This window comes from Astyanax mexicanus, chromosome 3 (assembly GCF_023375975.1).
Source record: "Astyanax mexicanus isolate ESR-SI-001 chromosome 3, AstMex3_surface, whole genome shotgun sequence".
Taxonomy (NCBI): Eukaryota; Metazoa; Chordata; class Actinopteri; order Characiformes; family Acestrorhamphidae; genus Astyanax; species Astyanax mexicanus.
Window position 1 is genome coordinate 28,733,642 of NC_064410.1, and position 72,089 is coordinate 28,805,730.

A 72,089-nucleotide genomic window follows, 5' to 3' on the forward strand; every position below is an offset into this window, starting at 1 on the left:
GTATATATATATATGTATATATATATATATACATATATATATATATATATATATATGTATATATATATATATACATACATATATATATATATATATATATATATGTATGTATATATATATATATATATATATATATATATATATATATATATATACATACATATATATATATATATATATATATATATATATGTATATATATATATATATATATATATATATATATATACATACATATATATATATATATATATATATATATATATATGTATATATATATGTTTGTGTGTGTGTGTGTGTGTGTGTGTGTGTGATTTGGGATAAAATATATGTATATATCGTCGCTGTTCAATTAAAAATAAGTATCTCCAAAATCGCAACTTTACAGGAGAGATAAAAAAAAAACATATAAAGCTTCAATGGAAGTCAATGTAAACAGAGTTGTTGTTTTTTTTATTTTGTAATAATTGTATTCATTATGTTATATTAAATACGTATTTTACCACATTTTCAACAAATTTATCGTTTAAATCAAACGGTTAAATGTGTGTTCTCATTTTTAATACCATTACAGGCGCATCGCTGGAGAACACATCATCACACATAAACTCCATTTCCCATCATGCCCCGCGTCACGCAGGCAATCTCGCGCCTTTCCATCTTGTTCCTCCCCAAAGCGCAGCACCGCCGTTGTTGTTGTGGAAGATAATAATGGCGGCAGCTGGAGGCGGATTACCAGCCTCGGCTGTCGTTGCAGGCGCGAACCCGTGGGCCGCGGCGCGCTGGCGTTTCCCGGGCCGGCCATGGTCGTCTCGGAGTCAGGTGAAAAGGGAGAAGCGGCTGCGGGTGGGCCGGCTGGGGGCCGAGGACGCCGCGGCTCTGTCCGGCGGCCCGAGGCCCGTCAACGTCGGCGCTGCGCTTCGGGAAGACCCGTGCCTGCTGTGCATGCTCGGACTGGCTGATAAACTCGAGCGGCAGAATGAGGCCGGGTTCTGCTCCAGCGACAGCGACGAGGTGAGTTCGCGGAGAGCGCTGGAAACCCAGCGAGAAGCGCTGCAGCGCTCCGTGCTCGGTACTGTCATGGAGCCTGAGCGGAACTGGCTGAGTTAACGTAGCGAAGCTTTCAGCAGGGCTGCGAGCGTGGCGGGTCGCGTTTACTGAGCTGTTCATCTGCTAACTAAGCTAACCTGGCTAAGCTAGGGTTTATAGTGGGAGCCGAGCGAGCGATGTTTCCCGGGCGCTCTGGTTCTGTTGGCGGGCGATAGATAAGCCTCTTCACCCGCAGCTCTGACAACACCCAGCATTTACACCAAACTAGCTAGTGTTGGACTGGTGCCAGCCATTAAGGCAGCTTTAGCTAAGTGTGAATGTTAAACTTTGTGTCTGAGTGGTCCAGAGTGACCTGTGTGATTCTGTTCTTCATAGTCACTCCAAGACAGCTGAGTTTACTTTAGGTGACCTGGGTTATTTAGCTTAGCTGAGTTAACTAACGTTAGTTGGAATTACGTCTGTGTGTATATACATGTTTATGCCATGACATTTTAGTCTGAAATGACATCAGTAACCCAAATTACAATGATCTGCAATGTAGGTTTACAATCTGATAGAAGCAGCTATGATGTATTATCTCCTGATAATAAAATTGAGAACTGGCTACAGCTCTGCAAATATGTTCAGACTAGCTTTAGCAACTTTGGTTATTCCTGTATTACCTTTCCTGTTTACAATGATGTAGAAGTAAAAACCCAGATATCTATAACTACTTTATACTTGGAAAATCTTGAATTCCACATATCTAACAATATATACAATGTAACTCTTACTTGCTAGACCATAACAATATTGTTACTAGGCAAAACTCGAATTTTAGATATCGATTATTGTATTAGGACTGGGAGGTTAATTGAATTAATTTAATAAATCAAATTAGAGTTTAATGTGTTTTTCCAAAAGGTATTAATCAAGATTGCTCGTTATTATATTTATATAAAAGCTACAGAGGGTTATGTCTCAGTAAATTGACTTGTGCTTCTGTCAGAAACCTGTAAAGAACTCTTTTATGTGACAGTGATTTTTATATTTTACACACTTTCCACAAAATACTAAAATACAATGAGTATATGTTTGCACTGTGTGTAATATAAAAGCTGCATGTAAGTTTGAAGGGGATTGTTCACTCTTTGTTAAAAAATATTAACTTAAGTGTAATGTAAGCAACAGCTTGCGCATCACTTTTAATGGTGCTAATCAATTATAGATAAAAAAACTGAATATATTATGTAAGAACTAAAAATTGTAATTGCATTCAAGAATCACTCATATATTTAAAGAATTTTGAGAGACTTTTTTTATTTATTTATTTATTTTTTTTATATATACACCATCACCTAACCCTGAATTGTGTTTTAGAGACATCCCCGAATGCACATTTCTACAGGATAAAACTACATATCTTGAACTAGTAACAGTTTGTACTAGTGAGAATTAATTTAGGTAAATGTGCACCTGAACTTTTTTACTGCTCAGAATTACAGTTGAATTAAAATGTCTTCTAGTAAAAGAAACAAATTATAACATGACGTTCACTAGTACAAAATATATACATTATGACCTGTCTGATGTAATTTTAGGCTAAAACAGTTAGAGATGCACAGTGGTATTAAAATTATATCGGTATTGGCCGATATGGCCGTAATGTTAAACGAATAGTTGTTTATGTCTTTATTGTATGCTGAAAAATGACCAAGCAAGGCTGTCCTACTACTTTCAGTTTACGTCCATCATAAAACAAAAGTAAGCTGAGTTAGCATCAGCTATAGCAACGCAAAACATTGGCTATAAAAACATGTTTGATCACATTGGCTGATCGGACATTAGCTAAGTTAACTTTTACTAGGTGGGTGTTTGTTTGGCAGTGATGTATTTGTAAGGCTATATGACAAATAATGTAGTAAACTGGAGTGCAAGTGCTGCATGTTTGACCAGGTGTTGTGTGATTGTAGTATGTTCTATCCCATACCGTCCAAAATGTCCACATCCCCTTTAATACATGCATGCATTAAGGTACTTTAATTTGCAGTCATTACTACTGACACGTGCAAGTACACACACACAGTTGAGAGAGTGTCTACAGAAAAGTAATAAGAATAATAAGAGGAGCTTTGAGCTGTGGATCAGTGGAATTGTGTTCTCTGGAATAATGGTGTTGCATTCATTATTTTGGAAGGATATGGGGTGGAATGCATGCTCACAGCAGTGCTCCGAAATCTAGTTAAAAGTCTTCTGGACATGAAATCTAACAAAAGCAGGATAAACTTTGTTAATGCGCTTATTTAGGAAGAAACAATGAATCAGCAGGTACCCGAATACTTTTGTACCTAACTGCATTTTTAAATTCTTTTTTTTTTTTTTATGTAACTTTTTTTTTGGTGTAGCAATTGTGTGTGATCACTTGCTGGAGACAGTAATTTAAGTTATGAGCATTTTCTGATAGCGGTTGATGTTGGTTAGGCTGTTAAAAAACCTTGCACATGTTTACACAGCTTTTTTTGATATCCTACATTCGTACCTACTGTTAAAATTTGTTACCGTGCCCTGACCCCACTGCCCTCAAGTCTGCTGTTTTAACCCTTAGGCCACAGATACACACCTCTTGTTTGTGAATAAAATGTACACTGCTTTAGTATGTTCATAAATGATCACACATTTGTATTTATACTTTAGCCATAGCTTGTATATTTAATTTTTTATGTGTAACTGAAGTAGGTTGAAGTAGGCTTTGGCTTTGTCCTGTGTTGAGGAGGCTGCATAGCTTTTCACTTTTTCTAAGTTTCCTCTCTCTTTGCGAATGGTCAGCCAAAGGAGGTTTGATGTCTGAAGTTAATATAATACAATCTTTGCCTCTTAATGACCTTACAGATCTGTGTAACTATAATAGTACACTTCAGACACCAAACCCCTTGAAGCTATTGCTTTGCTTTTCCAGGCAAGTACTTTTAAATATGTATAGATTGGCTAGGTTCTAGAAGGAGCCTGGAGATTTCATGCATAAGCAGATTACAGCTTGACCTGTGCCAAAAGGTTTAACTCCAAGTGTTCATACAGATGTGAATAGACAATACACACTTTATCTTTAAAGATGAAAAAAAAAAACATGGCTTAGTGCACCTGCTCTCAAAAAAGTTTATTCTAAACGTGCAGGCTGTAAGCTGGGCCAGGTTATAATAACACTTGCAACAAAGCAATGTTTAGCCATACAGGTAAATCTTTATTCACTTAAGGTCCACTTGGACCTGGATGCTGGATTTGGCTAAGCTGTGTGACATCAGCATCATACTGTTAGACTGATGCAATCCGGCTCAATGTAATGTAATATAATGTTGAGCCACATTTTCTTACTCCTCTGCACAGGATCACACTGGTACAAATCTCATGGAGGATATTTGCCCAAGAGGAATGAATATACATAAGATTCCAGTGATCTGCCTTACTGACATCTTCAAGGGGGTGTGTATCTGTGTGCACTTGTGTTGAGTTGTATGACTTTGCTTTGACCTCTAGTGTTTATGGGACGAGTTGGGAGGGAGTTGCTGTTATGTATGTTGTTAATCAAAATTGATTTAAATTGCATTCATTGAAGTATTTTAAACTGTTAAATTCAATTTCAGCTGAGCTGCAAGTTAATGAATGAATAACTATTACCATGATTTAAATATTTGATCAAAAGCTTACTTTAAAGTTTAAATTAAATAAAGTAGTCCAAATAAGATTCAGAAATTGATGCTCTGTATTTTGTCAATTCAGTCATTGATTTTAGTGTAGATCTTTTTATTTATCTTTTTATAAAATGGCTAACAGCAAACAAATAACAATGATTATAAAAGTTTTGAAAGCTGAATAAATGTTTGATTACAGATGAAGGGCACTGTGCTGGTTAAGTTAATATGTTCTGTGTTTTGATATGATATGTGGACTATGGCTGTAGATCACTTGAGTCCTTAGGTTCGATGCTAACTAACAGCTGAACTCAGGAGATGGCTTGAAGTGTATCCGTCTGTATGCTTACTGTTTATTTTGAGATAATCACTGATTTTATTTTTTCAGAATGATGTGGCAGTGATGGCCTTTTATGTATGTATTTGTATTTATGTATGTTTGTGCTTAGAAAGCTTTGACATGTATAATCTTAAGTCTTTACTATGTCAACTGCAAAGTACTTTTTTGTGCAGTCTAGTGGCAGTTGTGGGAAGTGAAGCTGTTTGAGTCACATAGCAGTTGCAGGTGGTATAGTAGGCATTCAGTATACGCTTGTGTTGTATTTAGTTATACTCTGTTTTGGGCTGATACTGATGAAAGTAAACATATATATTTCAGATAAAACCCTGCTGAAAAAAATTATCAGGTCTAGGGGTGCGCGATATGGTTCTAAAATAATATGATATTTCAGGGTATTTTTGTGATAACGATATACTTGGCGATATAGGAAAACTAAAATAATTAATTCATTTCAGGAATATAGTATAATAGTATAACAGAATAATCATAATGTGGCAAAATAAATAATATAGCATAAAATAATATAATGCAGCAAATAATATTGCAGAATATGTAGTGCATGCATATAAACTGCAAACTAAAACAATTAGTCAATAAATACACCTAAAGCTTCACAGTAAATAATAGACTACTTTTAAGACAGAACAGCCCTATTATCACGATATGGATTTTTAATATCATGATATTTCTGTGTCATGATATATTGTATACGATACATACTAATTTTTTTTTTTGTCGGTTACAGTAGGTCAAGATATTATTTTTGTTTTTTTTACAATGTAATGTCTTTTGCAGGAATTACTTTAGGCAGTTAGTTAGTTAGTTAGACACTTTTGTCTTTGAATACAATTAAATCCTTACAGTAATACTTGGTGATCTGTTTGAAAACTCTCCTACGATAATAGAGCGGGTTACTCCTGTTATACCCAGTGCTGTGTTGGGAATCACATGGAAGGGGTGTACAGTTATATTGCCACTAATTGTGCCTACTCTCTGTGTTACAGGAGAGAGTTTTCACAGGCTTTCAGGCAGATCGTCGGTGGTCCTTGCGGGCTGGACAAGGTACTTCACAGATTAACAGTGTCTTTTTTTTATTATTTTACTTTTTTTTTTATAATAAATTTATATCTATTCACTGATTTAATAGTCTTCTGCTACCATTTCTTTTAGAGACTGTATGGGTTGAGGTTTGTTATACAGTTTCATGCTAATCTTCATGCAGCCAAAATACTTCCTGCAGGGGACAATATGGCAGAAATATCACAGAGGATTTGATTTAATTAATTTTTCTTTTCTTTTTTCTTTTTTTTTGCTCTAGGCAGTCTATATAAATCCCCTACAGCACCATCGAAAAAGAAGTTACCTCAGGCTCTTGTACCACCTGAAAGTGATCAGAATGCCACCACTGTGGAAACTGCTGAGCTTGGAAGGAAAAGTGGTAAAGGTCTCAGAACTGAGCGCAATACTGGGAGGCCCAAGCTGTTTGTTAAACTAGGCAGCAAAAAGGTGACCAAGAACAGTGCATCAGTTAGGCATCAGTTGAAGGCTCCTCCGGACATGTTTGGAGGGCGAGCATCTCAGAAGGAGGAAGGACATTTGTATTCCCTTCAAGACGAAAATAACGGTGTAGAAGATGAACTGCTCGATGCATCTTCTGCTGATGAAGGAACAGCGGCAGCTCTCAGAGAGGAAGAAAAGGGAAGGAGGCAAGGTTATAATGTCATGCCAGGAAGACAAAGGAGGAGGCGGAGGAAAGTTTTATGGACTTTGTCTATGGTTAAGGGGAGGGGAAAAACTTCCCAAAGCACCGATAGAAGATATACAGAGAACAGAAAGATTAAGGATGCACTGACTACTGATGAAGATGTTTCTATGTCTCCCAAAATTGCTAGAAAACGAAGAAAACTCCACAAGGTCACGAGTGCCTCCCTAGAAGCAGGGACTGATTCAGGACAGAAACATGCAGGTTCAGCTAATGGAGGTGCTGGGACATCGTTGGGAAATGCCTCTAAAAAACAACACTTTGGCTTTAGGCGGCGCAAGTCTATATTTGGTTATCGAAAGAAGTCGTTAGAGCGGGAAATGCGGAAGACCCATGAACCTCAGCAACCTTCTGAAGTTAAGATCCGTAGAAAAAGAATTCGTCATGTCTACTACACCTACGAAGCAGTGGGCTTCCCAGTGAAACAAGATCATCACGAGGAGCTGCCCAAAAAATCAGAGAACACAGATGTGCCAATTCAACCAGGTCTCAATCAAGGCTGTGTGGTTAGTGCTCGGTCATCTAGGGTGATCAGGGCACCCAAAAGGTTCATGGATGAAGAAAGCTTGCCTGGACGGCGTGTGAAAAAACCTGATCAAATGCAGGGCTCACCAAATGAGCCTGGCTTTGAATCAAAGCAAACTGAGATTCCTCAGTCCCAAAGCAAAGACTTCAAAAGAAAGCGAAGGAGCAAAAAAATGCAGAACCTTGATGATGGCAAAGCTACCACTGACGAAAAGATCAAGTCTCAGGAAGGAAAACGCAGACGTTCCTCAGGACTCCAAGATGCCCCTCGTAAGAAGGTGGGGAGGTTGGCTTACGATTCCACCCATCTTAAAATTTACGAGAGGCTGAAGAAGCTCACCACGAGCTTGGCTCTGCGAAGGCAAAAGCGGATGGCCAGTTCCACAAATGATAGTGAAAAACTAGAAGAGGAACCTCAGGATGCAAGACGACCCACAGGTTCTGAAAATGTAGTAAGAAGAAGGACCACTGATATAAAGATAGAGGATGTGAACTCTCCAGGAATAGTACGAAAAGTAGCTGTACATATTGATGATACAGCGAGTCACCCAGTACCTTCCTCTGCTGATCAAGGTGAAGGTGTGGCCAAAGTAATCGGTAAGGATTATGCTGAATTCATCACTGACGTGTAGCTAATTTTATATAGTTTTACCTAGAAGGCATAAAGTTTTAGCTATAGTTACTACACTTGCAGGGTAAGCATACAAAATTAGTATTTTGCTTTGAAAGGGTGTGAAATATTTTAACTGTAAAGGAAATAAAACTACTTTATTTGTATTTTTACTTATTAAATGCTGTTGCCCATGTATGCTGCCTCTATAGCAGTGGCATGAACAGAATAAGAATATTGGCACAGCATAAATAAAACCCAGTCCTCAAAATAAAATTATGCCTGGATTTGAGGGAGAGATTTCTACCTTTAAGATTTTAACCACTTTCATGTTTTCATGCCTTTTTCTGACTGTAGATTGTACTTGCAATTTTCTTTTAGCAGAGATTACGAACCTTGAGGACATCGATGTTCAAAGCCTGGATGTGAAGACTTCTCAGGGTTTGTTTGGGCAGGTCAGTCCCATTCAAAGAATCAACCTCTCTGGTGCCAACAAGAAGATGCTCCACTTGTTGAAGAAGGCCAAGGTCCAGCTGATTAAAATCGACCAGCAGAAACAGCTAAAGTCTGCTCAGGTATGGATTCTAAAAATATAATCTATCAGTATCTTAGTCAGTTGCTGTGCTGAGCACAGTTTGTTGTAGTGGATTTCTAAGAACCTTTCCACAGTATGTCTTCCCTGTCAGTAATTTCTTCCAAAGCAAGGGTGAGGGAAGTGGGGGCTGTCTTGTACTTACATTAAGGTATGGAAAGCAGTCACTTTAAATCTTTAAAACTACATTTCAAGTATTGATGCTACGCCACTGAAGGAACACAAGTTATCTCAGCTAGCAGACCCCCTATCTGTCCATAACAGTCATGCGGAATGATAAAGGGAGAAGAGGGCTTTCCTAGACATTTATAAAGAGTATAACGAGTATTGGATCCAGTATTATTGGATTTCTTTTAACAGATGGTTGTGGCATCACCAAGCAATAGACTCCTAATAAGGAGACTCCTGCTGAGAACAAGTTTTAAGTGTGTGGGAACAGGCAGGACTGTTAGGTGTATCTGATTAGCTTTTAAATTTAACATAAAAAAAAACAAAGCAACTTATTTATGTTGCACTTGTACAGTAAACATGTAAAAGTTTGCATGTAAAAAAATCGTATATATTTACACTGCACTGTCTCTTACAGCTGTTGTCTGGTGTGGGAGTTGGGGATGGTGCCATACGAGGTGTGCAGAGGAGGAGAAAAAGAATGGGCAAGGTGAATGCACAATCGATTTCTCAGGTAATTTGTTATAAGGCAGTTGACTTTAGTCAACTTTAGAATGTATGAACTTAAGCAGGCTCTAGGGAGCTGAGCTCGAGATCTGTGGGCACCATTATACTGGAGCTGGTTTTAGCAGTGACATGGAGGAGGAAACCATGCCTGAGGTGCTCCTCAGCTTCTCACTGCCGCCAAATGTGGTTTGCTGAGCTGCTGCTGTTTATACCGTTGTGTTCTCTTACGCTCATTCATATGGAGGACCAAAACTGGCAAAATGAAAAATAAATAAATAAATAGATACGTATGTAAATCACTCAATAAAAGTAACATGTAAAATGGTAAAGTATTATTAATATAAGTAAGTAATAAGTAAAATGGTAAAGAATTATTAATATTAAAAAATGCATATGCATAAAAATAAATATCTTAATTAAATGTTATTTATGGGCTTTATGAACATAATATAGTTTTATTTATTTCTGTTTTTCCTTGTCATTATATATTAGTGAAGAGGCTGTCCCGCAATGATGTCACGGTGTCTTATCATTCCTATTGGTTGATCGATGTCTAAAACCCTAGATCGATTGTACATGTCTTGCCCCCTTGGCGGTAACTTTGGTAACGTGGAAGATTATTTAATAAAGATCACTTAAATCGTAATTCAGACTCTGATCCATTTCTTTGAGGAGAGCAGCTGCTTCTCTGAGCAGATCCGATACCGAACTTCTTCCCGACTTTTCAGCTCCTGGACTCTTCTCTCTCTCTGGGCTTGATTGCTAAGCCTGTACGTGAAAAACACGCCCCTTCATTATCATACAAGGACAAGGAAAAATAAAAATAAACAAATCAGGAAAAAAAATTAATGCAGAAAAAGTAAATCGGGAAATAAATAAACAGAGAAATAAACTAATTAGGAAATAAATGAATGTTGAAATAAATAAATTGGGAAATAAATGAATTTAGAAATAAATACATTGGGAAATAAATGAATTTAGAAATAAATACATTGGGAAATAAATGAATTTAGAAATAAATAAATTGGTAAATAAATGAATGTAGAAATAAATAAATTGGTAAATAAATAAACGTAGAAATAAACTAATTAGGTAATAAATGAATGTAGAAATAAATAAATTAGGAAATAAATGAATGTAGAAATGAATAGTTATGTAAATAAATAAACAAATGAATCTAAAGTGAAAAACTAAAGTTTTATTAAAGAAGCCCATAAACAACAAATTATTATATTTATTTTTATCTATATGTATTTATTTTTATATTCATTATAATTATTCTTTACCGTTTTATTCACCATATTACTTTTATTGAGTGATTTACGTTTTTATTTATTTATTTATTTTTTGTTTTGGCAGTTTTGGTCCTTCATACATTCATGCTCTCTCCTCAAAAAAAAAAACACGTAAAATTTAAGTTGATTAAAGAAGTTGTTTGTAAGTGCAGTAATGTACACTAGGTATTTAGGTGTTTGTACTTGTTGGCCAGTGCGCGTACGAGTCCAATGGAAAAATGTTTCGCACAGGTTACCACAGTCTTTTTTTTATGTTTTAGAACATCACAGTAGTAGTACATACAACATATTGCATTAAATTAATTTAAAAAAGCGTCCTAGTTTTATGCTGCTGTTTTGATTGTAAGAACATCAAGACAATATCCTGACAGGTTGTTTTTCTTTGCTTGAACCTTTTTGGGGTGTAGGGGCAGACAGTAGGAGGTCCGAGGATAAAACACGTGTGTCGGGCAGCAGCAGTAGCACTGGGTCAGCCTCGTGCCATGGTGCCAGACGATATCCCCAGACTCAGCGCTCTGCCTCTGCACGAGAGGGAGGGCATTGCACCGTTGCCGAAGACCGAGGGTAAGCAGGTTTTACTGACTGTTTATCATGCACTAATAATGCTTCATTTTGTGGCCCCCTGTCAAGGTGTCAGTTATACTAATGTGCATTTAAATTCTCTCTTCTCTCACCCAAGATCTAGGCTCTGGCTCAGAACCTGAGAGCAATGGTTCTACCGAGCAAAAGTCAGTGCCCAGTAAAAAGTCGCTCAGTTTAAGGCAGAGACGCTGTTTACGCTGCAAGGGATGCTGTCGAGAAGAAGACTGTGGAAAATGTGTGTTCTGTCTGGATAAACCGAAATATGGAGGGCCCAATAAGAAACGCCAGAGCTGCATGTAAGTTGAAGAGAGACCATAGCATCATAGTAAAGCTCACAAGTTTATAATGGGAATTTTATATTATTATTTATAATAATTATTTTGGAAAGTTTTATTCTAACAAATATAAACAAACTTGCTCATTGCATGCTGTGTTACATATTTGGGTACCACTTTAAAATAAGACTACCTTTATAAAGGGTATATAAATGGTTAATTACAATTAGTTTATTAATGGTTACTAATTAGGTTATAAATTAGATAGATAGATAAATACTTTATTGATCCCCGAGGGGAAATTCAAGACATCCAGCGGCAGGTATGTACAGTACACAAAGTTACAAAAGGCCTTAAAAAAATGCCTTAAAAATAATTAATAATCCGTTATAACACATACGTAAGAAGGGCAATAATGACCTGTTGTTTGCAAACTAGTGAACCCACAGCCATCTATATTGTTGCCCTTTCTACGTATGTGTTATAACTGATTATTAATGATTTTTAAGGCATTTACAACCTAATTAGTAACCATTAATAAACTAATTGTAAACATTTATAAACCCGTTATAAAGGTAGTCTTATTTTAAAGTGGTACCCATATTTGTTTAAGCAATGCTATGAGCTGTAATGCTCAATGGTATGTATGTGTTTTGTTATTATAATATGACGTGAGGGAGGGTAATCTGTTATTATATTATTCCCACAGTTTAAAAGTACACAGCAGCATCCTTGGTATATACACCAAGAAATACCCCCATAATTCCATGATTTTTGTTGAAATGTACCAAACCTCTGTTCCTTTGATTGGGGTTGCCGACCCCTGACCTAGGAAAGATCTGTAAATCTGTAGCATGCGCCTAATGTGTAGAATTAAGGAGTGTTGAGTTTATCTGTTTCTTTTTTATTTATATGTGTAATTTACCTTAATCTGTTGTATTTTTTTGTATCCTCAGCTATAAGAAATGTGTGAGGATTGAAGACAAGAGAGTTAAGCGACTGAAAGGTATGGCAGTTTACTTTTAAGTGACTATTAAATTATTAAAATGTTGAGAGAGTATATTTTTGTGAGATTTTTTGGAGATTTGGCTTAGGATGTAGGATGATATAATGAGATTTTAGTTCTTAATTTATATCATTATATTCCTCTATACCCCATCCCTGTGTCTGACCTTTTTTTGACCAATTCTCTTTTCCGCAGTTCAGATGAAGCGACGTTCGGCTTCAGAGTCACCTTTCCCTTGCAGCAGCGGAGAGGAAGAGGGCGAGCGAAGTGGTGCAAAAGAAGACGAGTCGAGCCAAGCGGACCCCACTAATTACCTGAGCCCCACTAGGAAACAGCCTAAGCGACGGGTCACCCCCCGTTGCTACAGCAGCTTACTAGAGTCTGATTCCACGGAAACGGAAGAACCCAGCGAGAATGCAGGAAAGGAGCAGAGCAGTACGGTTGCAGCTAATCAGTCTACTGGTATGAACTCTAGAAGCTGAAAAATACACTTATGATTATCGGCCTGTCTTAATACAGCTCATTCTGAAACATCGCTTTACCCTGCCATGTTTTTTTTATTTTTTTTTATATAAGTTTATAGAAATCAGATTTTGATGTCTTTTTGTCATTATTACTTGCAGTTCCTTGTGACACTAGGGGGCAGTGTGTGCCGTAATTATAAATTCAGACTGAGATGTAGAATTAAATAAGACAGTAATAGTTTGCTAATGGCAGAAGCAAGATGAAACCACTGTCACATTTTTTTCAGAAAAAAAAGAATAAAAATTAAACCAGTTTTATTGGCAGCTTTCTTGCCCAGGCCATTTAAATGAATTTGAATTTAATTGAAAAAAACTGCACATCCATCTCTGTCCATCTATTTGCACAGCTGGTATAAAAATATTCTTCTTTGATTAACTTCCAAACTTCTGAAATGAGCCTCCAGCTTTAAGGTAATTTATCATTGGAAATACTAACTGCTATGTTTACTACATCACTCAACACCTTAGTATGAGAAACAATGTCTTCTGAGACATCCCTGTTCCCTGTTTCTAAACTCTTCAATACAATCTTGGCCTTAGACAAATACAACACAATTTTAGTTTGTGTAGAAATGAGTCAAATACAAGTGATGAGTCTTTTTTTTTTTTTTAAGGCGTGCCTGCTAATGCTCAGTACGAGGTGCTGAAACCACGGAAGCCTGTCTTGCCACGAGGGTTGTGGGCCCGACGGCGAATTGATAAGGTACTCCTGATGTTTAAACTTGCATGGTTGTTAATTATTTTATATTAAGTTGTATACACGGTGTCTCTGAAATTCATTGAAATGAGTTTTTAACAGTATATGGAGTTGTTTCATTTTAATTTAAATGAAGCTATAGATGACCTTGTTGTCTAGTTGTCTTGGGCTCTGGATAAATGTGAGCAGCTTTGGGCTTTTCTTCAATAACACATGCAACTTTGCAACTTGACAACTTTTCCACAGTTTAAACCATCCATGCTGTAATTTGTGATGATTTTGACTATCTGCTGATGCCAAGTCCCAATCTGATACTTTGGTAATGCAGTAAAAAAAAATAAAAGTAAGAAACACTTTTTAAAGGTTATTGAAAAACTATTGAAAAAATTGCATCAAAACTTGCTGTTTTTAGCACAAAATAAACAACTACTAAAAAGCCATATACATTATTTCAATTCAAATGGGCATTTTTTTCTAAATAAACGAAAATGTGTCACACAACAACAATTCTGTCATTAATCATAATTAAGATCGTGATCGTGGTAGTTACGTTTTTTTGGGAGGGAGACAGTAATAATAGTGTATCGTGGTTTAAGGCCTGGCAGACTAGATTTAGATTAGACATGTCATTGATAAACAGCGTAACAGCATGGACGGCCACGAACACATTCACAACTTACGACATGAGGGATTTGTCGCTATCAGTGTAAATGCTGCATGGGCATTCTCTGTTTGTGCATGCAGTATATAGTGAACTTTTGAGTAACAACGTAACTTTACATTTTTGATGCATCAGTCATCCGGACCTTTTAAACCCAATTCAAACCCTTTGAAAATTGATCAATGATCAGATCATGGATATCTCTGATAGATATACTGTGTTAATTTGATACGTGGTGTGATCTGTGGTTAAGTTCCCAGTGGAAACATAGCAACTATGGCTTTAATTGTAAGACTGGAGAAACAATAACCTTAGTTTTTTAAATAAAACTATGTCCCCATTATTCATTGTGGGCAGTGTGGAACTGTTATACTGAGGAACCTGAAAAGTAATTAATATATGTGGTTTCCTCCAGATATTTGTGCTGTTTGTGCACATCTGCCAAATAGGAGTGTGACGAGATCTCGTGAGATTAAAACGTGACTATATTTCTCGTCAAGCTTTAACCTGTCTCGCAAGGAAAAAAAATGTTTTGTGTGGGGATCTGGCAACACAGCAGGAGTGCAACAACATACTGTTTGTGGTGTACACAAACGTAGTTTCAGCGCCACCGGGGGGAGGGGGTGGAGGAGATGCATTCTGTCATTACTAGCCCACCGTGCTCCGCCAAACCAGCAAGCTGATTGGCTGTTTCTCCTGAGAGAAAATTTATTTGGGGCTTTCATTTGGCGCCCCCTTTAGTGCAGCGCCCCTATGCGTCGCATAGGCTGCATACCCACTTTTTAAGTTGTATGTCTGGCTGCATTTTGGCTTTCCAGTGGAAACAATAAACGGTATTTTATGAGATTTGGGAGAAAAAAAACACAAACCATACGCTTAATATGATTGGTTATGAATAGTTAAATTACAAGAGATTTAGGAGAAAAAAACACAAACTATAGGCATAATATGACTGGTTGTGGTTTGCACTTATTGTTTGCACTATATAAGACCTAGAAAAGATTTATTTTTATTTTTTATTCTTATTTTTATTTCTATTTCTTATAAAATCAATGTGTGAGAGAAACCAGTCTGTTAAGTTTGAGTTACGGTATATGATTTTGTCAAATTATACTCATACTCCTCTAACAATTAAACATATCTTAATAGACTGCCCTGCACTTTTAACCACCAGAAAGGACTTTTATAGGGTTACAAACGTGAAAGAACTGTTTGAAACGATTCCACCAGCTAAAATACTTAATTTTCTGGAAGTCCTTCATATGAAGACACTGATTTAAGACTGTGATGCTCAAGATATGAACATTGTTGATGCCATAAAATAGCCATCATGATGCTGATATTGCACAAAACCCAAACAAACAAACAAATCAAATTATACTCAATTATTATTATTATTTTTTTAAATCTTGTCTCGTTCTTGTTCTCGTGAACCCAGTATCGTGTCTCGTCTTGTGATATTAGTGTCTCGTCACACCCCTACTGCCAAATCCATGTGAGGAAATGCACTCTTAATTTTTACACCCTTGAACATTTTTACACCCTCTGGATGGTTAGACTGTAGAAGTCAGGTTAATTGTAGTGTATTACAAGACATTAACCCAGGAACAGCAATGGTGTTTGCCCTGGTGCATGATTAATTATCCAAAAAATGTCTGAAACCAAAAAATAAACAGTGTAAATATGTAATTACTAACTCCATTGCTATTTATTCTATCTATCTATCTATCTATTTTTTTCTTACCACAAACAGGCAATGGTTCAATAGAATAATTAACTCATTTTTTTATGTTTTACAACTTTATTACTTTTAGAAGACCAACCTATAAAACGCAACAGTTTTACATAACATTGCCATTTTTTTTTTTGTTTTTGCAAGGGGTGGTTGCAAATATGAGAGAGAAACCATTTTTCATATTATATGTTAATTACACTAATTAAGGAAAAAGGAAGAATTTTCATACTGAACAAAAATAAATTTACATTTTTTTCTAAACTTTTTTTAAAACTTTTTTTTTTTTAACTTTAAAATGGATCAATTTGACCCATAACATAACAGGAGGGTAAAGCAAGTCCAGAATGATCAATTTGTAAAGTAGTTAATGAAAAGGAAACATAACTTACTTCAGTGTTGATTAGCAGTACGTCTTGCATGTTTTACATGCGGCTTGAGGTTATATTATGTATAGAAACACAAAGGTCAGATCAGTATCACTTTATTCTTGGCTTGTAGGTGTTCTGCTCAGAGAAGGAGAAGAAATACTGGTTTGGTACAACCCCAAAACTTGCTGCTTATTGCCTTTTAGTAAAGTGCTTTTAACAGTGCATTTTAACATTTTAGAACCATGCTGGAACAATGTAGCACTGCATGTGGTTTTGAGTGTGGAAAAGTTATTGGGTCTCTTTTAATAGGTGTTCTCGCAAGTACATAAATGGTTTTTTGGTTTGTTTTCTGGGGTGCTTCTTCCAAATTGTATTGAGAATACAAGTACGCATGCTTATAGAAGATAATAATATTATTCCTCTTTTTCCCCTCACAGCTTCAGTCTAACCCTGCATGGCATCTTTATTAACCACGACTTAATTTCCTTCGGCAGCTTTTTAGAGATCTGTTTCCTATTATCTATTCTTCTTTTCCTGCTCTTACCTTCTGAAAAAAGTGCCTGTCCTTCACCTGCTCACCTGATCTGCATTGCTCCTTTGCTGTGATCATCTTTCAGTGTCCTTTTAACGCCCCCTAACTCGCCCCCTTTTCCCCCCTCGTTGTCATACTCTCCTAGCTTCAGCATTGCCCTCCCACACAGGCTCTGAAGCCCCGAGAATCATCACCTCAGGACCCCCCCATGTCTAGCAGCTTCCCCACTCATATGGAAAGCCCATCTGTAAAGCTCAAATTGAACCTCCAGATAAGATTGCAGAGGCTGCCACTTAGTCTGGTGCAAGCAGCAGGGTTGTCTGTGACGGCTGCCTTACGCCAACCTGATGCCAAAAGAGCACAGGAAGAGAAGGTGGATGGAGGGGAGCAGGTGAAGAAGGAATTGCAGGACCAAGCCCTTACTGACCTCCACTGTCTTACTCGTTCCCAGAGCTCAGCGGAGCACACGCCGCCCAATGTTCTCACAGCACTGGCCAACGGCTTTACCCAGCGGGATCCGCACGCACGAGAACTGGTTCGCAAAATCCGGGTGGACTTCAAGGTCAGAGCAAGGCTGGCAGCCAGACAGTCTCTATATCATTACTTTTCAACTATAAGAAATTTGCCTTTATATATCTACTAATCATCATTTTTCGAAAGTGTGCAGTCTGTTCTTTACTGATACATTTGTGTTTGTTTGGTACAATTTTAGATCGTGTATTGTTTTACGGTTTGCTTTTTTGAATTAAAATTTTATACTTGAATTGTGACTGATCAAGTAACTGTTCTTAAAGAAATAGTTTGGCACAGAAAAACACACAAAGTTTTATTGAATTCTGCCCACCTGTTTGAGAATATATATCCTAGTTTACTTGCTTTAAATCTCTATCTGTTATTCTTTAAATCTTGACTATAGCTTTTAGAATGTCACATTTTATAAATGTGCTTCTTGTTGACCAGTGCCTTCCTTATAACTCTGTTATGCAGTAAGTAATTGTTGTAAGTCATTCCTTGTTCTAAAACGCATATCAAGGGTAGATGGTAAATTACAGAAATGCATTTTTTACCAAACAATATTATATTCTCAAGGATTTTGTCATTTTTAATATTGCAAGGAAATAACAAAATAACGTTGTTTTAAACAAGCCGATTGAGTGCAAATGTTAGAGTTTTGCACATTTCAGTAACAAGATGATTATTTAGGTACAACAAGATGTGCCTAGAAGCATTATTACACTTTGTAGAAGTACCGGTATACTGTTTTTATTGTTGATGTATTTCTTTTAAAATGTTGTTTTTCCCTCCCCAAAATATTTACAAATGCTTTGTCACTTTTTTCAGGAGGACTGCAGCCTTCAAAATGTTTGGGCGATGGGTGGACTAAGTATTCTCACATCTGTTCCAATCACACCAGAGTGTGTGTGTCTTCTCTGTGCAAGCAAAGGCCATCATGATGTAAGAGCAAATTACCAGCCTTGGAAAGAGATATTTATTTGGTCATTTGTCACTCTGAAGTTTTTTTTTTATTGGACTTCCATTTAGGTTAAGGACTAAGTAGTAAAGGACTAGGTGTGTAACAGTACAGAAAAATCACGGTTCGGTTCACATCTTGGTATAGACCCCACAGATCGGTATGTTTTCGGTACAGTTGGTGGTAAAAATAAAGAGGCTGGGCATTTTTTTTAATAGTCTTACCTTTATTCCCTTCATATTAACAATGAAACTTCATTATAATGATGTTTTGTTTTTTGGAATGGAATGTTGTAACAGTGCTCGAGCTCTTTTATTAAATGCGTGAAACTAGGGTTCCCTCCTACAGCATTACTTTAATTGCTTAAATTCAGTTTTTAAGAAATATCATCTTTAGATTAATAAAATTACCAATTTTTGCCTGCCGGCTAGGTCAGTAGCAAGTTGTTAATAGCAACAGTGCTACACTGCTTATGTTTATTGGTTCTACAAGTCTCCTATAGGCTGTACCATGTTTTCTGTGTACGTTTGCTTGTACCGAACTGTGACCCCCGTACCGTGACTGTTTGCAAAGAATACACGTACTGTCACGCCCCTATAAAGGACACATTCTTGACACTAGACTTATAGGGTTTGGACAATGAAACTGAAACACCTGTCATTTTAGTGTGGAAGGTTTCATGGCTAAATTGGATCTTCATTAATTGCACATTGCACCAGTAAGAGCAGAGTGTGAAGGTTTAATTAGCAGAGTAAGAGCACAGTTTTGTTCAAAATATTGCAATGCACACAACATTATGTGTGACCAGAGTTCAAAAGAGGCCAAATTGTTGGTGCACGTCTTGCTGGCGCATCTGTGACCAAAACAGCAAGTCTTTGTGATGTATCAAGAGCCACAGTATCCAGGGTAACGTCAGCATACCACCAAAAAGGACCAACCACATCCAACAGGATTAACTGTGGACTCTGTAAGAGGAAGCTGTCTGAAAGGGATGTTCGGATGGTAACCTGGATTGTATCCAAAAAACATAAAACCTCGGCTGATCAAATCACGGCAGAATTCAATGTGCACCTCAACTCTCCTGTTTCCACCAGAACTGTCCATCAGGACAATAAATTCTTGTGGTCTAAAACCAGGTGTTTCAGTTTCATTGTCCAACCCCTGTATATTGTGGTTTAGGTGTTGAAATCACAGGGCCACTTGCATAGAATCTAGCATAAGCATGTAACAAAAATACATCTCAATGTTTTTCAGATGATATTTTGTCAGATGTGCTGTGAGCCTTTCCATCACTTCTGTCTTCCGGTGGATGATCGTCCACAGAAAGAGAACAAGGAAAACTGGTGTTGTAGACGCTGCAAGTTCTGCCATGTCTGCGGCCGTAAAAGCAAACATGGAAAGGTACCTGTAGGACTTTACATTGTTAGCAATAGTAATTAACGCTTAACTAAATTCCTATAGAATTAACCTGTACCCACCTTTTTAGAAAGACCTTTTCTATTGCTAATGTTTATATGTGGAGATTGTTATAGATATTGACTTTTTTTGTTTTCTGCAGCCGGTTATACAGTGTAGAAGGTGTTTGCACTGCTACCATCCATCCTGTTTAGGACCCACCTATCCCAAACCAGTCAAGTCTAACGCATCTTGGGTGAGTTTTAGCTAATGTATCATCTCCTGCTTTCTAACATATACTTTTGCATACTGAATTTATTATCTACAAATTTCATACATTTACTGCATTGTTACATGCTTCTGTTTAGGTGTGCATGATGTGTATTCGGTGCAAGAGCTGTGGGGTTACTCCTGGGAAGTCCTGGGACATGGCCTGGAATCATGAGCTGAATCTTTGTCCTGACTGCAGTAAACTCCATGGTCAAGGTACTTTAATTTATTGCAGTAAACGCTGCTACTGTTTTTTATTTACATGTTAGTGTGGTACTGGTATTCAGGAACCTTGATGACACTACAGTTATGTTTGTACTTATGGTTAATATTTTAATTTATTTTTGTGGTTTTACAGGCAACTTCTGCACAGTGTGTCTCAAGTGCTACCAGGAACATGAATTTGACAGCAAAATGATGCAGTGTGCTTCCTGTGCCCATTGGGTGCATCCTAAGTGTGAGGGACTTACAGGTTAGTGTTCTTGTGTCTCTGTTTGTGTGTGTAAAATGCTAAGATGTTTAGGGCTGCAGCTGTCGATTATTTTAGTAATTGAGTACTTTACTGCAAAATCTATTTGTTTAATCAAGTAGTCGGATAAAACATATTTGCTTGCTTAAAGAACAATTAAAAATACACAAGTGAAAACAAGACATTTTGCTTAATAATAAGTGACCAATTGGTTTCCTTTTTTAGATAAGTTATATTTTTAAATTCACAACATATATTTTCAAACTGCAAACACAAAGTAATAAAGTAATAATAATTTTATAAATAGTACTCACATTTTCTCAAGTTAATAAGTCAATAAAAGTCACAAGAAAAAGGTTTTATATTAAATAAACGATTACTCGAGGCACAGAAAATGAATAGATAATTGTTTTTTATCGAGTAACTCTATTTACTAGAGTAATCATTTCACCCCTATAGATTCGTATGAGATCCTCTGAGATTCATGTGTTTTTTTTTTTTTTTTTTTTTGCGTCAATTAAAAAGTTTATAAGAGCTAACAAGCGCTTAGCGGGGTTAGACGGTAATGTTAATGCTGCTCCAGCAATGCTAGCCAGGGTTAGGAGCAGGCTACAAGCCCATAATACTCACATCTAAATGGCAAAAGGGCCATCGCTTAGCGCTGTTAGCAGCTAATGCTAATACTGCTCCAGTCTCGAGTCTCAGTGCTGGAAAACTAAACTGTAGAACTAAACTGTATAACGCTGTTCTTCAGTGGAGTGGCTTTACTGCTCCTTATAACCTGACTGATAAAAATTTATACATAAGGTGCAGTGATGATATTTGGGCAAAATTACTATTTTTTTTAAATAGAGAACATTTTAAGTGCTTCTTATAGTGTGGAAAATACGGAATTTTGTTGTACCTGTCCCAGTCCTTTTTTTTTTTTAGCTAATAGACTTTTGCTAACATGCGCTCATAGGCTGCTGGTTTAGTCATTAATGTCATCCATACTTATGAAGTAGGCATTTTTGCACTCTTCCAATGTTTTAAGATAATTCTAGTAGCGGCGACTGTGACTACCATGAAAACAGATTTTTTTTTTTATTAACATTTATTACTTCAGTCCTATCTCCCAGCAGAAAGACTGTAGGCAAAAATGGGACATCACATTCAGTTTTTTTCAGTTCCTTTTCAAGTTCTAGACACAGATTAACTCTCTTCATCTATTGCCCCATTTCTTAGATGATTTGTATGAGATACTCAGCAGATTGCGGGGGAAGAGTGTGGTGTTCTGTTGTGCGGCCTGCAGTAAGAGCTACCCGAGTCGCTGGCAAGAGGTAGTACAGCATGTGCTGAGGAATGGTCTGGAGAAGGTCATGACAGGCCTAAAGATCTCCCCCACCACCAGCCACCTTCAGACCTGCTTCCAGGTAAATATCCTGTGCATTTTTCTCCTGAATTTACTTCTTGTTTTGTTCCGTTTTGATTTTTCCATGTCTTTTTATAAATGCGTTAATATTTTGTCTTCTGATTAGTGTGAGACTCAACTACATGATGAATGTATAAAGGAAGGAAACACAGTCTGTGGTCTTCGTGCTGTGGACAGGAAGCTTGCAGATGGCCAGTATGCTTCACTGGTGAGTAAAATCAGTAAAATGATGCTAGCAGAAAAAATCGAATGTATTGGTTTTGTGCTTATGTTTGTAATAATCTTAAATGTATACTGCAGTGTATAAAATGTGACACGACCCATTATGTTTGATCTTAAGTCTTCTCTGCTTTTTCCCCAGAAAATGTTTCATGAAGATGTGGTAAGATTGTTTGTAAAGAAGCTGCATGAAGAACAGTGTCTTCCAGAGGAGCAGAGGCTTACTGCACAAGCCAGGATCTGCTATCTAAGGGTAGGCTTAACTGGTTCAGATAATTGTGTGAACGAGAGCTCTGATCATGACTTTCAAACTTTTGGCAGCAGTTATCTTGCTAATTTGATGCATTTAGATGCAAATGTTTGCTTGTTTTTATACTGAGCATTTTAAAATGTTTGGTAAATTTTTTTTTCAGGTATAGTGAGGTGAGGTAATCTATGGTCATATTTCACAGTTCTGCAACACATTTGGTTTGGAACCATAGTTGCTAGAAAAAAACAAGAAGCTCCAAATACAGCCAGTGTAAATGTGTGAAAGTAGCAAATGTTTTACAGTAAAAATCAAAAAGAATTTAGATAGTGACAGCATAAAAAGTGCTGTTTTGATTGAGTGCACGTATACATGTGTGTGTGCTCAGTGCACAGCAGACACTAGTAATAACCATATGCTGGTTTACTTTAACTTGTATTATACAGAACTTACCCAACGAAGTTTTTTTTTTTGTGTTAGCATGTAATAGGAAAGAAAATAAAAACAAAGCTTAAACTGCTTTGTGGTGAGGAACATGACACAATCATCTTCTGACTGACTGCCATTAATAATTGAATAAACCTGCTAGTGCTGCGCGATATACTGGTTTGTATGGTATACCGGAGGTGGATTTTAAACTGGTATGCATTTTTCCCATACCACCATACCACTAGAGGCGCTGTGGAGCACCGTGTAGAAGAAGCACAGTAATGGCAGCTCAGCTCGATCTTGTGCTGGTCTGCCTGAGGAAACATAAGAACAGAATTCCTGCAGCTTCTGCTGTTATTTCTTTCAAAATGAGTAACTTTAGCCTTTTTAAATATATTAATACTAAATGTATTTGTTAACTGGAGAACTAGGGGAATTATAATAAACTGATAAACAGCTGCTTAAGCATTGTACTGTCTCTAATGGCTTCAATAATAACTCAATAAATTGATATTAAACTTGTCTTACTTGTGCAATAAAGCTTTTAAAAATATTAGGTATTTTAGGTCCATTTATAGTGTTTATGGAACTATTTAGTTTTGTAAAGGAAACAGTGTTAAAGTTGTTGGCATATCTCTTTTTAAAGTCTGTTGTTTAAATTCTTCAGCTGTTTTGCTGCTAATGTGATTAACCTAATAGTGATTAAAGCCTTAAATTAAAGCTTTAATAATTTATATTATATGTACTTCTAACAGTACAGTAAGTCCTAAGCCCAGTCATGAAAAAACAAAATATATACAGATATACAGTGAACCGTCAGAATCTTGCATTTTCGGTCATACCACCCAGCACTAAAACTTGCTGTTAATTAAGTTTTTTTTTTAGGTTAACATGACTACTTAATCTACATTTAGTCTAAAACATTTCTAATATTTTAATTAAAGCCTGTTTGCTGAATATTGAACATTAAATATTGTTTATCACTTGTGTCTCAAGTCAGCGGTATCAGAATTCCCAAGTTCCAAACCTTTCCGTAGTTGTAATTATGTCGTTTTCCTTTAATAAGTGAACAATAAATTCTACTCAACTTTTACAATGTTTGTTTCTTTATAGTTGCTGGAGCAGAATTTCAATTGGTTTGACAGTCAGGACCCCACAGCATGGAAACCAGCTTTGAAAGAATTCCCTAGGTAATAACCTCTTTTATTGCTTAACTTCTAATAAGTACTGGGAAGGTAATTTGTTGTAGTCGTGCTGTTTTTAACTTTCACTTAAAAAAATATACATAGTTGTCAATCAATGTTGAAATAAAATGTTTTGTTTAACAGTGGTATGCTGCCAGAAGCCATAATTCCTCCCTCTGATGAGCATAGTTATGCTCAGTGGCTGGACAAACAAGACAGGGCAATTACCAGAGCAAAAGAGACTCAAGAAAAAAAAGGAGTACAGGGTAAGAAATTCTAAGATTTTGTTCTAGTTTTGTTTCTTTTGTTTCTGTAACTGTGCTGTGGATGTCAAGGCAGTATAGGTCCCTTTTATGGGACAACACGGATACATGGATAAAGATTAGCTTCTCTTTAGTGAAGTCGATGTAAAAAGAAATCTATGTAAAGTAGATACTAACTTTTTTTTGTTTGTGCCCCCAAGGCACCACAGATGCTCTGAATGTCAACCACGGTGATGCAGATGAAAGACAGTGTTCTCTCTGTCAACTGCATGGTGATTCCAAACCCAGTGTAAGTTTGTTTTTAATGCATTCTTTTAATAGCTACTATAACTTTTGCATTCAGAATTCTTATTAATGTGTAATTATCATATTTATAGGAGGCCGGCAGGCTGCTGTACCTGGGGCAAAATGAGTGGGCTCATGCAAACTGTTGCATCTGGTCAGCTGAGGTGCAGGAGGTTAAAGGAGCACTGCTGCATGTCCACAGTGCTGTAACCAGGGGCAGATTTATGGTAAGTGCAAATCGATTTGTTTATGATGTTAATGTTAGTATATTGTTTGCCGAAAGGAATTTACACATTGGGGCTGTTTTCCAAACAGGGATTAAGCCTGCTCTTGAACCACACAACATTTTAAATGGAGATTTTCCACTGAATGGAAAATATAGTCTACAACTACAAAATAACCATAACCTTGTGTTCATACTGGCAGATAATAGAGCAATAGATGAGCATTCATTTCCTGTGGGAGAAGCGACATGTCTGCAAACTACAAAGCAGCGAAAGGCGAATAAAAGAGACTAAAATATTTTTCAACTTTATGCCAAAGATTATGACGTGGTGGGGCCAGCGGTCTAAAGCACTGCCACTATAAGCAAGAGGTCGCAGGTTTGAACCCCCGCTCATGCAGCTTTGCCATCAAGCTGCCGGCACTTAGAGGGAGCACAATTGGCCTCGCTCCCTCCAGGTGGGTAGATGGCGCTCTCTCCCCACATCATTCCTAGGGCGTCTGTGAGCTGATGTACCGGAACCGAGTCGCTGTGCTGTCCTCTGAGCGTGCTGTGATGCTGCTCGGCAATGCTGCATCAGCAGCAGCTCAAAAAGAAGCGGTGGCTGACTTCACATGTATCGGAGGAAGCATGTGTTAGTCTTCACCCTCCTGGTGTGTTGGGGAAGTACTAGTGATAGGGGGAGTCCTAATGAGTGGGTTGGGTAAATGGCCGTGTAAATTGGGGAGAAAATAGGGAAAAAATTTGAAATAAAATTATATATATATATATATATATATATATAAAAAAAAAGACGTGGTGAAACAACATTCTATACTGATTGGCCGATAAAATTCTTTGAACAAATCAGACATGGCGGTCCGAGGTCTGCTGCTTCTGCTGTGTAAACTTTTAATTACAAGGGTACTTCATTTAAATCCCCCGCTATTTGGTCCTGAACAGACTAAGAGGATTATAGTTGCTGCACAAATACAGGGGCAGTTTGGAGGAAAAAAAAGAAAGCTTGAAAGAACGTAGTGGATAGCTCGATAGGTAGATACACAACCATTCACAACAGTACAAACTGCCTCGACCACACCCACAAGAAACGTACATGCAGGGTAACAGTATTATTCTTCCAACCAAAAGCAACAAGTAATAAGAAGGCAGTGTTTGATCTTTGGCGTGTCATTTTTAAAACAGATGTCTCTTTTCTCCACAGCGCTGTGAGCGGTGTACCCAGGTGGGAGCAACAGTGGGTTGCTGTCTCTCAACTTGCCAGAGTAACTACCATTTCATGTGTGCTCGTGCCAGCCACTGCGTCTTTCAAAGCGACAAGAAGGTCTACTGTAACAAGCACCGTGACCTCATCAATAACAAGGTACATATTAGGGCTGTACATTTATAGAGAAAAAATTATATATGTGTATTTTAATGTGTATATTAAAAAATTATCCACGTCATGATTTAAGTAATTCAATAGTTTCAATAATTGGAATAAAACAAATAGTATTAGGTAGATATTTTATTGATATTTTGATATATACACATTTTATGCAAATGATAACAATGTGAATTTTTCAGCGAAAAAGTTTAGAAAAATGTAATTTGACACACAATATTGCACTCATTCTGCGATTTGACTATTGCACATGTTTACATTGCAATATTGATGCAGAAACTATGATATATTATGTAACCCTAGTATAAATGATTTGAGCCCAGATTTTTTTTTTCTTCATGTAAAAGACTTTTGTTTTCTCAAGCAATGTAAAATAAAATAATGTCTATCTTTTTTTGTAGGTGGTGAATGCATTTGAGGTCCTCAGGCGGGTGTATGTAGATTTTGAGGGTATTAGCCTTCGCAGGAAGTTTCTGACTGGCTTGGAACCGGAGTCTGTTAATGTGATGATTGGTATGTAACCCTTGCATAGGAATGTTAATAACAAATAATTTTGATAGTCTTTTATTTCTTCAATACATCAGTTATAATAACACTTATAACACTTTACTATATGGGTGAAAATAACAATATAAGACAGGAATAAACATTAATTGGCATAAACAACAACGTTGACTATAAAATGTGTCAACACGGCATTTCGTTTTCAATGTGTCCTTAATGTGTGGAGAGGACTGCACCCTGTGGGAGGTGTAAAGGGCTCACACACCGCTCGCTCTCCGTGTCTCCAAAAATTTAACACACCAGACAAGGGACAAGAAAACACGCACACTCCTTGTACATCAGCTCATTATACATTTAAACATATTCTCAGTGTTTAAATTCCACATATAGTGCATATAGTGCAAGTTATGACAAGCGGCAGCCAGGGTTGCCAGGTACACAGGGAATGGGGGGCGGGGTGGTTTCCACATGGCCACGGGGAAGATTGCCACAAATGTTCACAACACAGTACATTTTCATTTTGAACGGTTTGCAGTTAAGGATTTTTGGCAGCCGCAGTAAATATAAAAGTATTGCAAAAAACGCACCGATCAAACAAGCTCAGTTTGGCAGGAATAATGTGAATCTGGCAACAGAGGCTATTCAGTAGAACATTTTTTAAAATCAAACTCATAATATATATTTCTCCCAATTTCTCCCAGACCTTTCCATTCCTTAAAACAAAACTTTGGCATGTGTGATTGTCTTTTATAATATACTTTGTAATTTTATATTGGAATATAACCTATCAAAATCCAAATCCTCCAAAGTTGTCAGGATGAACTAAAACATGCATTATAGCAGGAGCTTCACCAATATGAAACACAAATGGAGGATATAAAAATAATTGTGACTTTGAATAATCTGACATTCTTTTTGATTATTTGACTTCTAAACTAGTTATTAGTTGCAGCCTCATTGGCAAGTTTGAAGAGGTTGTTTAGCTCCGTCTTTAGTGCATCAAAAAATAAGCAGGAAAGTTTTGTTTGATTTTTGCTTTAAATTCTTTGTGACTACAACCAGTGAGTTTTTTTTGTTTGTGTGTGCAGGCTCTTTACAGATTAATAAACTGGGTGTCCTGACAGAGCAGTCTGAAGTTGCAGGAAATCTGTATCCTGTGGGTTACCAGTAAGTAAAATAAAACCTTCAATATATTTAAGAGGTGAAGTAGCTTTAACTGAATTGGACTGGTTTGAATTTAGTCTTATTAAAGGACTTTCTTTATTGGAGTTATATACACATAGCAGAAATGTATCTGCTGTCCCAGTTGTATTCATAGCAGCTTGCAGTACAAAAACATTGAATGGTTAAATCAGTAAAGCTTGCATTTTTCCTAATGTTTGCCTTGAACATAGATAACTTGACATGGTTTAGTATTATTTCTTCGCAGTTTAAAATGTTTCTTAAAATTTGGTTTGTTTTCAGGTGTACACGGTGGTATTGGAGCACAGTGGATCCAAGAAAACGATGCCGGTACACTTGCAAAGTCACAGACGTGCAACCATCACCAACAAGAGGTTACCATTTAGCACAAAACCAGGGGGAGAACTGCACCATAGCACATAGCCCAAACCCTCAAGGTGAGGTATACCTTTTTTAATATATATTATGTTAATGCCCTTATTTATGGGAGTAATTCGTAAGAATTGAAAGAGCATGTGAAGAGGTAATTGTCCTCAATTTCGTAAGAAAGGTAGCCAGCTTGACATTTGTCTTGTCCTTCTGAGCTTAAAGTCACTGCCAGAATTCTGTGACGTACAACACAGTTCTAGTAAGAAAATACTGACTAAAGCACTGCTGACAACAAATGAGAATCCTGAGCATTTTATCAGTTACTACTAAGAATATAACATATTAATGGTCTTTTAACTTTAAATATTTGTTACACATTAATGTAAATCAATAACATCATCATTAAATAGTGCATAGTCATCTTGGCATTTATTTCTTTCAAAGATTAAATATACTTTTTTTTTTTTTTTTTTTGGATTGCAGACTTCCCTAGTACACAGACTAGTCCTGTTGTTGACCAGCTGTCCAGTACCCCATCTCCTAACTCCAAACTTGACTCAGCATCAGAACCTAAAACTCCAAGGCACCCTCTAAACAGAAGACCAGCTGGTGGAACTTTTAAACCGTTGCCATCCCCAGGTTAGTGTTTTCTTAAAACAGCTGTAAACGATTGCTTGGAAATATTAGAACTACCTATTATTATATGCAAGTTTAATAACATCGAAACCTGTTTTTTTTGTACATAGGGACTGCAAATTCCACAACCCACCACATCCTGACCATTAGTGATCTTGATGACACTCGCCGGTCCAAGAGACTGTCTTTGCGGCGAAATGCTTCTTCGCCCCAGAAGTCTCCCACTGGACCGGCGAAAGTGCGTTTAGGAGGCACTCCACACCCTAGATCGCTTCCTTTTAGCTCGCCTGTTTCTCCTCTTGGTGCTACTGAGAATCTGATGAGCTCTCTGTCGCCTCGGCGAAAGGGACGTCCTCCTTCTTCCCCTTCTGGTGCTACCTCAGCGTATTCCCCTCGGCAAGGAACAATTGGGAGCAATCCTTCAACTGCTTTCTTGTCTCCACGCCACTCTCCAGGGACTCAGCAACACTTCAGGATAACGCCACATGAGTTCGCGGAGGTACCTCAAGATTTCTCTGCCTCTTTGGAGCCAGAAGATGCTGCTGGAATGCCGGAGGAGTGCATCTCCACAACTGCGGTCATTGCTGACGGCAGTGCCATTCCACTGTCGTCTGATCAGGAGTTGCTCTCCACTTCTTTTGACGCGGACACAGATGTTGCAGTTGCCTCAGTGCTGAACGCAAAGCTGGAGTTTGATGAGGCCCTGTTGAATGAGAATGTGGCACTGCACTGTGGACTGTACAGCAATGTAGCAGAAGGGCCAGAAATGAGAGAGAGCCAAGGAGCACTTGTTGAAGGAAACAGTTTGCTCGGCAGGATTTCAGACGAAGATGCCAGCCTATACAGCGCCAGTGAAAAAGACTTGCCTGACCTTGCAGACCCTGACGGGCAGATGGAGGTGGACTCGGTTGATGGAGACTCTGACAATTATCTCAACTTCTCTCGCACAGTAGTGCTCTGTGATTCTGTCAAGGACTCCATCCAGGCAGGGCTAACTGTTCTTCCCACGTCGCAGTCCATCTCTCAGCTTGATGGAGCGGACAAGGATTCAGATAGTGATGCAAGTGAAGCCGGTGGTGAGGACGAAACTCAGGAAGTAGGGAATAGTTACCATAATCAGGATACTGAGCCATCAATGGGCATCTCCCATAACTTCGGAAGCGAGATAGTTTCCACGCCAGAATCCTTTCCAATTTGGAATACAGGTGCAGGACAAGACAGCATGTCTAAGGAAGACTTATTAGTGCCAGAAGTGTCGCTGGCACCTGAGGCAGTCTTTGACCCGTGCCGTGATCTTGTTGCTAGACAAGAAGACGTTGTGACTGAGAGCGAACCTGTAGATGATTTCAACGAGGTGTTGTTGGATCCGGAGATGGGTCATTTTGTGTCTGCTAAAGACGGCAGTATAGTGCATAGGGGCGATTCCTCACCTGTTGACTCCGTAAACAAGAATGCAAAACCACCAGAGGAGAACATGTTGCCAGAGCAGAATATTTTGCCACAGCCAAAAGTAATGTCGGTCCCTTCTTTGAGCAGTGCTGCAAAAGTGCAAATCATAAGTCCTGGACCACCCCCTCAAAGGACTTTGACCCTTCCACAGGCTGTACCACAGCACAGAATAATCAAGCTGACCGTTCCTGCTGGCACATTGCCTCTGTCTTTACCTGTCAACTTTCCAGTTGTTTCCACCTCACCTGCTGTTTCTGGTGCTTCCTCTCAGGTTGTGGGTAATGGTCTGGAATCTCCTAAAGAAGTCACAAGGGGCCGAACAATGGCCATACGCATTCCCGCCGCCACAAAATCAAATGTTACTGGTGCTTTACCCAGCCCACAAATTCTGCTAGTCAACAGCTCTGGCCAGGTCTTAATAAAAGACCCACAGACCAACACTTTCCAGATGCCTGCTGCAAATTCACCTTCCTACAGCCACATCAGCCAGATTGCTAAGATTATCCACAGCAGTAAACTTGTTAAGCAAACTGTACCAAGAGTTATGGTTACCCCTGTGCCTCAAACAGGCCACAGCCAAACTCAAACTACACATGTTGTATCATATAGCAATGGAACAGCACCGTCTACAAAAGTTTTCTTCAGAAGGCTACCTCAAAATTCGTCAGAAATTCTAATGACTAGTGGAAGCAGCGGAAGGACGAACAACCCACCTATATCGACCTCACCAGTACTGGCCAGTATTAACCCAAGAGATAAGGCACAAGCCATTATAGAAAAAGCCATGGCAAGCCACCGTGAAACGGTAAACCCCGTTTTGCTCAGCCCCTCCCAGAACCTTCCATATGCTGGTAAACTCCACTCTCCTGATGCGGCATACCAGCCTTCAGAACTGCACAGCCGGCCTCAGCCTGCCATTCTGTCCCGTTCAAAGTCTCAGGTCAGGATGAAGAGGGTCTCTTTATCATCAGAACGACCCAGTGTTAAAAAATGCAAGACGGACTTCGCGGAGCAGACTGTTTCTAACTCTCTGGATGAACTTAACAAGTAAGTCAAGGGAGGAGAGGTTACTTTAACTGATGTTCTTTTGATATCAAAAGGGGTGACGAATTTAAATAATCGACCTAATTGTGCTTGTGTGAACACGCCCTAAAATTGGTGTATTTAATCCAATACCATTTATTCCCCATTCGACTTTGTGCACCGAACTACAGGGGTTGGACAATGAAACTGAAACGCCTTTCATTTTTAATGTGGGAGGTTTCAAGGCTAAATTGAAGCAGCCTGGTGGACAATCTTCATTAAAATTGCACATTGCACCAGTAAGAACAGAGTGTGAAGGTTTAATTAGCAGGGTACGAGCACAGTTTTGCTCAAAATATTGTAATGCACACAACATTTTGGGTGACATACCTGAGTTCATAACAGGACAAATTGTTGGATGCAGATGCGCCAGCAAGACGTGCACCAAGACAGCAAAGAGCCACGGTATCCAGGGTAATGTCAGCTCATTACCAAGAAGGACCAACCACATCCAACAGGATTAACTGTGGATGCAAGAGGAAGCTGTCTGAAAGGGATGTTGGGGTTCTAACCCGGATTGTATCCATAAAACCACTGCTGCTCAAATCACGGCAAAATTCAATGTGCACCTCAACTCTCCTGTTTCCACCAGAACTGTCCGTCACCACAATAAATTATTGTGCTCTAAAAACAGGTTTTTCAGTTTCATTGTCCAACCCCTTTATGACCCTGTAGTCTTTTGGTTGTTACAAATACACATACGGTTGTTATTTACCCCTGTTTGGGTTTTTTGACATCCTGATCTTGTTTTTCTTCAATTATAGATTCAACAAAGTACGCATTAAGGCCCCAACTGTTAAGGATGTGCTGGACTTTGACCGTCCAGAAGTCGAAAAGGTTGATCAACCAAAGACGAAAGAGGAAGCCAAAGAGTTTAAGAACAAAAGGTCAGACAGAGGTTTTAATGCACTCATCTACTGTTTAATTTAATGTGTGCAAGTCTGCAATTACTACAGTGTGTATATGTTTTTTTTTTTTATATAGAATTACTTCACTGGAAAGTGAATCCACTGAGCCACAAGAACGAGTGAAGGGTAGCCACGACAAAACCCATGAATGGGTCAGCTCCAAAAACAGTGACCTCTCTGACTGGACTCCTTGTGCAGGTAATACAGCGACAACAGAGATAATGGTTATTATTAATCCTGCTTGGATAGAGTTTGCATGCGATATGTGCAGTCTATATTTGATTGAGTAAATGAGTTGTGTGTGTGTGTGTGTTTTATCTTTTGCTACAGACTGGAGTTCAGATGAGGATCTTCCATCACCCTTTAAGCAGGAGGAGGATGAATATGCAAGTCAAACTGAGCCTCATCTGCTCTTTAAAATCACCAGTGATGATGGCTTCAGTGTGGAGGCAGAAAGCATAGAGGGTCAGAATTATCTTCATGTCAGCATGTTGTAGAGGAGTAGTGCTGCAGATTAGTGAAAGAATCATTCACTATGACACAAGCATCAGATTAGTAAAAGAATATTTTACTGTGACACAAGCATCAGATTTGTGAAAGGATCGTTCACTGTGATAATAGCATCAAATTTGGCACAAATTCTCTTCTAGACCAACTTTTTCCAAAAAATACATTAGCCATGCAGAAAAACAATACATTTTTTATGATCTTGGTGTCTGAATATAAGTTTTTGAGTATGGAAAATTCTATTCTGAATATACATAACATTGTTTAATGTTATGAAGATTAGCCATTGTATAAGTAGTGTGTATTGGTACTGAATTTGAAACGATTATTTAGTGTTTATTGTTGAGTTTTTCTGGGTTTATTAACATTTATTTAGATGGGACTTGAGCTAGGAGTGAGACAATTGTGAATAAGGGTTTTGAGAGAGAGAGAGGGGATTTGAAAATTACAACCAATTGCTAAACGGTTGCAAGCTGTTCGCAGTTACCCGTCGTGATTGAGCAAATAATTTTGGTGGTTTTCGGCACCCTAAAACATGGCTTGATTATGTGAAAATGAATAAGACTCAATGCGAGGAACAAGGGATGAGAAATAGATGAGTGTGGGTCAGTATGTCTGGATCATAGCTTGAGAATGTGTAGTAAAGGATGGTAGGGGCAAAAATAAATCCGAGTAACTGGGACTGGGAGAAATGAGGGAAATAAAATGACAAATAAATGAGTGCGGGTCAAAAAAAGTGCAGGTGTGTGTATAATATTATTATTATTATTATTATTATTTTTATATTGTTATTTTACATAAGACTGTTGGTAATTGGAGAAACTGCATAGTAAGAATTTCATTGTACAGTGTAACTGCTTGTTTCTGGTGTTCATATGACAGATAAAGCTGTACAATCTCTTATATTTTGTAGAAAAATAAATATAGATATATAGTTTTTTAATCTCATTATTTCACCCAGTTCTAGTTTGAATGGCTTTTCTGATAATGTAGTAATATAGTAGTTATAATTATTTATGCAGACTTTGGTGCTTGTATCACAAAATGAACAATTCTTCAAGAATTCTTCAAGCTGCAGCACTACAAACCCTGATTAAATGACCTGTCTTGCAAAATGCTTTTAATTTGTTTTAAAAATCTATATTGTGTTTTGTACAGTGTACGTAATATATTTTTATTATCTGTTTCAGTGGCGTGGAGGGCGGTGGTAGACGGAGTTCAGGAGGCACGGACAGGCTACAGGCTTGAGCAGTTACCGCTAGGGAGGATGAGTGGCGGTCGAGTAATGGGTGTCATTCATGATGCTGTGCTGTTCCTATTGGAGCAGCTGCAGGGGGCAGCCCAGTGCCACAAACACCGCTTTCGTTTCCACCAACATGAGAAACCTGAAAAAGAGCTTCCACTTAACCCAAGTGGCTGTGCTCGTGGTGAAGTTTATGAAAGGTAAGGCCCAGTTATGGACTTTTTTTTTTTTTTTTTTTTTTTTTAAATATGATTGAGAAGAGGGTCTGATTTTGTTTTCTGAACACAACATTCCACAACATTCATGGCAAATTTTTAATACCTTGTTCTGCAGGAAATCCACATTCGACATGTTTAACTTCCTGGCCTCCCAGCATCGCCAGCTCCCTGAGAGTAGGCCTTGTGATGAAGACGAGGATGATGTTAAGCTCAAATCTAGCAGGTCAGATTATGATGATAATTCCCTGTCTATCTTTCACAGTATACTGATATTATGGTAATGTGCTCTAGAACATGTCAGTTTTTTGTTCTATTGGCTAAACAGTCCTGAAATTACCTAGCAGTTAAACTTGTTGAAAAAATGTACCTAATAAATAATGTCTCTTAATGTTCGAACATTTCAGACGTGCAACCAGTACGGAATTGCCGATGGCAATGAGGTTCCGACACCTTGAGAAAACGTCTAAAGAAGCTGTAGGAGTGTACAGGTAATGAAACCAAACCATTTTGTGCATTTTTCTTGATTCTTTTTTAAATGTATTGCATGGCATGTTGTGCTGTTAATTAGTGTCCTCATTTGTTTTGCTTTGTGTTTTAGGTCTGCTATTCATGGGCGTGGACTTTTCTGCAAGAGAAACATAGAAGCTGGAGAAATGGTGATTGAATATGCTGGTAATGTCATTCGATCAGTCCTTACTGACAAGCGGGAGAAATATTACGACAGCAAGGTAAGTTACATGGTGAATTCTCACTAATGTCTGCTCTCTGATAATAAACTGTTTTTTGGGTGTTCTTTCAATAAATTTGGAAGATGTTTATTAAAAGTGAAGAAGTGTCTTAAGTGCCACTATGAGCGGGAGGTCGCAGGTTCGAACCCCAGCTCATGCAGCTTTGCCATCAAGCTGCTGGCGGGAGCATAATTGGCCCTGCTCCCTCCACATGGGTGGATGGCGCTCTCTCCCCACATCACTAAAGGGTGATGTCCACAGCACAGGGCGTCTGTGGTCTGATGTATCTGAGCCGTGTCGCTGCGCTTTTCTCAGAGTGCATCGACTCTCTTTTCTCTTTGGGGGGGGGGGGGGGGGTCCTAGTGAGTGGGTTGGGTAATTGACTGTACAAAATTAAGGGAGAAAATGGGAAAAATTTGAAATAAAATTTATTAAAAGTGAAGAAGTGATATCCTGATCTGATGCAGTGTGTTGGAATCAGAGCATGTGTAAATAGGACGGGTTCTATTATAGCTGTTATAAGCCTGATCCATGTACCTGCAGTGCTGTACATTTTGATTTAAATGTTTTAAATATAAAACCTATTTTGAAGTGAAAAATAAAGGTTTACATTAAAAAGTCAGCATGGAAGAGAGACACATTTTATCATATTTCAAATGATTAAAATTTTGTGCCATTTTAGTGAAAGATTTTTGTAAGCACTATGCCAGCAGTAGCATTTGTAAACTGTTATTGCCATTCTCACATAGCAGTTAAAAAGGAAACTAGCCCTAAGCAGCAGTCAGATTTCCCTTTTAAATATTATTTTTTTCTTTGCTTTGCTTCATTTATAATGATTTGCTAACAATAGGGGCAAAGCATGAAAATAAATCTTTATTTTTAAACCATTAACAAGCTCAAATTAGCTCCACTCTTCATTGGTAGAATTCTGAGGGTCCTGACATTTAAAACGATGAACTAAGAACTTTTAAAGAGGAGGTAGTTTATTTAAAAAAATGTTTATACACACAGAAGCTGTACGTTGTTTCCGGGTGCCGCCATCTTGAAATTAAGTCACAATAATTCTTCTGATGGGCACAAACAGATAGGTATGATAGAGGAACTTCAGAAATGTAATGTTTAATTCACCTGGCACACACATTATACCTAACCATTGATGTTTAACCTCACTAAAGAGGTTGAACAACAAGATAACACCTCACAACTTGTACAGATGTGGGGTGTTTCCTAGCTGTCTCCTGAATAAACACTTTGTGTTCAGTTACATTATGCTATCACATGACTTAAGTGTAAAAGGCATATGCATGTCATGGCCAAAAATAGACCTGTCACAATAATTACATTATTGACTTATCGAACAATAATTGGACACTAGCTCAATAATATTTGACAATCGTGATATCTTCTATTGTGTTTATTTGAATGTTTGTTCATATATATAACAGAGAACATTATTTTAGCCAGTTATGTTGAAAAAAAAAAAACTTCAATAACTGCAGCTCCATACACACACGGTAAAGGAAAGAGTATAAAATATAAAATTTTGTTGTATTTAAAAGAGTATAAATACTTTGCTATGATGATATACTATCATCATTATGGCAGCGACATTTAAATGGTCTTAAAATGACAATAATATTATTTATTGCAATAATTACTGGGATGATGCATCGTCCACAAAAAATGCTATCGTGACAGGCCTAGCCAAATTAATGTAATGAATTTATATATATATATATTTTTTTTTTTATTACAAAATATTGTTTTTAATTGTACTTAGCCATTTGCTGACACCCCTCTCTCTCTCTCTCTCTCTCTCTCTCTCAATAGGGCATTGGCTGCTACATGTTCCGCATCGATGACTTTGATGTAGTGGACGCAACCATGCACGGAAACGCAGCACGTTTTATTAACCACTCATGTGAACCCAACTGTTACTCGCGAGTCATTAACGTGGAAGGCCGGAAGCACATCGTCATATTCGCTCTGAGGAAGATCTACCGTGGGGAGGAGCTCACCTACGACTACAAATTCCCCATTGAAGATGCCAGCAACAAGCTGCACTGTAACTGTTCAGCCAGGCGGTGCAGACGCTTTTTGAACTAAGATTACTGCTTTTCCTTGCCTTTTAAACGGGGTCACCCTTTTAAGAAGTGTTGAAAATTGATTGGTGGTTCTCAGGGGCAAAATAGAAAGTGGAAAGTGGATGTAGGAAACATTTGACCTTAATTGAACAACCATTTTCATATGAAATCTGAACCTGAAGGACCAGAACATGACAGACAGCTACATAACATTGTTTTTTATCTGTTATGTCCTGCTTAATCTTTCTTGGTTGGCAGCTTTGAAAATCGTTCTGCTTTTTAGCTTGTGTAATGCTTAATTGTTTTCTTAATGGCTGCTCACAGCCATGGTGCAGTAACTTCGGCTCACAAGGGCTGCTGAGCGTAAACCCAATAGTTTGTTTTAAGGGTGTTTTTGCAGTTTTGCTACTGATTTCTGAAGAGTTCTGTAGAGTCCTGAACTTGCACCTTATCAACTCTGTAAGAGTTGGATTGTTATACCCTGTTTGTGGGACTTTCAGTGAATTTTGTGAACAGATGCTTCAGTGAACATTTTAAATTCAGGTGCTAATAAAAGCACCAGACTTTTTTTTTTTGTTTCTGCTGCTTTTATATTTTCCACCTAGCTTTGTTTCATTTTTGAGCACCATGCAGTCAATTTGTGTGAGGTTGATGGCCTAGCCTACTTAAGTGTGGATTTCCTACATCTTCCCGCGTTTGGGTACTTGATTATTTACCCCTGCTTTTGTGCAGATGAGGTTCTGTGTTTATGAAGGGGAGGTCTGCTCTGCGTAGTTAATTTGTGTGTGTTTTTTTCTTTTAATATACCTGTTTTTATACTTTCTCAACCCTCTATTTCTTAAGTTACATAGATTGCATAAGCTATCAGTTCTCTTAGCTGTTCATATTGTGTAAATCCTAATCCTAATTTTTCACATTTTTAAAACATAGCTTGACATGTAGATATGACTAAAGCATCACCTGAAGAAATAATCGTGCTGTTATATATTATATAGCCAAGTGTTGTTGTTTTTTTTCCTCCCCCTTTTACCCTGTCTCTTCCACAGCCAGTCATACCAGGGACATTTTCCAGATCTTCTACCTCAGTGGCTCATGCCCCTTAATAGTGAAATATGAACAGTATCGCAGAATTTGCTGCAGTTCTACACTAGCATAGAATTTTCGCAATATGACTGCAGAATATTATTATTGTTATTATAATTGTTGTTGTTGTTCTTATTATTTTTTCTTCCTTTCAGCATCAGACCCTCCCTTGTGCATTTGTACAGAATGTTTTGTTTATGCAACATGAAGAGTAAGGATTGAGTCCCTAATTTAGCATGAGGAACTTGTCCATGTTATTTAGCATAGTGCAAGTCTTTGTACATTATTGTATAAAAATGTTGAGATCTGTTAAATTTTTCTACGCACTTTTTTTATTTATGATGTTCTAAATGTAATAAAGATCCTACAATTTTTCAACAAAATATACCTGAATGGTAAAGCGTTCTCTTGACTACATTTATCTTATGTAACTCATGGCCCTTCTCTCCAACTTCAAGACCTTCCACGGCCCCAGGAATATTGTATTTGTCGTTAAAAAACAAATACAGCCCAACCATCAACATTTCTAGTTCTGTTGCATGTAAAGCCTAGTGCTAGGTACTCACTGCTGTATTTTCTTTATTTAGATTCACTTGTAGATGCTGCAGCTTTAAAGACGTTTTGTTTTGCAAATAAATAAACAAAATGTCTGTCACTTAAATTGAATTTGATAAACAACCTATAAGAAGAATTTGTACTTTGCAAAATAGAAAAAAAACTGTCTACAGCCCCTTTGCGGTACGTCTGCAATCCACTGGGGAACCGCGGCTCATGGCTTGAAAACCACTCGCCTAAGCTATAAGAGGACTAAACTCCCTAAAAAAAAAGGCTTCAATTCCAACTATGGTCATGTATTTAGCATCATATCCAGAGGTTGTCTTAAAAAAATGGAAGCATGAGTGCTGCCAGTATCGCTGCAGAGGTTGATGAATTGGAAGGGGAAGTGATACAGGGATTGGACAATGAAACTGAAACACCTGGTTTTAGTCCACAAGAATTTATTGTCCCAACAGACAGTTCTGGTGGAAACAGTAGAGTTGAGGTGCACATTGAATTCTGCCGTGATTTGGGCAGGCGTGTTTTTTTTTTTTTTTTTTTTGGATAAAATCCGGGTTAGCACCCGAACATCCCTTTCAGACAGCTTCCTTTTACAGCGTCCACAGTTAATCCTGTTGGATGTGGTTCATCGTTCTTGGTGGTATGCTGACATTACCCTGGATACCGTGGCTCTTAATACATCACAAAGACTTGCTGTCTTGGTCACAGATGCGCCAGCAAGACGCGCACCAACAAGTTGTCCTCTTTTGAACTCTGGTATTTTACCCATAATGTTGTGTGCATTGCAATGTTTTGAGCAAAACTGTGCTCTTACCCTGCTAATTGAACCTTTACAGTGCAATGTGTAATTAAAAAAGATTGGCCACCAGGCTGCTCCGATTTAGCCATGAAACCTTCCACACTAAAATGACAGGGGTTTCAGTTTCATTGTCCAACCCCTGTATAATAAAATAGTTAAAATCTCTGGCTGACATCTGAGGAAATGTGCCAGGACTCGTCAGAGGGAAGTGCTTACGTTTTGGCCCAGAAAAAAAGGGGCACATTGCGAGATTGACTCTTAGACGCACCCCCTGCTGACCCCTCCAAACCATAAGAAGTGTCAACACAATATGGACAAACCACAAAGGTTTTTGGATACTGTTCTCGACGAGACAAAATTGGAACCCTTTGAGCCAATTTCTCAGCGATATGTCTGGAGGAGGAAGAACGTAGCTTATAAAGAAAAAAAAACAACATATTGCCTACAGTGAAGCATGGTGGTGGGTCAGTCGTGCTATAGGGTTGTTTTGCTTCTTCAGGTACAGGGACTCTCCACCATGTGAAAGGTACCATGAATTCAGTTAACTACCAGGAGATCTTGAGTGGAAATGTCATGCAGTGTCATGTTCATTGACAGTATATATTAACTGGACCAAGCCATCCCGCTGATTTCAACGGAGCCAGGTGAGGCCAAATGTCACTTCCTGATCGGCTTCTCGTGGGGCATTAACTGGGAAAGTGAGAGATTGCGCACGCGTGCCGTGCAAACAACCGTACTGTTTATAGGAGCTGCACAGACCTATTAACTCCATTCTAGTTCATATCTAGTTAGTGTGATTGCAGTAATGCAATCACAGTATTGTTCTTCTTAAGTCTTATTCTTCTTCTTCTTATTATTATTATTAGTGTGATTGCAGTAATGCAATCACAGTATTGTTCTTCTTAAGTCTTATTCTTCTTCTTCTTCTTCTTATTAGTGTGATTGCAGTAATGCAATCACAGTATTGATCTTCTTAAGTCTTATTCTTCTTCTTCTTCTTCTTCTTATTATTAGTGTGATTGCAGATCACACTATTGATCTTCTTAAGTCTGTTTCTTATTATTATTATTATTATTATTATTATTCCACCTGTTTTTTGTCCGGTTAACTAGTGCCGCAGTTTTCGAAATATCGACTTCGTTCAAAAGAGAAAACGTGCGTCCATATCGGGAATGGTGGGCTTGTATACAGCTTTCCGATCGGACTTACGTTTTTCGTAAAAACTTCGTAAGTACGCGTTTTTTTGCCCATTGAAAATGAATGGGCAGAACTTTGCACGCCCGTGGACGTCGCAATGTTTGAAATACGAAGATGAAACCAATTGAGGACCTGTAGAACTTATTGAGCTCTTTCCGAAAATATGCGTTACGAAAAGTTACGACGTACGGATTTCGTACGATTGTCGTACGAAGTGGCCCCATTGGAATGAATGGGGCCAATCGGAGGACGGCAGCTAGATCGAAGGACAGGTAGCTAGAACTCCAGTACTGTGAGTGTATGGAGCAGCTATGGGATAAAACAGCATTAGGTCAAAAGTTTGGACACCCCGGCCCCCCAGTACTGTATGTAATGGAGCCATGGGTCAAAAGTTTGGACACCCCGGCCCCCCAGTACTGTGTGTAATGGAGCCACGGGTCAAAAGTTTGGACACCCCCGAACGGCCAGAGCAACCTAGCGTGCATAGCTGATTGATGTATTTGCACGTTGCGTAGCAACGTGCAAACACCATTTAATCTAATTTATGCATATAAATCACCTAGCAACCACCTAGAAACACCATAGCAACCACCCCGGATACCCTAGCAACACCTTAGCAACCGCCTAGCAACACCCTAGCAACCACCTAGCAACCACCTAGCAACACCTTAGCAACCACCCCGGATACCATAGCAACACCTTAGCAACCGCCTAGCAACACCTTAGCAACCACCTAGCAAACACCTAGCAACACCTTAGCAACCACCCCGGATACCATAGCAACACCTTAGCAACCGCCTAGCAACACCTTAGCAACCACCTAGCAACCACCTAGCAACACCTTAGCAACCACCCCGGATACCATAGCAACACCTTAGCAACCGCCTAGCAACACCTTAGCAACCACCTAGCAACCACCTAGCAACACCTTAGCAACCACCCCGGATACCATAGCAACACCTTAGCAACCGCCTAGCAACACCCTAGCAACCACCTAGCAACCACCTAGCAACACCTTAGCAACCACCCCGGATACCATAGCAACACCTTAGCAACCGCCTAGCAACACCCTAGCAACCACCTAGCAACCACCTAGCAACACCTTAGCAACCACCCCGGATACCATAGCAACACCTTAGCAACCGCCTAGCAACACCCTAGCAAACACCTAGCAACCACCTAGCAACACCTTAGCAACCACCCAAGATACCATATCAACACCTTAGCAACCGCCTAGCAACACCCTAGCAACCACCTAGCAACCACCTAGCAACACCTTAGCAACCACCCCGGATACCATAGCAACACCTTAGCAACCGCCTAGCAACACCCTAGCAACCACCTAGCAACCACCTAGCAACACCTTAGCAACCACCCCGGATACCATAGCAACACCTTAGCAACCGCCTAGCAACACCCTAGCAACCACCTAGCAACCACCTAGCAACACCTTAGCAACCACCCCGGATACCATAGCAACACCTTAGCAACCGCCTAGCAACACCCTAGCAACCACCTAGCAACCACCTAGCAACACCTTAGCAACCACCCAAGATACCATAGCAACACCTTAGCAACCGCCTAGCAACACCCTAGCAACCACCTAGCAACCACCTAGCAACACCTTAGCAACCACCCCGGATACCATAGCAACACCTTAGCAACCGCCTAGCAACACCTTAGCAACCACCTAGCAACACCTTAGCAACCACCCCGGATACCATAGCAACACCTTAGCAACCGCCTAGCAACACCTTAGCAACCACCTAGCAACCACCTAGCAACACCTTAGCAACCACCCCGGATACCATAGCAACACCTTAGCAACCGCCTAGCAACACCTTAGCAACCACCTAGCAACCACCTAGCAACACCTTAGCAACCACCCCGGATACCATAGCAACACCTTAGCAACCGCCTAGCAACACCTTAGCAACCACCTAGCAACACCTTAGCAACCACCCCGGATACCATAGCAACACCTTAGCAACCGCCTAGCAACACCCTAGCAACCACCTAGCAACCACCTAGCAACACCTTAGCAACCACCCCGGATACCATAGCAACACCTTAGCAACCGCCTAGCAACACCCTAGCAACCACCTAGCAACCACCTAGCAACACCTTAGCAACCACCCCGGATACCATAGCAACACCTTAGCAACCGCCTAGCAACACCCTAGCAACCACCTAGCAACCACCTAGCAACACCTTAGCAACCACCCCGGATACCATAGCAACACCTTAGCAACCGCCTAGCAACACCCTAGCAACCACATAGCAACCACCTAGCAACACCTTAGCAACCACCCCGGATACCATAGCAACACCTTAGCAACCGCCTAGCAACACCTTAGCAACCACCTAGCAACCACCTAGCAACACCTTAGCAACCACCTAGCAACACCTTAGCAACCACCCAAGATACCATAGCAACACCTTAGCAACCGCCTAGCAACACCTTAGCAACCACCTAGCAACATCTTAGCAACCACCACGGATACCATAGCAACACCTTAGCAACACCTTAGCAGATACCAGCCAGCACTGCAATCACACTCGCAGTTTCTGCAGGAACTGCAATCTAGTTAGTGTGATTGCAGTATGCAATCACAGTACTGTTATTCTTAAGTCTTATTCTTATTATTATTCCACCTGTTTTTTGTCCGGTTAACTAGTGCCGCAGTTTTTGAAATATCGACTTCGTTCAAAAGAGAAAACGTGCGTCCATATCGGGAATGGTGGGCTTGTATACAGCTTTCCGATCGGACTTACGTTTTTCGTAAAAACTTCGTAAGTACGCGTTTTTTTGCCCATTGAAAATGAATGGGCAGAACTTTGCACGCCCGTGGACGTCGCAATTTTTGAAATACGAAGATGAAACCAATTGAGGACCTGTAGAACTTATTGAGCTCTTTCCGAAAATATGCGTTTCGAAAAGTTACGACGTACGGATTTCGTACGATTGTCGTACGAAGTGGCCCCATTGGAATGAATGGGGCCAATCGGAGGACGGCAGCTAGATCGAAGGACAGGTAGCTAGAACTCCAGTACTGTGAGTGTATGGAGCAGCTATGGGATAAAACAGCGTTAGGTCAAAAGTTTGGACACCCCGGCCCCCCAGTACTGTGTGTAATGGAGCCATGGGTCAAAAGTTTGGACACCCCAGAGCCCCAGTACTGTGTGTAATGGAGCCACGGGTCAAAAGTTTGGACACCCCCGAACGGCCAGAGCAACCTAGCGTGCATAGCTGATTGATGTATTTGCACGTTGCGTAGCATTTAATCTAATTTATGCATATACATCACCTAGCAACCACCTAGCAACACCTTAGCAACCACCTAGCAACCACCTAGCAACACCTTAGCAACCACCCCGGATACCATAGCAACACCTTAGCAACCGCCTAGCAACAGCTTAGGAGTGACCTACCAACCACTTAGCAACACCATAGCAACCACCCTGGATACCTTAGCAACCGCCTAGCAACACCCTAGCAACCACCTAGCAACCACCTAGCAACACCTTAGCAACCACCCCGGATACCATAGCAACACCTTAGCAACCGCCTAGCCACACCCTAGCAACCACCTAGCAACACCTTAGCAACCACCCCGGATACCCTAGCAACACCTTAGCAACCGCCTAGCAACACCTTAGCAACCACCTAGCAACCACCTAGCAACACCTTAGCAACCACCCCGGATACCATAGCAACACCTTAGCAACCGCCTAGCAACACCTTAGCAACCACCTAGCAACCACCTAGCAACACCTTAGCAACCACCCCGGATACCATAGCAACACCTTAGCAACCGCCTAGCAACACCCTAGCAACCACCTAGCAACACCTTAGCAACCACCCCGGATACCATAGCAACACCTTAGCAACCGCCTAGCAACACCTTAGCAACCACCTAGCAACCACCTAGCAACACCTTAGCAACCACCCCGGATACCATAGCAACACCTTAGCAACCGCCTAGCAACACCTTAGCAACCACCTAGCAACACCTTAGCAACCACCCCGGATACCATAGCAACACCTTAGCAACCGCCTAGCAACACCTTAGCAACCACCTAGCAACACCTTAGCAACCACCCCAGATACCATAGCAACACCTTAGCAACCGCCTAGCAACACCTTAGCAACCACCTAGCAACCACTTAGCAACACCTTAGCAACCACCACGGATACCATAGCCACACCTTAGCAACCACTTAGCAACACCTTAGCAACACCACAGCAGATACCAGCCAGCACTGCAATCACACTCGCAGTTTCTGTAGGAACTGCAATCTAGTTATTATTATTATTCCACCTGTTTTTTGTCCGGTTAACTAGTGCCGCAGTTTTCGAAATATCGACTTCGTTCAAAAGAGAAAACGTGCGTCCATATCGGGAATGGTGGGCTTGTATACAGCTTTCCGATCGGACTTACGTTTTTCGTAAAAACTTCGTAAGTACGCGTTTTTTTGCCCATTGAAAATGAATGGGCAGAACTTTGCACGCCCGTGGACGTCGCAATTTTTGAAATACGAAGATGAAACCAATTGAGGACCTGTAGAACTTATTGAGCTCTTTCCGAAAATATGCGTTACGAAAAGTTACGTCGTACGGATTTCGTACGATTGTCGTACGAAGTGGCCCCATTGGAATGAATGGGGCAAATCGGAGGACGGCAGCTAGATCGAAGGACAGGTAGCTAGAACTCCAGTACTGTGTGTAATGGAGCAGCTATGGGATAAAACAGCATTAGGTCAAAAGTTTGGACACCCCGGCCCCCCAGTACTGTGTGTAATGGAGCCACGGGTCAAAAGTTTGGACACCCCAGAGCCCCAGCACTGTGTGTAATGGAGCCACGGGTCAAAAGTTTGGACACCCCAGAGCCCCAGCACTGTGTGTAATGGAGCCACGGGTCAAAAGTTTGGACACCCCAGAGCCCAGTACTGTGTGTAATGGAGCCACGGGTCAAAAGTTTGGACACCCCAGAGCCCCAGCACTGTGTGTAATGGAGCTGCGGGTCAAAAGTTTGGACACCCCAGAGCCCCAGCACTGTGTGTAATGGAGTCACGGGTCAAAAGTTTGGACACCCCAGAGCCCCAGCACTGTGTGTAATGGAGCCACGGGTCAAAAGTTTGGACACCCCAGAGCCCCAGTACTGTGTAATGGAGCCACGGGTCAAAAGTTTGGACACCCCAGTGCCCCAGTACTGTGTGTAATGGAGCAACTGGTCAAAAGTTTGGGTACCCCGGTCAGCTCTGCAATCACACTCGCAGTTTCTGTAGGAACTGCAATCTAGTTAGTGTGATTGCAGTATGCAATCACAGTACTGTTATTCTTAAGTCTTATTCTTATTATTATTCCACCTGTTTTTTGTCCGGTTAACTAGTGCCGCAGTTTTCGAAATATCGACTTCGTTCAAAAGAGAAAACGTGCGTCCTTATCGGGAATGGTGGGCTTGTATACAGCTTTCCGATCGGACTTACGTTTTTCGTAAAAACTTCGTAAGTACGCGTTTTTTTGCCCATTGAAAATGAATGGGCAGAACTTTGCACGCCCGTGGACGTCGCAATTTTTGAAATACGAAGATGAAACCAATTGAGGACCTGTAGAACTTATTGAGCTCTTTCCGAAAATATGCGTTACGAAAAGTTACGACGTACGGATTTCGTACGATTGTCGTACGAAATGGCCCCATTGGAATGAATGGGGCCAATCGGAGGACGGCAGCTAGATCGAAGGACAGGTAGCTAGAACTCCAGTACTGTGAGTGTATGGAGCAGCTATGGGATAAAACAGCATTAGGTCAAAAGTTTGGACACCCCGGCCCCCCAGTACTGTGTGTAATGGAGCCACGGGTCAAAAGTTTGGACACCCCGGCCCCCCAGTACTGTGTGTAATGGAGCCACGGGTCAAAAGTTTGGACACCCCCGAACGGCCAGAGCAACCTAGCGTGCATAGCTGATTGATGTATTTGCACGTTGCGTAGCAACGTGCAAACACCATTTAATCTAATTTATGCATATACATCACCTAGCAACCACCTAGCAACACCTTAGCAACCACCTAGCAACCACCTAGCAACACCTTAGCAACCACCCCGGATACCATAGCAACACCTTAGCAACCGCCTAGCAACACCTTAGCAACCACCTACCAACCACTTAGCAACACCTTAGCAACCACCCTGGATACCATAGCAACACCTTAGCAACCGCCTAGCAACACCCTAGCAACCACCTAGCAACACCTTAGCAACCACCCCGGATACCATAGCAACACCTTAGCAACCGCCTAGCAACACCCTAGCAACCACCTAGCAACCACCTAGCAACACCTTAGCAACCACCCCGGATACCATAGCAACACCTTAGCAACCGCCTAGCAACACCTTAGCAACCACCTAGCAACACCTTAGCAACCACCCCGGATACCATAGCAACACCTTAGCAACCACCTAGCAACACCCTAGCAACCACCTAGCAACCACCTAGCAACACCTTAGCAACCACCCCGGATACCATAGCAACACCTTAGCAACCGCCTAGCAACACCCTAGCAACCACCTAGCAACCACCTAGCAACACCTTAGCAACCACCCAAGATACCATAGCAACACCTTAGCAACCGCCTAGCAACACCCTAGCAACCACCTAGCAACCACCTAGCAACACCTTAGCAACCACCCCGGATACCATAGCAACACCTTAGCAACCGCCTAGCAACACCTTAGCAACCACCTAGCAACCACCTAGCAACCACCTAGCAACACCTTAGCAACCACCCCAAATACCATAGCAACACCTTAGCAACCGCCTAGCAACACCTTAGCAACCACCTAGCAAACACCTAGCAACACCTTAGCAACCACCCCGGATACCATAGCAACACCTTAGCAACCGCCTAGCAACACCCTAGCAACCACCTAGCAACCACCTAGCAACACCTTAGCAACCACTCCGGATACCATAGCAACACCTTAGCAACCGCCTAGCAACACCTTAGCAACCACCTAGCAACCACTTAGCAACACCTTAGCAACCACCCCGGATACCATAGCAACACCTTAGCAACCGCCTAGCAACACCCTAGCAACCACCTAGCAACCACCTAGCAACACCTTAGCAACCACCCTGGATACCATAGCAACACCTTAGCAACCGCCTAGCAACACTCTAGCAACCACCTAGCAACCACCTAGCAACACCTTAGCAACCACCCCGGATACCATAGCAACACCTTAGCAACCGCCTAGCAACACCTTAGCAACCACCTAGCAACCACTTAGCAACACCTTAGCAACCACCACGGATACCATAGCAACACCTTAGCAACCGCCTAGCAACACCCTAGCAACCACCTAGCAACCACCTAGCAACACCTTAGCAACCACCCCGGATACCATAGCAACACCTTAGCAACCGCCTAGCAACACCCTAGCAACCACCTAGCAACCACCTAGCAACACCTTAGCAACCACCCCAGATACCATAGCAACACCTTAGCAACCGCCTAGCAACACCCTAGCAACCACCTAGCAACACCTTAGCAACCACCCCGGATACCATAGCAACACCTTAGCAACCGGCTAGCAACACCTTAGCAACCACCTAGCAACCACCTAGCAACACCTTAGCAACCACCCCGGATACCATAGCAACACCTTAGCAACCGCCTAGCAACACCCTAGCAACCACCTAGCAACCACCTAGCAACAGCTTAGCAACTACCCCGGATACCATAGCAACACCTTAGCAACCGCCTAGCAACACCCTAGCAACCACCTAGCAACCACCTAGCAACACCTTAGCAACCGCCTAGCAACACCCTAGCAACCACCTAGCAACCACCTAGCAACACCTTAGCAACCACCCCGGATACCATAGCAACACCTTAGCAACCGCCTAGCAACACCTTAGCAACCACCTAGCAACCACCTAGCAACACCTTAGCAACCACCCCGGATACCATAGCAACACCTTAGCAACCGCCTAGCAACACCCTAGCAACCACCTAGCAACACCTTAGCAACCACCCCGGATACCATAGCAACACCTTAGCAACACCATAGCAGATACCAGCCAGCACTGCAATCACACTCGCAGTTTCTGTAGGAACTGCAATCTAGTTATTATTATTATTCCACCTGTTTTTTGTCCGGTTAACTAGTGCCGCAGTTTTCGAAATATCGACTTCGTTCAAAAGAGAAAACGTGCGTCCATATCGGGAATGGTGGGCTTGTATACAGCTTTCCGATCGGACTTACGTTTTTCGTAAAAACTTCGTAAGTACGCGTTTTTTTGCCCATTGAAAATGAATGGGCAGAACTTTGCACGCCCGTGGACGTCGCAATTTTTGAAATACTAAGATGAAACCAATTGAGGACCTGTAGAACTTATTGAGCTCTTTCCGAAAATATGCGTTACGAAAAGTTACGACGTACGGATTTCGTACGAATGTCGTACGAAGTGGCCCCATTGGAATGAATGGGGCCAATCGGAGGACGGCAGCTAGATCGAAGGACAGGTAGCTAGAACTCCAGTACTGTGAGTGTATGGAGCAGCTATGGGATAAAACAGCGTTAGGTCAAAAGTTTGGACACCCCGGCCCCCCAGTACTGTGTGTAATGGAGCCACGGGTCAAAAGTTTGGACACCCCGGCCCCCCAGTACTGTGTGTAATGGAGCCACGGGTCAAAAGTTTGGACACCCCCGAACGGCCAGAGCAACCTAGCGTGCATAGCTGATTGATGTATTTGCACGTTGCGTAGCAACGTGCAAACACCATTTAATCAAATTTATGCATATACATCACCTAGCAACCACCTAGAAACACCATAGCAACCACCCTGGATACCATAGCAACACCTTAGCAATCGCCTAGCAACACCATAGCAACCACCTAGCAACCATCTAGCAACACCTTAGCAACCACCCCAGATACCATAGCAACACCTTAGCAACACCCTAGCAACCACCTAGCAACCACCTAGCAACACCTTAGCAACGACCCCGGATACCATAGCAACACCTTAGCAACCGCCTAGCAACACCCTAGCAACCACCTAGCAACCACCTAGCAACACCTTAGCAACCACCCCGGATACCATAGCAACACCTTAGCAACCGCCTAGCAACACCCTAGCAACCACCTAGCAACCACCTAGCAACACCTTAGCAACCACCCCGGATACCATAGCAACACCTTAGCAACCGCCTAGCAACACCCTAGCAACCACCTAGCAACCACCTAGCAACACCTTAGCAACCACCCCGGATACCATAGCAACACCTTAGCAACCGCCTAGCAACACCCTAGCAACCACCTAGCAACCACCTAGCAACACCTTAGCAACCACCCCGGATACCATAGCAACACCTTAGCAACCGCCTAGCAACACCCTAGCAACCACCTAGCAACACCTTAGCAACCACCCCGGATACCATAGCAACACCTTAGCAACCGCCTAGCAACACCCTAGCAACAACCTAGCAACCACCTAGCAACACCTTAGCAACCACCCAAGTTACCATAGCAACACCTTAGCAACCGCCTAGCAACACCCTAGCAACCACCTAGCAACACCTTAGCAACCACCCCGGATACCATAGCAACACCTTAGCAACCGCCTAGCAACACCTTAGCAACCACCTAGCAACCACCTAGCAACACCTTAGCAACCACCCCAAATACCATAGCAACACCTTAGCAACCGCCTAGCAACACCTTAGCAACCGCCTAGCAACGCCTTAGCAACCACCTAGCAACCACCTAGCAACACCTTAGCAACCACCCCGGATACCATAGCAACACCTTAGCAACCGCCTATCAACCACCTAGCAACCACCTAGCAACACCTTAGCAACCACCCCGGATACCATAGCAACACCTTAGCAACCACCTAGCAACACCTTAGCAACCACCTAGCAACACCATAGCAGATACCAGCCAGCACTGCAATCACACTCGCAGTTTCTGTAGGAACTGCAATCTAGTTATTATTATTATTATTATTATTATTCCACCTGTTTTTTGTCCGGTTAACTAGTGCCGCAGTTTTCGAAATATCGACTTCGTTCAAAAGAGAAAACGTGCGTCCATATCGGGAATGGTGGGCTTGTATACAGCTTTCCGATCGGACTTACGTTTTTCGTAAAAACTTCGTAAGTACGCGTTTTTTTGACCATTGAAAATGAATGGGCAGAACTTTGCACGCCCGTGGACGTCGCAATTTTTGAAATACGAAGATGAAACCAATTGAGGACCTGTAGAACTTATTGAGCTCTTTCCGAAAATATGCGTTACGAAAAGTTACGACGTACGGATTTCGTACGAATGTCGTACGAAGTGGCCCCATTGGAATGAATGGGGCCAATCGGAGGACGGCAGCTAGATCGAAGGACAGGTAGCTAGAACTCCAGTACTGTGAGTGTATGGAGCAGCTATGGGATAAATCAGCGTTAGGTCAAAAGTTTGGACACCCCGGCCCCCCCCAGTACTGTGAGTAATGGAGCCATGGGTCAAAAGTTTGGACACCCCGGCCCCCCAGTACTGTGTGTAATGGAGCCACGGGTCAAAAGTTTGGACACCCCCGAACGGCCAGAGCAACCTAGCGTGCATAGCTGATTGATGTATTTGCACGTTGCGTAGCAACGTGCAAACACCATTTAATCTAATTTATGCATATAAATCACCTAGCAACCACCTAGAAACACCATAGCAACCACCCCGGATACCATAGCAACACCTTAGCAACCGCCTAGCAACACCCTAGCAACCACCTAGCAACCACCTAGCAACACCTTGGCAACCATCCCGGATACCATAGCAACACCTTAGCAACCGCCTAGCAACACCCTAGCAACCACCTAGCAACCACCTAGCAACACCTTAGCAACCACCCCAGATACCATAGCAACACCTTAGCAACCGCCTGGCAACACCTTAGCAACCACCTAGCAACCACCTAGCAACACCTTAGTAACCACCCCAGATACCATAGCAACACCTTAGCAACCGCCTAGCAACACCTTAGCAACCACCTACCAACCACTTAGCAACACCTTAGCAACCACCCCGGATACCATAGCAACACCTTAGCAACCGCCTAGCAACACCCTAGCAACCACCTAGCAACCACCTAGCAACACCTTAGCAACCACCCCGGATACCATAGCAACACCTTAGCAACCACCTAGCAACCGCCTAGCAACACCCTAGCAACCACCTAGCAACCACCTAGCAACACCTTAGCAACCACCCCGGATACCATAGCAACACCTTAGTAACCGCCTAGCAACACCCTAGCAACCACCTAGCAACCACCTAGCAACACCTTAGCAACCAACCCGGATACCATAGCAACACCTTAGCAACCGCCTAGCAACACCCTAGCAACCACCTAGCAACCACCTAGCAACACCTTAGCAACCACCCCAGATACCATAGCAACACCTTAGCAACCGCCTAGCAACACCTTAGCAACCACCTAGCAACACCTTAGCAACCACCCCGGATACCATAGCAACACCTTAGCAACCACCCCGGATACCATAGCAACACCTTAGCAACCGCCTAGCAACACCCTAGCAACCACCTAGCAACACCTTAGCAACCACCCCAGATACCATAGCAACACCTTAGCAACCGCCTAGCAACACCTTAGCAACCACCTACCAACCACTTAGCAACACCTTAGCAACCACCCCGGATACCATAGCAACACCTTAGCAACCGCCTAGCAACACCCTAGCAACCACCTAGCAACCACCTAGCAACACCTTAGCAACCACCCCGGATACCATAGCAACACCTTAGCAACCACCTAGCAACCGCCTAGCAACACCCTAGCAACCACCTAGCAACCACCTAGCAACACCTTAGCAACCACCCCGGATACCATAGCAACACCTTAGTAACCGCCTAGCAACACCCTAGCAACCACCTAGCAACCACCTAGCAACACCTTAGCAACCACCCCGGATACCATAGCAACACCTTAGCAACCGCCTAGCCACACCCTAGCAACCACCTAGCAACCACATAGCAACACCTTAGCAACCACCACAGATACCATAGCAACACCTTAGCAACCGCCTAGCAACACCTTAGCAACCACCTAGCAACACCTTAGCAACCACCCCGGATACCATAGCAACACCTTAGCAACCACCCCGGATACCATAGCAACACCTTAGCAACCGCCTAGCAACACCCTAGCAACCACCTAGCAACACCTTAGCAACCACCCCAGATACCATAGCAACACCTTAGCAACCGCCTAGCAACACCTTAGCAACCACCTACCAACCACTTAGCAACACCTTAGCAACCACCCCGGATACCATAGCAACACCTTAGCAACCGCCTAGCAACACCCTAGCAACCACCTAGCAACCACCTAGCAACACCTTAGCAACCACCCCGGATACCATAGCAACACCTTAGCAACCACCTAGCAACCGCCTAGCAACACCCTAGCAACCACCTAGCAACCACCTAGCAACAACTTAGCAACCACCCCGGATACCATAGCAACACCTTAGTAACCGCCTAGCAACACCCTAGCAACCACCTAGCAACCACCTAGCAACACCTTAGCAACCACCCCGGATACCATAGCAACACCTTAGCAACCGCCTAGCAACACCCTAGCAACCACCTAGCAACCACCTAGCAACACCTTAGCAACCACCCCAGATACCATAGCAACACCTTAGCAACCGCCTAGCAACACCTTAGCAACCACCTAGCAACACCTTAGCAACCACCCCGGATACCATAGCAACACCTTAGCAACCACCCCGGATACCATAGCAACACCTTAGCAACCGCCTAGCAACACCCTAGCAACCACCTAGCAACACCTTAGCAACCACCCTGGATACCATAGCAACACCTTAGCAACCGCCTAGCAACACCCTAGCAACCACCTAGCAACACCTAAGCAACCACCCCGGATACCATAGCAACACCTTAGCAACCGCCTAGCAACACCCTAGCAACCACCTAGCAACACCTTAGCAACCATCCTGGATACCATAGCAACACCTTAGCAACCGCCTAGCAATACCTTAGCAACCACCTAGCAACATCTTAGCAACCACCCCGGATGCCACAGCAACACCTTAGCAACCACCTAGCAACACCTTAGCAACCACCTAGCAACACCTTAGCAGATACCAGCCAGCACTGCAATCACACTCGCAGTTTCTGCAGGAACTGCAATCTAGTTCCACCTGTTTTTTGTCCGGTTAACTAGTGCCGCAGTTTTCGAAATATCGACTTCGTTCAAAAGAGAAAACGTGCGTCCATATCGGGAATGGTGGGCTTGTATACAGCTTTCCGATCGGACTTACGTTTTTCGTAAAAACTTCGTAAGTACGCGTTTTTTTGCCCATTGAAAATGAATGGGCAGAACTTTGCACGCCCGTGGACGTCGCAATTTTTGAAATACGAAGATGAAACCAATTGAGGACCTGTAGAACTTATTGAGCTCTTTCCGAAAATATGCGTTACGAAAAGTTACGACGTACGGATTTCGTACGAATGTCGTACGAAGTGGCCCCATTGGAATGAATGGGGCCAATCGGAGGACGGCAGCTAGATCGAAGGACAGGTAGCTAGAACTCCAGTACTGTGTGTAATGGAGCAGCTATGGGATAAAACAGCATTAGGTCAAAAGTTTGGACACCCCGGCCCCCCCCCCAGTACTGTGTGTAATGGAGCCATGGGTCAAAAGTTTGGACACCCCGGCCCCCCAGTACTGTGTGTAATGGAGCCATGGGTCAAAAGTTTGGACACCCCCGAACGGCCAGAGCAACCTAGCGTGCATAGCTGATTGATGTATTTGCACGTTGCATAGCAACGTGCAAACACCATTTAATCTAATTTATGCATATAAATCACCTAGAAACACCATAGCAACCACCACAGATACCATAGCAACACCTTAGCAACCACCTAGCAACACCTTAGCAACCACCTAGCAACCACCTAGCAACACCTTAGCAACCTCCCCGGATACCATAGCAACACCTTAGCAACCGCCTAGCAACACCTTAGCAACCGCATAGCAACCACTTAGCAACACCTTAGCAACCACTCCGGATACCATAGCAACACCTTAGCAACCGCCTAGCAACCACCTAGCAACACCTTAGCAACCACCCCGGATACCATAGCAACACCTTAGCAACCGCCTAGCAACAACTTAGCAACCACCTAGCAACCACCTAGCAACACCTTAGCAACCACCCCGGATACCATAGCAACACCTTAGCAACCGCCTAGCAACACCCTAGCAACCACCTAGCAACCACCTAGCAACACCTTAGCAACCACCCCGGATACCATAGCAACACCTTAGCAACCGCCTAGCAACACCCTAGCAACCACCTAGCAACACCTAAGCAACCACCCCGGATACCATAGCAACACCTTAGCAACCGGATAGCAACACCTTACCAACCACCTAGCAACCACCTAGCAACACCTTAGCAACCACCCCGGATACCATAGCAACACCTTAGCAACCGCCTAGCAACACCCTAGCAACCACCTAGCAACCACCTAGCAACACCTTAGCAACCACCCCGGATACCATAGCAACACCTTAGCAACCGCCTAGCAACACCCTAGCAACCACCTAGCAACACCTTAGCAACCACCCCGGATACCATAGCAACACCTTAGCAACCGCCTAGCAACAACCTAGCAACCACCTAGCAACCACCTAGCAACACCTTAGCAACCACCCCGGATACCATAGCAACACCTTAGCAACCGCCTAGCAACACCCTAGCAACCACCTAGCAACCACCTAGCAACACCTTAGCAACCACCCAGGATACCATAGCAACACCTTAGCAACCGCCTAGCAACACCCTAGCAACCACCTAGCAACACCTTAGCAACCACCCCGGATACCATAGCAACACCTTAGCAACCGCCTAGCAACACCCTAGCAACCACCTAGCAACCACCTAGCAACACCTTAGCAACCACCCCGGATACCATAGCAACACCTTAGCAACCACCTAGCAACACCCTAGCAACCACCTAGCAACCACCTAGCAACACCTTAGCAACCACCCCGGATACCATAGCAACACCTTAGCAACCGCCTAGCAACACCTTAGCAACCACCTAGCAACACCTTAGCAACCACCCCGGATACCATAGCAACACCTTAGCAACCGCCTGGCAACACCTTAGCAACCACCCCGGATACCATAGCAACACCTTAGCAACCGCCTAGCAACACCTTAGCAACCACCTACCAACCACTTAGCAACACCTTAGGAACCACCCCGGATACCATAGCAACACCTTAGCAACCGCCTAGCAACACCCTAGCAACCACCTAGCAACACCTTAGCAACCACCCCGGATACCATAGCAACACCTTAGCAACCGCCTAGCAACACCCTAGCAACCACCTAGCAACCACCTAGCAACACCTTAGCAACCACCCTGGATACCATAGCAACACCTTAGCAACCGCCTAGCAACACCTTAGCAACTACCTAGCAACCACCTAGCAACACCTTAGCAACCACCCCGGATACCATAGCAACACCTTAGCAACCGCCTAGCAACAACTTAGCAACCACCTAGCAACCACTTAGAAGCACCTTAGTAACCACCCTGGATACCATAGCAACACCTTAGCAACCGCCTAGCAACACCTTAGCAACCACCTAGCAACACCTTAGCAACCACCCCGGATACCATAGCAACACCTTAGCAACCGCCTAGCAACACCCTAGCAACCACCTAGCAACCATCTAGCAACACCTTAGCAACCACCCCGGATACCATAGCAACACCTTAGCAACCACCTAGCAACACCCTAGCAACCACCTAGCAACACCTTAGCAACCACCCCGGATACCATAGCAACACCTTAGCAACCGCCTAGCAACACCTTAGCAACCACCTAGCAACCACCTAGCAACACCTTAGCAACCACCCCGGATACCATAGCAACACCTTAGCAACCGCCTAGCAACACCCTAGCAACCACCTAGCAACCACCTAGCAACACCTTAGCAACCACCCCGGATACCATAGCAACACCTTAGCAACTGCCTAGCAACACCCTAGCAACCACCTAGCAACCACCTAGCAACACCTTAGCAACCACCCCGGATACCATAGCAACACCTTAGCAACCGCCTAGCAACACCCTAGCAACCACCTAGCAACCACCTAGCAACACCTTAGCAACACCTTAGCAACCACCCCGGATACCATAGCAACACCTTAGCAACCGCCTAGCAACACCTTAGCAACCACCTAGCAACACCTTAGCAAACACCCCGGATACCATAGCAACATCTTAGCAACACCATAGCAGATACCAGCCAGCACTGCAATCACACTCGCAGTTTCTGTAGGAACTGCAATCTAGTTATTATTATTATTCCACCTGTTTTTTGTCCGGTTAACTAGTGCCGCAGTTTTCGAAATATCGACTTCGATCAAAAGAGAAAACGTGCGTCCATATCGGGAATGGTGGGCTTGTATACAGCTTTCCGATCGGACTTACGTTTTTCGTAAAAACTTCGTAAGTACGCGTTTTTTTGCCCATTGAAAATGAATGGGCAGAACTTTGCACGCCCGTGGACGTCGCAATTTTTGAAATACGAAGATGAAACCAATTGAGGACCTGTAGAACTTATTGAGCTCTTTCCGAAAATATGCGTTACGAAAAGTTACGACGTACGGATTTCGTACGAATGTCGTACGAAGTGGCCCCATTGGAATGAATGGGGCCAATCGGAGGACCGCAGCTAGATCGAAGGACAGGTAGCTAGAACTCCAGTACTGTGTGTAATGGAGCAGCTATGGGATTAATCAGCGTTAGGTCAAAAGTTTGGACACCCTGGCCCCCCCCAGTACTGTGTGTAATGGAGCCATGGGTCAAAAGTTTGGACACCCCGGCCCCCCAGTACTGTGTGTAATGGAGCCACGGGTCAAAAGTTTGGACACCCCCGAACGGCCAGAGCAACCTAGCGTGCATAGCTGATTGATGTATTTGCACGTTGCGTAGCAACGTGCAAACACCATTTAATCTAATTTATGCATATAAATCACCTAGCAACCACCTAGAAACACCATAGCAACCACCACAGATACCATAGCAACACCTTAGCAACCGCCTAGCAACACCTTAGCAACCACCTAGCAACCACCTAGCAACACCTTAGCAACCTCCCCGGATACCATAGCAACACCTTAGCAACCGCCTAGCAACACCTTAGCAACCGCATAGCAACCACTTAGCAACACCTTAGCAACCACCCCGGATACCATAGCAACACCTTAGCAACCGCCTAGCAACCACCTAGCAACACCTTAGCAACCACCCCGGATACCATAGCAACACCTTAGCAACCGCCTAGCAACACCCTAGCAACACCCTAGCAACACCTTAGCAACCACCCCGGATACCATAGCAACACCTTAGCAACCGCCTAGCAACACCCTAGCAACCACCTAGCAACCACCTAGCAACACCTTAGCAACCACCCCGGATACCATAGCAACACCTTAGCAACCGCCTAGCAACACCTTAGCAACCACCTAGCAACCACCTAGCAACACCTTAGCAACCACCCCGGATACCATAGCAACACCTTAGCAACCGCCTAGCAACACCCTAGCAACAACCTAGCAACCACCCTGGATACCATAGCAACACCTTAGCAACCGCCTAGCAACACCCTAGCAACCACCTAGCAACCACCTAGCAACACCTTAGCAACCACCCCGGATACCATAGCAACACCCTAGCAACTGCCTAGCAACACCCTAGCAACCACCTAGCAACACCTTAGCAACCACCCTGGATACCATAGCAACACCTTAGCAACCGCCTAGCAACACCTTAGCAACCACCTAGCAACCACTTAGCAACACCTTAGCAACCACCCCGGATACCATAGCAACACCTTAGCAACCGCCTAGCAACCACCTAGCAACCACCTAGCAACACCTTAGCAACCACCCCGGATACCATAGCAACACCTTAGCAACCGCCTAGCAACACCCTAGCAACCACCTAGCAACACCTTAGCAACCATCCCGGATACCATAGCAACACCTTAGCAACCGCCTAGCAATACCTTAGCAACCACCTAGCAACCACCTAGCAACATCTTAGCAACCACCCCGGATACCATAGCAACACCTTAGCAACCACCTAGCAACACCTTAGCAACCACCTAGCAACACCTTAGCAGATACCAGCCAGCACTGCAATCACACTCGCAGTTTCTGCAGGAACTGCAATCTAGTTCATATCTGCTGTTTATTCAATAAAAGCTCAATTCCGTCCCAGAATGGGGCTTTTATTGAATGAACAGCAGATATAGACTAGAATTACTGATTTACTGTAGAATATTCATAGTTTGTCTATATAACAAGCATTTAAAAACCCTTTAATGATCATAATAAATGTGTAATATAAACTATAATTCTATCTATACATTATAATTCTCATGGCCTATCTTACTTCTAATTACTACTATCTTATTATCTACAATGTTTTATCACTGTTAGTAGTAGTATTATATTTGCATAATAAGAGGTTACTTTGACCCTGCTCTAATTCAATCAGCTCTGTACTTTTCAATTAAAAGGAGCAACTTCTCCAGACATTACAGCACGGTATTTTGGGTTGCATTTTTTTCACATCATCGTTAGCAAAAGCTAAGAAGAGATTATTAATCTTATGGATCAAATGACAGAAAATCAGGCCGTGTCATATTCGAAAACAGCTTGGAAATACAAAGACACCCCGAAATGAATGGAAGTGAATGGACAGCTTTGCTCAAATAGTCCTCTCATCCCTCAGCAGCACACTTCCAGTGGCACGTTTTGGAATGGAAAAGCTGTGGGCCTGGTCATGTTGGACCTTTTAACAGGACAATGATCCCGAGCCTACCTCAATTTCTACCATGGCTTGGTTGCAGAGCAACCAAGAAAAAAAAAAAAGACTTGAGACTTAAAGAATGCAAAAATAGTTGAAGAATGCAGTTGCAAAATGCAAGCCCAAGAATGTCAAAGAACTGGAGGCCTTTGCCCATAAGAAATGGGCTAAGATACCTGTTGATCGCTGAAAAATTGGATACCATACTGATCATGCTAAATATTAACTAAAATAAAATACGGATTATTTATTTAATCAAGACCAACACAATATACTAAAGGACAAAACTCCACATTCTTTCAAACTATTTCAAAAATAACCTCTTTTCAAATCCTGTTGACCTTTTTTAACAATATAAAATGCTTAATGGAGAGTTTATAAAATAGATATAAATCAGCCTGAGTATTACATTGCAGTACAAACTGGATTTTTGGCCTCGGATGGTTTTTATCTGTGGTATTGGTAAAATGTGTTTACCTTGTTAAAGTGTATATTGATCAGTGAAATGTATCATTTTAAATTATTTTTTAAAATGAAATGTTTTACTATTGTAACTGCAATTAACTTAGCCAGTCACGAAGTTCAATAAAAGTGCAGTAAACAAGTTCAGCTGTGTAAACAGTGTCACAGCATGCCTAATAAACTTCAGTCTGCATCAACCAATTATTTTAGGACCAGAAAAAAAAAAATATTTAAAAATTTTTTATTTAGAAACAGATTTATGACAGGCAAAGTGAAATTTTCGCTGCATGGCTGGGGTTTGTAAGTAGGTCAGTACTGGTTAGGAAAGGGTGAATGTTGTTTCTACATTGCTTTATTTAAAGAGGGGGAAAAACTGGGCAGAAAAAAATGACAAATATGTGTCATAGGGTACAGCTCTCCATGTGTTTCCTGGGTTTAACCCCTTATGGCACCTTATTAATTTTAGGTAATACACTGATGGTATTAAATCTCACAGAGTTGCAGGATACAAGTGCAAGATTTATTAATTACATAAACTCAAATTTGCATGTTGTTTTTCTGTTTGTTTCTGTTTGGAGCACTAAAAGAATGTTCAAATTAGGTAAAGAATACTAAAAGTACATTTTTATTTTATATACTTTATGAAAATACACATGAAATATATTTTATTTTTAAGCAATATGCATTAAATGATACTTTAATGTGCTGAAAATGTATGTATTTCTAAGCAAGCTAAACCTGTTTTAACAAAAGTAGATTTAATGATCATGTGAATTAAAATGTATTATTTAAAAGAATGTTTCACAGAAATGCTCTTTAGTGCAGAAGTGCAATTTAGTACATCTGAGTAAACTGATTGAATACACGGTATTTCATTACATATTGAAGCACATTTAACCAGTAATGTATTAAACTGTTATGACAACTAAACAGCATTATTTAAAAAGTAAATTAAAAAAATGCTTGTCAATACAATGCTTTAATACAACTTAGGATGTATCCTTCCTCTGAAGTAACACATATTGGGGAATTCCTAATTGAAAGTATATTTCATCGCTGTCGAATGAAAAACACTTATCTCCAAAACAGCAACTTTACAGGAGAGGGAAAAAAACCTTGTAAACTTTCAATGGAAGTCAATGTAAAAAGAGTTTATTTCAGGTCATTTTGAAGAGTTTCTATTGGTCCGTTCATCAATACATTTTGGCGCATTGTAAGGGACAGTTTGACTGTTCAAATTGTGTAGTAAACTAAAAAACAACAAAAATGGAGATAAGTGTTTTTCGTTGGACAGCGATGATTTGTTTGTCATGTCATTTTATGTGTAGTATGTAAAATGTATTTTAGAAATCTGCCTTTTTAAAATATGATTTGATACAGCTTAAGAACAGCTTGGGTTAATGGATTTCGCTCGCATACTGAAGCATACTTTATATGTAAGTATGAATTTCTTAAGTGAACCTCAACAGATATTGAGGACGTGCCAAATAAAATGAAAAACAACTGAATTCAGTTTTAGTCTTCAGTGAAAGTCTATTGATGATTCTGAATATTCAGATGTTGCTTCAGCATTGATATGTTGTTTTTAGGTTGTTGAGAATCTAATGATTGTATATTTCAATGAAACTCATGAGAAACTCATGAGACTCAAAGTCAAGTGTTACCCAATTATTTCCAGTGTGTGAGTGAGTGAAAGATTTATCCAGTGTAGCATTACCACTATGCATACACACCCACTTCTGTTTTTGTTAGCTCTTTTTGCAGCCAAGGATTTTGACCCTGTTCTGCTGTTGATGTGACTAAATAGCAACTTGACTAGAACTGATTGACGTAGAAAAGCTATTTATGACTCAAGTGCAAGTTGGGCAAGAAAGGCTGGAAACTATTTACTCACTTCAGCATATTGTACAACTTGTACAGCTCTACTTAAGATAACAAATGATCTTCTTGCCTCTGATCTCTGATAGCTGTCTATTCCTTGTCGGTGTTACTCAAAATTCAGTGCAACTACTGACAAAACTGGCCTCACATCTTTCTAGAAAAGACTGGAAAATGTTGGAATTAAAGAAAAGCTCTATAATGGTTCAGTTTCTACCAAACCAGACATTTTTGGTTAATAAAGGTAAATTATGTATAAATCCTGTATTGTAATACAGACAGCCTCACCCATAGCTGATTTCCAAAACCCTGCTGGAATCATCTACCCTGATTAGTACATAAAATTGCTACAGCAAATGAGGAAGTCCTGAATATTTTCTAAACTACATTTGTTAAAGGAGAATTTTTAGTAAGAAGAATGGTTCTGTATAGAACCCTGTCATGTAAGATGCAGTTGAAACTATTTTTCAGATGACATTTTTAAATGGCTGTTATACATCTTTTCAACAACTACCTATGAATGCATTTTCAACGGCTAAGTTTGGACATCTTTTCAGCGGCCAAGTTTGAACGTCTTTTCGACTTTGATTCAATGATCCAATGGTGGAATGGAATACCACAAGGCTCTACTTTAAGAACAGTTCTAAACAAACAAAAACAAAGACAAAAAAGACCATTTGTGTTGCATGATATTAGAATTTGTTAGAAGTGAACACCCACATACACTAGTTAGCAAACAAACAAAAAATAAATGAAACCAGAGATTGTATAAAAGATGGACGCTGTGTCGCCCTTCCCATTCATTTAATGAAAATAAAGCCAAAATCTTCCGCCATGTTGGCGATCCTGAAACCCGAGTCTGCACAGTAGAGACCAGAGGAGGGAGGAAGACTGTGGAGAGCAGCCTACTCATTTAAATAAACCCGCCCCTGAGGGCTGCCTCCACAGAGCTCACACAGTATATGGTCCCACCCATACAGTCATTGGTCCCACCCCGGCTAGGTGTAACCCAGTCCTTTTACAATAATCACACCTTTTTAAACAGAGCTGTGGGGATATAAAAATTTCACAATATAAGCAGAGGTTACACTAGCTGCTGCATTTAAATAATGGAGGTAGAATTACAGTATATTGGAAAAAAATAATTGAAAGTTGTCTGTTTTGCCATTAAAACCTATGGGGATGGGTGGGGTTACACAGCTTTCTGAAACCCAAAAGCAGGGGGCGCCCGACCTGTGGTGGCTTTACTTTTGAGAGAAGATGCTCTGTCCAGCTATATACAGTCTATGAATTAAACACACATGATCTGAGCAAAAGGCAACCATGTGGGGAGCATTAAGGGTTAAGGTCCCAACAATGGCAGCTTGTTAAATCTGGGTATCAAACTTATAGCGCTGTCCACCAGAGGGCATTATAGAAAACCTGCTCTCACCCTGCGCTGACTGGCTACTGCACCTGTTAGCATAGTGGCTAACCTGGTCTAGTCTGCAGAGCCTGGCTATATGGCAACCCTGTTTAGCCCATCTGCCGTGTCAGTGATTCAGCATTCTAACAAAAACAAAGGCAACAGAAAACATTTTTTCCAAAAATATTTTAATTCATTTTAATTCACTTGAAATGAATACACGGTAATTAATGTGTTTCACTATTCTAAGTGAATTCTATTTGCATGATCTTCTGCAATAATTTGACTTTTGTTCTGATTGAGTTTTAAATCTTGTCAGATACTTGTTTGCCTGTGTGGAGCAACATGATCAGACCAGACTATAAGAACGTGTAGTGAGTGTGCAGCATGGGGTTAAACAGAGTAAATATTACACAATCCGAAAGAACTCTTTAAATGTTCAGTTTATTCACCAGCAATTCTGTTGATTCTGCTAAACTCTTGAGTCTGTGTTCCAGTCGGGTTCTTTAATATGAAGAAGCTCTTGATCATCCTAGCCCTCATGGGACTCTTATCTTATGGTAGGTTAACTTATATGTGTATGCATTGTGTTCACTTTTTGGTACATTTGCAACAAAGAAACTTGGTAAATATATAAAAATATATATTTTTCCCAACAGAATTTTATGAACAGAAGTTTGCTTTAAACAGGCTGATTTTATATGTTTTAAATGATGTAAAAGAGATCTTTACTTTTGTAGGAATGTTGATGTTAAATGAAGGATGTTTAATATCTGAATTTGTCTGTCTAAAGGAGCCGAGAGCTTTAAGGTTTCACAGAAGGATTATGAGAACATTGATCGAATGTTGGAATTTGGGGTTCAGGTTTTCTTGAACTGTTTGGACAAAGTTAAAGAGGCCACTGAGAAAATGATGAAAGATGATATGATAAGAACAAACAGGTAAAGAACAGCAGGACTGAACCAAAATCCCACTGCATTTACTGGATTATGAGAAACATGATCAAATAATGATTTCTTTTTTTATTTAATTCTACTCCAGGATTGCAATTCAAAATAACTGGAATTCCTTCAAAGAGACAGCGAATAAAATCAGTGTTGAGGAAAGAGGTAAAGATGTCCAGGATGATTTAGTTGTAGCAGCACGGTGAGTCCAGCCTGTTAACAGTTATAATAAATAAAGTTAAAGCTTAACTAAATGCAGTGGTGCTTTTTGCAATGTACTAAATGTGAGCTGTTCTGCACATGTAACTCTGTATTAACGTATGAATGTTGGTATTTCTGGTCATTTTGTTATTTTGCTTTTTATTACATTTCTCACAGCACTGTTCGAAGACTGGTCCTCTTCTACAAGGATGATGTCAAAAAAATGATCCATTCATTTGCAACAGAGAGGAATGTTCAGATATACCAACCGTAAGCTCTGATTTCTAATCCAGTTCTCTTGGTATTAAAGTCACAGAGCTCTGTATAAATAATTTAATAATTAAAGTGTATGATGGCTTCACTTATCAGAGTAACATAGTGATGCTAATGGGCCAAATTTAATGGGTTGTTAAATATTCTTTTAGCTTTAGGTTTAGTACTTGTCTGATGGGTTTTATTGATTGGTTTGTACAAATTGTTTTAATTTGGTATCCTAAGACCTTTTTTCAGTTTTAAGTCACCCTTCATTCTCTTTAAGAACCTAATAGTTTCTGCTTTTGTGTTAATAGAAGTCCATCATCTATGTAAAAATGATGCATCTTCTTAAGCTTTGTTGTAAATTTTAAGCCAGGAGGTTGGCTGTTTCCAAAGTCATAAACCTTTATTGTGAACTTTCTTTGATGGATCAAATGTATGGTTTATTAAAGATTTTGTTTTAGGTCTCAAGGTTTAGGTTTAATTTGTTTTCATATAGTATTCTAAGACTGCAGTTTGATCTGTAATCATAGCAAAAGCATGGACTAAGAGTTTGATATCCCCAAATATACTATATTAAGGACAATTCTGAATACATTTGACTACCTTCTCATGCTAATAATTCTGTTTCTGTGTGCCTTACAGAGTTTTTAACATGTTCAAAGGGACAATTGAAAAAGCCAAAGTAAATGAGGTCTGGGGGTAAGCATTTTAAAGTATTTTTTCATGATTAACTGCACGGTAAATTACCATAATGTGGGGCTCTGTCTGTTGTGGGACACTGATGCTCTATTTGGTGTAGGTCAGGGGTCACTAATAGGCGGACGGCGGTCTGGGTCCGGACCCAGACGTTGTCCAATGCGGACCCAAACAGATAAACTACAGAGAAGGATTTAAAGCGGCGGAACCTTTCTTGTTCACACTGCAAGGACGCGGCATCGCTCCCAATCACTTTCTCTGCCTTTGTCTCGCCGCTTTGGGGCGTGTCGCCTGAAAGAGCAAGCAGTTTATATTATTATGTATTTTTTTCATCATAGTCCAAACAATCTCACGGGTCAGATGTTTATATATATATACATACACACACATACAGGATATAGCACTGAATCATAACACAAGCTAACTGGACTGTCGAAATTTTCTCCACATGGACCGTACTGAATTCTAATTAAGTACCCCTGAGGCAGGTATTGACTTTCTAGGTACCGACTTTTCACTGTCTCACAAAAACCTCATATCTCAACCTTATTTGATGGCAACTTATTTAACTTATTTAAAGGTAAAAAATGAGGTACAAAAGTTTTGCAGATTAGCAACATGCTTTAAAACTATTACAGTTTGTTGTTGTACTAACAAGTCTAGTTTTTTTATAATTGTGTATATTTTTGTATATATTTTTATCATTGTATAAAGTAAGATTTTTGATCATATAATGCAAATTAAAAAGTAAAGTGTTTCTAGTCCAATTTTCTTGGCACTAAAGTGCTTTTATATGTACCAGTTCTGGTATGAATGTGATCTGCATTTTCATTTTTCATTTCCTTAGGACAAAATCTGATTTTTACAGTCGAATGTAGAAGTATTTTCAGTTACATTATATGTTTTTATTCTGTGTCTTTTAGCAATTTAGCTACAAGCTATTTTCCTGGCGCTCCACCAATTCAAAGTGAACCCTTGGAGTTTCTCTGTTACCTGCTCTCCACTAAGTAAGAGTTTTCTTTTTAACATTCTACCACTTTTACATACTGGGAGAAACAGAAACAGATTCAAAATGAGCAACTTGCCCTTTTCTTTGCTTCTAACAGCGCAATGGAAACCGTCATCGTGAATGTTCTCAAGTATGGAGTGGATTTGATGTCAGAAATGAAAAAGATCGATTTTGATGATCTCTCTGAAAGGTAAGAAACGAATATGTAAATCTCCTGATTTTTAAAATAATATTTCATATACAGTCAGATCCAAAAGATTCTTTTTACATAGCCCCTCCATGTTCAAAGGCTTTTTAAAAAAGTATTAAAAATGAGCTACTACACAGTTTAATGTACAGTTCAAGAACAGAGCACAGAGGGAGGGAAAGGAGCATTTTTAGCTCATGATCTGTTACAGGGCTGCTGTGATTACCATCAGCTATCTATATTTTCTAACCTGCTAATTATTAATGCTCTGTTGCTACAGTTAGATAACACAGTGTCCAGATTTTGACATGGTGGCATCCCGGTAGCCGAGCCTTTGGCTCCCCCGCAGAGAGAAGCCTCCTTAATTTAATGATGCAGGATGATTGTCTGTGTGTTAAAAACTATATCAAGACCAAATATACTGTGAAGTATTCATGATATGCACGTCAAAGTTATGATCAATGTGGAATTGTGTTTATGAATTTCTTATTTTCAACAAAAATATAACATAAGTATAATTTTATAAATATACAGGTATAAGACGTAGGTCCAACTGCACACTGTAAAAATGAGAAAATAAAGATAATATAAAATTAATAGAATGCAGTGTGTGACGGTTGTCTATGAATGGGTCATATAGAGCTACTTTAAATCTGTAACACTATATAAAATTAAAATAGCTGGCCTAAAATATCATTACAATGTTTTAAGGTGTTTATTTGAGTGGGCAGTTTACATTATAATTTTGATCAATTTGATCATTTATTCCAATACCTTAAACATACTATTTTCTGATACATTAATACAAATTAAATATATAATGCAGATTTATGAGTTTAGAAACAACCTATACATTAACAGTGTAATCACATACACTGATCCTCGTGCATATTTTAGTGACACCGGCAGGACCAAGGTTTTAAGCTTCCCATATGGTCACCTTTTACAGGTATCTAATGAGAAAATTGCATTTTATGTATAACATATGCTGTTTCTATATCTGATAAAATAGACTGAAGATCTGCATATTGTCAAATCACAGTGTCCTGTTCAAAAAACATTTCACAAGCCTCATATAAAAAGACTTAACAACCAAAGAATTATAAATGTGTTAAATCTGAAAAGACTGCATGACCATGGGCTCCAGTCTTCACAATATGTTAGTTTTGGACAATTAATTACTTTTAATCCTGTAAAAATGGAGGGGCTTTGTAAACAAACTTTGTCTGCAATTCCTAAATGAATAATGCCATACTTTAGTTTACTTTAGGCAGATGCTATTTTCACCAAATGTAAACAGAATAATCACTATGAACACAAGTTGCAAACAGTATCTTCAGATAACACCAGTGAAATAATGCTTATACACTTGTAAACTTGTTCACAAAAGACTGCACTTGTATATCATTTTAATTACTTCATTTTATATTCTTTGTGGTGATGTAAAGATGCAAAAATATCATGTGTTTGCACATTATACAAATTGCCCTATTGCATCATTTGAAATACATTACCCTTTTATACATATGCATTTTTAATGACTGACAATTATATTGGATGGCATCATGTTCTCTGTAAACATTGTAATATCTGTGTCTTGAAGGTTAAAGTCCGCCGTGGAAAGTTTTTTTAGGAAGTTTACTGAAATTGAGAGAACTGAGCTTCAGAAAGAAAAGGATAAATTATTTTTGGTATTAAGGTAAGAACTTTTATCAAGGAATTTGTTATTGTGGTGTGAACTTCCTCTGTGATTTGGGGGGGATTAATTCTAGATGGAACCGGGGGCCTTAATTAGAAAGGGTGCGCACACATAAAAACAGGCCTGAAATCTCACGCAAGAAATGTGCTTCATAAAGAAATGACATGAAAATGTGTGTACATTTAAGGAAGGTCTAAGCATCTGTATCCCTTCTTATTATATAGTATAACTGTGTATTTGCACTGTCTGTATGGCTGACATCAGTTATCCTCACTTTATGCACATCAACTGGTGTTCACTGTCTATTGTGTTTATCTATCTATCTATCTATCTATCTATCTATCTATCTATCTATCTATCTATCTATCTATCTATCTATCTATCTATCTATCTATCTATCTATCTATTTAAAAACTGCATAGAGAGTGGAAATTAGTGACATCATTTGGTAAAGCACAGAATTGCAAGTAAATGCGCAAAACATCCTCAAGATGGTTTTAAGATTAATAATGGAATATTAAGGAAGATTATTCCTTACTTGTTTAAATATATATTGTGTCTGCATGCATAAAGTTTCAGTGCTTTGCCATATCTTATTTTGCTTTATATGCATTAATATTACTAGCTTTTGTTTATTTTAATTGTATTTGTATTATCTGTGTTGTTTTATATCACAATTTTAAAATAAATATGCTATTTATTATTATTATTATTATTATTATTATTATTGATATTATCATTATTATTATTATTATTATGTTAACAAATATATCTTTAATTAATGTGCACTAGATATCCTAAATATCATAAAAGGTGTTGTGATAAACTCACATAAGGCATTTTGTATAAGGATATTTAATATGTTGATAATTGTGCACATGAACATTAAGTGCTGTTGTTGTATTAATTAAAAGCAATGGGTTTGGAATGTTATTAATTATTAGAGTATGTACAGTGTAGCTTTAACAAATTGAACTGTGATTTCTCTCACTTGTTGAATGTCCTGTAAATAGTGACAAATCATTTGATTTAAATTGTCTGTCTGTTAGCATCAGTATTGTCTGGTTTGTTTGTAGAGTGTTTCTGATAGAAAAACAAACAAGTGAAGCTAATGCTGCAGTTTCCCTCTGTTGTATCCCACAGTTGTTTTACTAAAACGACCGTTTTTTTCTGGGATCGATTTCTGAACACTACAGACACACCTTTGTTGGAGGAACAGTATAATGAAGTTGAAAGGTAAGTCCCATCCATTCAAAGGAATACCTGACTTTAGATATTTTTAAATATCTAAATGACGTCAACACTGTAGTGTAAAAGAAGCTGTAAAGGATTAAGGTTGTGAGAGTGAAAAAGTGTGTAAAAACATCCTTAATATGTTCATAGGCAAATTGTTCAATGGTTCAATAAATATTTAGCTTTTTATAAAGAGAGGGAGACACTGTGGAGGAGGTGAGTGACAGGCTACGTGGTGAATGAGGTGAGTGACTGACTGAGACTGTGTGAGTTAAATTCAATATTTTTTTTCGTGTCTCACTGAAGACAGTTATATTTATATTCTGATCTGTAAATACGGGGCGGGGTCAGTCAGCGGCGGCTGTGGGCACGGTGTTGGTGGAGCGGTGTGTAAGCTCTGACTGTGAGTGATGTGGGCGGGGCTCACGGCAGCAGCCGCTGCAGCGCGGCTGAAGAGAGCGTGTATTATCTCAAAGTCGCCAAAAGTCTCCAATAACACCACAAAAACTCGCTATATTTGTCGGTATTCGCCTTTTTTTTTTTTTTTTTTTACAAAAAAAGTCGCTAAAGGGGCTGAAAATTGGCTAAATATACCAAGACAAATGGCATGGATATACACTTCCTCTCACTCTCCCTGACCAAGGGGTCTAGGAATCTGGGTGTTATAGTTGATGACCAGCTCTTCTTTACACACCATGTTGCCTCAGTTGCTCGGACAGTAAGGCAAATGTGTAATATAGGGTGACTAAACGTCCGTATTTCCCGGGACATGTCCGTATTTCACGTCCTGTCCCGGGTTTTTTTTTTTTTTTTTTCAAAAAGTGAGGAAATGTCCTGGTTTTTAAATTACCTTCATTGGACCATTAAATTTACAGGCACTAGGGCACTGCGCGCGGCGCTGCGTGTGACATAATCCCTGAGTCGCGTCAGTGAGAGCAGCCCTGTTCTTAATCAGAATGTAGACAGTGTGACTGTCAGTCAGTGCTGCCAATTTAGCGACTTTTTTGGAGAGCGGTCTGTGTGCAACAGGGGCTTCACAGTGCACATGCACTACCGAGCCCCAGAAATGCACTCTCAAGCCCTAACCTTCAGTGACCAATGAAACTGGGTGTGTTCAGTCATAGAAGAGATCAGTATGAACATGTGGGAAAATTGAATGCTGATATCACTTTAGCCAAGTAGCTAACTACTTATTAAATGTAAATGTATCAACGTTTCAGGTAGATTGTTTTAGCTTCTATGAGTAGCTAGCTAGCATTAAGCACATTTTATTGCTAAATTGCGACATGTCAGTTATAACAGTAGCAAGAAGCTAACTGGTTAGGTTGGCTAACTAGCTTACCTAACTGCTAATCAAGCTAACTAGCTATCTACAGCGTAACAGTAAGACAAAACATAGACACTAAAGCTTAAAACATTTAATATTCATGGGTTTACCTAACAATCAGTCCACCCACAATGCAACAACTTGGGGCTTGAGAGTGCATTTCTGGGGCTCGGTAGTGCATGTGCACTGTGAAGCCCCTGTTGCACACAGACCGCTCTCCAACAAAGTCGCTAAATTGGCAGCACTGACTGACAGTCACACTGTCTACATTCTGATTAAGAACAGGGCTGCTCTCACTGACGTGACTCAGGGATTATGTCACACGCAGCGCCGCGCGCAGTGCCCTAGTGCCTGTAAATTTAATGGTCCAATGAAGGTAATTTAAAAAACAGGACATTTCCTCACTTTTTGAAAAAAAAAAAAAAAAAAAAAACGGGGCAGGACGTGAAATATGGACATGTCCCGGGAAATACGGACGTTTAGTCACCCTATATTACACATTTGCCTTACTGTCCGAGCAACTGAGGCAACATGGTGTGTAAAGAAGAGCTGGTCATCAACTATAACACCCAGATTCCTAGACCCCTTGGTCAGGGAGAGTGAGAGGAAGTGTATATCCATGCCATTTGTTATCTACTCAACTTTCTTGGTATTCACTGGTTTGCTCTTGAATAAACAGGACCTGCTAAATGTTCTTATGCCTTATATAAAGAGAGATACGTTTGTAATTGCAAACAACATTGTATTGTGGTGTATTTACACAGAAAACTCACTGACCAGAAGTTTGGGGAAACACTAGAAGAACTCCTGAAACCAATATTTGAATCAGAAACAGTAAATGATGTTCTACGGTATGTTGTTCTTAATCATTTTTGTGCAATTCTTTCCTTCTACAAGTTACCCTTCTTTTTGTTGGCTCTTTTATCAGAGGAGGGAAGGATGATGCATTTAGATGATTAAAGCAGTAAGATGACTTTTGCTCATATAGTCAGTATCGTAATCACCCGTTAGGTAACCTTTTAATTATTCGGTTATTTCAAGTGTTAACAAGGCAGTCTGTGAACGTTATAGAGGCAAACAATAATTATGTTATATGTATTGTACCATTGTGTTGATTGATTTCTAATAAACATAGATACTTCACCACCAACTTAATAATTA

At 40.6% G+C, this 72,089-nt stretch overlaps 2 protein-coding genes across 5 annotated transcripts in view; both read left to right on the top strand.

Moving 5' to 3' along the window:
- Positions 1 to 666: 666 nt before the first annotated feature.
- Positions 667 to 38,522, top strand: kmt2ba (lysine (K)-specific methyltransferase 2Ba). 4 transcript variants are annotated; one of them, XM_049476291.1, is made up of 38 exons: positions 667 to 1,014; positions 4,411 to 4,506; positions 6,060 to 6,117; positions 6,374 to 7,939; positions 8,334 to 8,527; positions 9,131 to 9,226; positions 10,922 to 11,078; positions 11,194 to 11,392; positions 12,328 to 12,377; positions 12,573 to 12,839; positions 13,516 to 13,604; positions 17,346 to 17,456; positions 18,236 to 18,349; positions 19,620 to 19,766; positions 19,924 to 20,016; positions 20,129 to 20,246; positions 20,389 to 20,502; positions 21,724 to 21,911; positions 22,017 to 22,118; positions 22,272 to 22,382; positions 23,919 to 23,995; positions 24,134 to 24,255; positions 24,453 to 24,541; positions 24,630 to 24,764; positions 25,962 to 26,120; positions 26,543 to 26,654; positions 27,734 to 27,812; positions 28,110 to 28,264; positions 28,680 to 28,835; positions 28,943 to 31,328; positions 32,129 to 32,251; positions 32,349 to 32,470; positions 32,603 to 32,737; positions 33,970 to 34,222; positions 34,356 to 34,463; positions 34,645 to 34,728; positions 34,839 to 34,968; positions 36,799 to 38,522. In XM_049476291.1, exons 1-38 carry the CDS (start codon positions 712 to 714, stop codon positions 37,072 to 37,074), a joined length of 8,874 nt encoding a protein of 2,957 aa, XP_049332248.1. In that variant the 5' UTR covers positions 667 to 711; the 3' UTR covers positions 37,075 to 38,522. The 4 variants fall into 4 exon arrangements, with proteins under 4 accessions (XP_049332248.1, XP_049332250.1, XP_049332249.1 ...); XM_049476293.1 differs by having other exon boundaries at positions 9,131 to 9,202; XM_049476292.1 differs by having other exon boundaries at positions 8,337 to 8,527.
- Positions 38,523 to 63,832: 25,310 nt separating this feature from the next.
- LOC125799472 (uncharacterized) overlaps positions 63,833 to 72,089 on the top strand; it is a 15,504-nt gene continuing 7,247 nt past the window's right edge. The window contains exons 1-10 of the mRNA XM_049476296.1: positions 63,833 to 63,934; positions 64,168 to 64,315; positions 64,416 to 64,520; positions 64,697 to 64,789; positions 65,420 to 65,476; positions 66,397 to 66,480; positions 66,580 to 66,672; positions 68,273 to 68,368; positions 69,512 to 69,604; positions 71,693 to 71,779. Coding sequence (XP_049332253.1) covers positions 63,886 to 63,934; positions 64,168 to 64,315; positions 64,416 to 64,520; positions 64,697 to 64,789; positions 65,420 to 65,476; positions 66,397 to 66,480; positions 66,580 to 66,672; positions 68,273 to 68,368; positions 69,512 to 69,604; positions 71,693 to 71,779 — 905 coding nt within the window. The 5' untranslated portion in view covers positions 63,833 to 63,885. The remainder of the gene's footprint in view (positions 63,935 to 64,167; positions 64,316 to 64,415; positions 64,521 to 64,696; positions 64,790 to 65,419; positions 65,477 to 66,396; positions 66,481 to 66,579; positions 66,673 to 68,272; positions 68,369 to 69,511; positions 69,605 to 71,692; positions 71,780 to 72,089) is intronic.

Excerpts from the sequence above, each read along its gene's own strand:
- kmt2ba (XM_049476291.1), top strand. The coding sequence starts at position 712 with ATGGCGGCAGCTGGAGGCGGATTACCAGCCTCGGCTGTCGTTGCAGGC. Across the intron at positions 7,940-8,333 it reads AGGTGTGGCCAAAGTAATCG|CAGAGATTACGAACCTTGAG; the intron begins GTAAGGATTATG and ends ATTTTCTTTTAG. Across the intron at positions 31,329-32,128 it reads TCTCTGGATGAACTTAACAA|ATTCAACAAAGTACGCATTA; the intron begins GTAAGTCAAGGG and ends CTTCAATTATAG.